We start from the raw sequence: 72,089 nt of genomic DNA, 5'->3' as shown, positions 1-72,089 counted from the left end.
GTTCCTAATGCAACACCCTAGCGACAGACTGCATTGATGGGATAAGAGTTTTTGCCTCAGTAGTTTCCTCTCAGAAACAAAAGATAAATCTTATTGATCACAACAGTACCGTACACTTAAAGAAATACCTAACCTTCAGGTTAAAATTGCTTGAGTACTATTTACTCTGTAGTCTTTGGGAAAGAATATGACCCTTTGTGCACTTTGTGTTTATAAGTTCACATTTCTGTGTACTCAGAATTTCCTAAATGAAAAAAAAATCTGTTTAAAACACCACCTAGAAACCCATTTGCTTTTAATTAACAGTCATATCTGTGCAAGTGTACTTTATTTTACCATGTTAGCAACAACTTAAACCCCATTATTAAATTATGAAAAAAATGGATAAATCTCCATGGACCTGTTTAGCATTTAAAGAAGCAGAATGGAGTGAAGAAGCAGCATAGGTAGCAAATGCCTAAATTTTATGTAATGATGTTATTAAATATTTAGTATGATAATATTTTGAGCACCCTTTGGACATGAATGACATTAAAATTTAACCTGTTTAGGTGGTTAAAGGTGACCTGAAGGAATTTCATTAGAAGATTATTTCAAGGCTAATTAAAACTACAGTGATTTCTGAAGATCTACTTATTTTTTTACTAACTTGAGTCTATAGTTAAATACTTAAAAATAAATATATATTAAAGTGAATGATGAAGCTTCAATTGGTCTTTTATAGAACTGTAGAGTAGACACCAGAAAAGATAACTTTAATAAAAATGATTTGTTGTTCTTGCATGATCCCAATCTAAATTTCACATTGCAGCACTAAAATAAATCATTATTGACCTAATTATATGTGGCTTTAGAAAGAATAAACTCATGTGTTCTGTTATTCCTTTCCTTTTCTTACCCTGCAACTCTAACTCTTTATTTTTTCTAACTTTTTCCTATTTTTCTTATTCTTAACTGAAAGACTGTATGAAGACTGGATTTAGAGATGCCTATGGTACCAGGGAAGTAGGAAGATCTGGGTTCAAGTGTTTTCCTTGATGAATATTGAATGTATAACAACTATGTCTAAATTATTTAACCTTTCAGTGGTGTCTCAAGCAACTGAAATTTTAAATTGCAGCCAGGAGCCCACTGTCATGGTGCAAAGATATACCACAAGGTGAATTCCCTATTCACATGAAATCATGCTTGGACCTATTACCTGACATAGCAGAAATAACAGCAAACATTATCTATCTATCTATCTATCTATCTATCTATCTATCTATCTATCTATCTATCTATTTCAAATTATTTAAAACTAAATTCTTCATACTTATTTTAATTTGATTTATTATAAGAGTGATCCATACACATAAATATTGCAATAGACAAAGAATAATGAAAGCAAAAAAGTTGTACATGAAACAATTTCCTGGGCTTCAAATGAATGCTGGAAAAGCAATGTTGGTCCCACATTTTAAAAATGAATTCTTTCAGGAGGCAAAACAAAAATTCCATCTTTTTTCAAGTGCATTTCTTCATTTTTTGTGTGTTCACCATTTCTGGGTTGTTAGCTGACATATTAATCTTGTTCACCAGAACTATGATGAGATTTACTTTCCCAACAAGAAGCAGAGTAATCCAGATTAAAAGGAAACATCTTTTTGCAAAGGATTACAGTTCTCTTGATTTAACTAACATGCCGTAAATCCAAGATTTGCTATAGTGAAAAGGTGATGTTCTATGTGGGACTTAGCATTAAAATTCATAGTGAGAGTGAGCCTGAGGAACTTTGAGAAGCAACAGAGAACCTCTAACCTATTTTATATTAGAGATAAACTTTATTTTTCTTTACATCACTATATAACAAGGTAATACTTATGCTACATCATGATAAGTGAATTAGTGGGTCATATACTTCATTAAGTACCTGTCTTTTCATAGGCATTTTGTTTATTTCAGGGGATACCAAAAAAAAAAAAAAGGAAAAGATAGTCTCTGATCTAAGGAGCTCTCAGTCTAATGGGAGAGACAATGTGCAAACAGCCACGTGCAAACATACTGTATGCAGGATAGATTTCAATTTATCATCAAAGAGAGAGCACTAGAATTAAGAGGAATTAGGAAAGCTTTTCTGTAGAAGGTGGGATTTTAGTTGGGACTTGAAGGAAACCAGGAGATGGAGATTAGGAGGAAAAGCATTCCCAGTAGAAATACTCAGTCAGAAGATGGAGTATCTCAAAAGTTAACAGCAAAGACAATGTCATTGGGTTCAAGAGTATATGAAGGGGGTGAGGGAAGAACAGGGTTAGGTATATGAAGACTGGAAAGGTATCATTGACAATTACTGGCCTGTGACTTAAACAGTAACTCTAAAAGTTTATCCAACTCAAATGAGTTGCAATGAATGATATGGGTCAAGAAAATATGATATGAAACCTGTCTCTTTCAGTAGGAAGGGATGATGATATTAAGAGGAAGTGACTGCAAAAACACATGATGACACTTTAAAAAAATGGAAAAAAAGAAACAGAGACATAAAAAGAGAGAAACAGAGAGATAGAAACAAAAGGGGGGCAGGGAAGGAAGAAAGAAACGATAGAAAAAGAAAAGAAAGTTGGAAGAAAGGAAAGAATGAAGAAAGAGAAAAAGAAAAAAGAGCAATATTACTTATTTAAGAGACATAAAATGTGTAAATCTGTGCTTCATTTTTATGGTGAATTATTATATTCTTAGGTTTCCTAATACTGAACCACTCTTTAATTTATAATATAAATAAAATCTTGACTGTTCTGTTGCTGTTGCATTTTACTAATATTCCACTTAATTTTTTTGCATTGTTTTATTATTGCTATTGGTACGTATGATTCTTTTCTTTTTCTGTTTTAAACTCATCTGGTTTATTTCTCAAGACATTATTGGTCTGATGGATGTAATTTGATAGGCTCCCTTCATTTCTCTTTTTGCAAATAGTTTAAGTAGTATTGGAATTAATTTTCTTTGAATGGTTAGAATATTTCACTTGTACATGTTCTGGTCCTGCCTCCATCTCTACCTCCACCTTTGGATCATGTATGGCTCCTTTCTTCATCTTTTTTTCTTTTTTTGCTGAGACAGAATAATTTGAATTCTTAATTTCTTTTTAGTTAATCAGAGGCATTTTTAAAATTTTGTAACTTCTTTTCCTATATCAGTTTTATTGGCATGTAGTTAGATAAAATATTTTCTAATAATATATTTTATTTCTCTTCATTGGTTCTGGATACTTGCTATTTTTGATTTTGGCAATTTGGTCTTCTTTTTAAAAATAAAATTAGATAATGGTTTCTCTATTTTTTTTTGCTTATGGATAATCTGTTTTTTTTTTCCCCCAAAGAGATGCTAACTTTGTTCATTTTAATTTTATTAATATTTTTGATAATTTCTATTTGGAATTTAATTTGGTTCTTAAATGATTGTTTATTCTAGGCTTTCTTTTTAAGTGACATCCACAATTCATTGATCTCTTCTTTCTTTTTTTTAATGAGAGAATTTGTAAACATCTGTTTTCTCCTAGTTGTATTTGGTGTAATCTCAAAAAAAAATGTACATATATACACAGGAAAGTGTATATACATTTCATTAGCTTTTGATTACTTCAGATAAAAATGAGACTCAGGTAATTCAGGCTATCTCCACTCCTTTGATTATGTCAACTTGTGCCTGAATACATTTCTTACTTACGTGAGATAACAAGTTTCTCCACCTTTCACGTACTTTTCTTTCCTAATGCACTCTTAGCCCCAACTTTCACATCTTTTCTTTCCTCTGTTAAGATTATAAAAAGAAAATAGCAAGAGTAAAGGCAGGGACTCACCAAAGATCTACTCCAAAACCCTCCAAATAACCTTTAAAAATGACTCTAAACAAATCCTAATGCAACAGAACCCATAAAAAGGCAGAGTGAAACAGATTTCCAGAACAAGAAAACTTACAAGGTCAGCAGGAAATGTCTGTTGAAACAGACTGAGAGAGGAGTGCAGTCCAGTGTAGCCTGCCCCAGAGCAGACTGGGCCCAGGTGGGGCTGAAGCAGGCCTTGGAGTGAGTTAATTGCTGGCAGCTGTGGTGGTTTCCTGACCTCACAGCCCACAGACACCAGGGGCAACTTAAGTCAGTAGAAAGGGCTTGTCAAACCAGAATAAGAGTGGAGGACCAGTTAAGCTCAAGCCCCACCAGCACAGTCCAGACAGAGTAACACTAGTAACTGCAGCATCTGCTTCTGTAGCCCCCAGCCTACTCACAGTAAGGGGGTCAAACAACTGATCAGAAGGGGATTAGAGAGGTCTCTTCACTTGCAATAACGCAGGTCTCCATTGCTTTGCCCATCCTCAGATTCAGGTCACAGTCCTAGGTGGCAGTCCCAAGGCAAGGAGGAACACTAACATAGCAGAGCTTTTGGCAGCAGTGGATGGGGGACCTTCCTCACAGTTTGTGTACAGAAAAGAGTGCTTGTAGTTGTTCACAGTAAAGAACACAGACCAGAATAATAAAAAACACCTTTCCTTAGATCATGCCGCTTTGGAAGAACTGAATATTTACAGGTCCCTAGAAGTATCTCTGAAAACAGCTGCACAAAAGCGCTGAAGCTTGGTTCAAAGCACCCTTCTCCTAAAAGTCAAGTAGCAGGCTGGGAAATAAGAAAATAATGGAAAAATCTGATTATAGGAATTTATTATTGTTCAAAGGAAAAGTAAAACACATACTCATAAAAAGATAGCAAAATCAAAGCTTCTACAATCAAAGCTTCCAAGAAAAATATGAATTGGTCTCAGGCCATGGGAGAGGCTCCAAAAGGATTTTGAAAATCAAGTAAGAAAAAGTGGAGAAAATTTAGGGAGAGAACCAAGAATGACGCAAGACAATTATGAGAAAAAAGACAGCAACTTGATGAGAGACACACAAAAAATACTGAAGAAAATAACACTTTAAAATCATACTAGCCCAAATGGAAAAAGAGATCCAAAAGACCAGCAAGGAGAATGCCTTAAAAAAGCAGGATTGGGCAAATGGAAAAGGAGGTCCAAAAGGTGGCTGAAGGAAATAATTGCTTAAAAATTAGAATGGAGCAAATAGAAGTTTATGACTTTCTGAGAAACCAAGAAAGAATAAAACAGTCCAAAAATTAACAAAAAAAAGACAACAATGTGACATATCTCATTTTAAAAATAACAGATGTGGGACATAGATCCAGGAGAGATCATCTAAAAATCATTAGACTACTTGAAAGCCATGATTAAAAAAGAGCCTAGTCATCAATTTTCAAGAAATTATTAGGATAATAAAAACTCTCCTGATATTCTAGAATAAGAGGGTAAATAGAAATTGAAAGAATCCCTGGATCACCTCCTAAAAGAGAACCCACAATGAAAACTGCCAGGAATATTACAGCCAAATTGCAGAGTTCCCAGTTCAAGAAGAAAATATTCCAAAATTCATCAGAAAGGAATGATACAGTTATTGTTAAACCACAGTCAGGATGATACAAGATTTAGCAGCTTCTACATTAAAATATTGCTGGGCTTGAGATATGATATTCCATACAGCAAAACGGATAGAATTACAAGCAAAAATCAACTACCCAGGAAAACTGAGTTTAATACTTCAGGGGAAAAAATGGACATTCAGTGAAATAGAGGACTTTCAGTCTTTCCTGATGAAATATCAGAGATGAATAGAAAATTTGGCTTTCAAATACAAAACTTAAGAGAAACATAAAAAGTAGCATAAACATAAAAATGAAATCATAAGGGTCTTAATAAGGTTACGCTGTTTACATTCCTACTTAGATAGATGATATTTGTAACTCATTAGACCTTTTTCATTATTAGGGTAGTTAGAAGGAATATATTTAAATAGAGGGCATAGGTGTGACTTGAATATAAAGAGATGATATCCTAAAAAATAAAAGTAGAGGTGATAGAGGCATGTATTAGCAGAAAGAGAAAAGGAGATGCAGAATGAGATAAATGAACTCACATGAAAGAGACAAGAACAAGCTTTTATAATTGAAGGAAAGAGAGGTGAGGGGGAGTAAGTGAACCTTACTCTCATCATAAATGGCTTAAAGAGAATATAAAATGCGCAGGGAATGGAGTATGAAAATCTTACCCTTGAAGAAAACAGAAGGGGAATGGGATAAAGAGTAGGGGATAATAGAAAGGATGGAAGATTGGGGGAAGGAGTAATCAGAAGCAAAACATTTTTGAGGAGGGATAAGGTGAATGGAAAAGGAGAATAAAATAAACAGGGGTAAGGGAAATAGGATGGAGGGAAATACAGTTAACAAAATAACTGAAAAATAATTGAAGCAAGTTTCTCTGATAAAGGCATCATTTCTATAACATATAGAGAACTGTGTCAAATTTATAAAATAAGAGCCATTTCCCAAATGATGAATGATCAAAAGATGTAGTTAGTTTGTAGATGAAGTAATTAAAGCTATCAACAGTCATGTGAAAAACAAAATATTACAATTCACTATTGATTGGAAAAATGCAAAATAAAACAATTCAGAACTACTTCATACCTATAGGATTAACTAATAGGAGAGAAAAGGTAAATTACAAATGTTGGAGGAGATGTGGGAGAACTTAGAGATTAAGGTAATATTGTTAGACTTGTGAACTAGTTATAGAGAAATTTGAAACCATACCCAAATGACAACAAAAGTATGCATACCGTTTGACTTAGCAATACCACTACTAGGTCTGTATCTGAAAAGAGAAACAGAAAAAAAAGAAAAGGACCTATATATACAAAAATATTCTTAGCAGTTCTTTTCTGGTGGTAAAAAATTAGAAACTGAAGGAATGCCCATCAATTGCGGAACAGCTGAACAAGTTGTGTTAAGTAATTATGGTATGTAATTATTATGGAATACTATTGTGCTTTAAGAAAGACTTGCATGGGCTGATTCAAAGTGAAATATACTGGGTACAAACTAATAGAAATATTGTAAGAATATGAGTTAAGACTGACCTGACTATTTTCAGCAATATGATTCATGACAGACCAGATAAAAAATGCTATCCATCTCAAGAGAAAGAATTGTTGGTTTGAATACAGAGTGAAACATACTTTATTTTTTTTTGCTTTATTTTTCTTCAGTGTTTTTTTTTTGGGGGGGGTATATGTTTTCTTTCACAGCATGATTATTATGGATATATTTTGCAAGAGTACACAAGTTTAACCTATGTGGAATTGCTTGCCTTCTCAATGAAGGGGCGCTGGAGAGGGAGAAATGGAGAGAATTTGGAACTCAAAGTTTTAAAAACAAATGTTAAAATTTGTTTTTACATGTAACTGGGGAAAAATTAAGTACTACATAAATAAAAAAAAAATAAAAAAAGAAAATAACAAAATCCATCCCAGACAGTTGGTCTTATTTTATGCCCTCTACACCCCTGATAACATTGGAATTCTGAAGGGATACATGATTAAAATATAAACATGTCATCTTTATAAAATCCCTTTTAATTGCTTGCCTATATATTCACCTTGGTATATTTCTTTTTGTCTTCCATGTTTATGTTTCAAAACTTCTACGCACCTCTGATCTTTTTATCCAGAATAATTGGAAGTCCTCTACTTCCTTAAAGATCCGTTAATTCCTCTCTGATACCCTCAGAAAATTTCCTTCGCCTCCTGTCACAATACAATTTCCCTCCCTTCTCCACCCTCAATAAAATTATACTCTGTTTTTCTGGATCACTTTTGTTGTAAGTCCTCATCTTTTCGTTCTTGGAATACTGTATCTCATAGTCTTCTCTCTTTTTTAGTGGTAGTTGTTCATCATGTGTAGTACTGACTGTGGTTCCTTGTTCCTTGAGCTCTTTCTTTCTGGATCTTTCAGGATTTTTCTTTTTCTTTTTGTTTCAGGAGGTCATTAGTGAATTCTTTCTCTTTTTACATTATCCTTTTATTGTATATATCTCAAAATATTCTTTCAAAATTTTTTGAAGTATGATATCCAGGTGCTTTTTTTACATTTTATATGGCTTTCAGGTACTGTCACTTCGTATATGAGCAAATGAGGAAGCCTCATTGAAGATACTGGTAGCAGAGCTTGCAATTGTCAGAAAGAAGATTAAAATATAGGTATCCTGTTTTCCATCATGCCATATTCTACCATATTATGTCCCTGCACAGATACACACACACACACACACACACACACACACACGCACGCACGCACGCACAAGCTTCAGCAAAAAATAATTCAAACTCTATTAAAGTTACATGAAAGATTCTTTAAAACAAGAAATTAAAAAAATACTATTCGACATGACATGTGAAACACAAAAGATAGCTAATGTGGATCACATTGGAGCCTCCATCGTTACAGAATGATAAGCATCCAACAGTTTTGACCTGACCTACCAAGATTCTTCCTATGGTGTTACGGAGATTTGAGGGAAAAGAGTGGATCAACATGAAAGTGTCTATGATTCAAGTACTGAGGCATGAGACTGCATAATTCATCTAAACCAGACTCTATATTGTGTTCAGGCATAATACAGAAGTTTTCAAGTTTTTCAGAGGCATGGATAAGTGCAAGAGGTGATTACAAAGAACATTGCAAACTTAGATTTCACAGGTAATTATAAATTGTAGAATACTTGCCAACTTTTCCTTTTCCAAATTGCTTGAAATATCATGTTTGATGCAGAATACCTTATATTTGGCACTCAATCTCCTAAAACATCCCCTTCCCTAATCCTCTGAAATTTAGGCAAAGAATTATATTTCATAGAAAAATCCATTTTGTTCATGGATAGAAGATTATCTCATGACACACCTCTGAGTAATAAAAAAATGAAACTATAATAAATAAACTAGAGGCAAAACCAGCAAAGATGTTGAGACATGAGGAAGCAATACAGCCCAGTTGCCTCAATAACTACAATGACAAAGATCCAAAAAGACTATTAACTGAGTCTAGTCTAAGAAAAGTACAATGAATTATCTGTCCAACATAAGTTTGACTCACAGACAAGTGATCAGATTAGGAGGTGTAAAACAAGGATGTGTCAGGATCATTGAGTCAGACACTGGAAGCAGAATAGGGCTGAAGTTCTATTGCTCTACCCCACAGAGGACATGTGGATCTCAGACTAAGATGTTTCTGCTCCAGGAACACTGAGATCAAACTTGTGACATGACTGCTATAAGATTTGAGATTTAGATATTCTGGCCCTGCTACTAAAGTAGTAGGTAAACCTGAGGATGAGGAGTCAGAACCCTGGATGAAATGGACCCAACAATTTCCCTTGATCTCAGAGGGGAGAATCTCAAACTTAGCCTCAAGACTCAGAACTAGTCCTTAGAATTTTCCTTTTGATCCAGAAAGGAAAGGAAATGGGTCCGTAACACTGTCAGTCTAATCAATGAGAGTGAATCACAGACTGCTCCTGAGAAAAGAGACTGCAAAGGCTCTGATCCTGGAGAGGAACAGTTTTTATTTTCTTCCTAGGGAGGAAGAAAAGCTCTCTTCCTGATCCTCTGAAACAGAGAGAAGGGAACTTTTTGGTCCTTGTTATATCATTGGAATAAGTAAGTAGGGCTATAATTTTGAATCTACAGAGCCCTTCATCTAGTTTAGAATGACAGGATCCAATGATTGCTTATTAGAGCTCCATTCAGGGGCAAATTTTCAACTGAGTCACTTAGACCTAAACCAGGTTCTAGGTCTGTGAAAACTAAATATATATATATATGTATATGTATATGTATATATATACATATATATGTATATATGCATATATATATGCATATATATGTATGTATATATGTATATATGTATAATTTTGTTTAATATCTCATTTTTCCAATTACATGCACAAAAAAATTAACCTTTTTTTTAGATTTTCAGTTCCATATTTTCTCCCTCCCTTACCTTCCCCAAATTTGGCAAGCAATTTGACATAGGTTATACATGTGCAGATATGAAAAAACACATTTCCATGTAAATCATTCTGTGAAAGAAAACACAGAAAAAAAGAACCCAAAGAAAATTAAAGAAAAAATGTATTTGGTCTACATTAAGGTTCTACCGGTTCTTTCTTAGAATTTGGTTAGTACTTTTCATAACAGGTCCTACAGAATTGTCTTAGATCATTATATTGATGAGAAGCTCTAAGTTATGCATAGTAATCATCACCTAATATTGCTGTTCCTGAGTATGATATTCTCCTGAATCCACCCATTTCCCTTTGCATCAGTTTATATAAGTCATTCCATGTTTTTTTCTAAGAGCATCCTGCTCATCAGTTCTTAAACCACAATAGTATTCCATCAAAATCATACTCAAAAACTTGTTCATGCCATTCCCCAACTGTTGGGCATCCCTGAAATTTCCATTTCTTTGCCACCAATAAAAAAGCTGCCATGAATATTTTTGTATGCATAGATTATTTTCCTTGTTTTTCTTATCTCTATGGGATACAGACCTATTAGTGGTAATTCTTAGTCAAAGGGTATATATGGTTGTATAGCCCTTTGGGCATAGTTCCACATTGCTTGCCAGGAAAATTGAATCTGTATATAATTTCACCAATAGTTACCAATAGTATTTTAATTTTTCCACATCCACTCCAACATTTGTTACATACCTATTCTGTCATATTACTCAATCTGACAACTGTGAGATAATAAATCAATGTTGTTTTAATTTGAATTTCTCTCATCGTTAGTGATTTAGGGCATTTATTATATAATAATAGACAGGTTTTATTACTTTGTCTTAAAATTGGCTGCTTATATCCTTTGACCATTTATCAATTTAGAATCAACTCTGATTTCTATAAATTTGGCTCACTTTTCTATATATTTGCATAAGGAAGCTGTTATCCAAAACAAAACAAAACCACAGTACATTTTTTGACAGTAATTATTGCCAATTTTATATTGCCTTCTATCCTATTTTCCTCCCGGTTATTCTACTCTCTCTCTCTCTCTCTCTCTCTCTCTCTCTCTCTCTCTCTCTCTCTCTCTCTCTCTCTCTCTCTCTCTCTCTCTCTCTCTTTCTCTTTATACCCTGTCCATTCTCAAAAGCGTTTTGATTCTGACTTTTACCTCCCCCATACTATTCTTCCTTCTATCAGCCCTCAACTTCTCTTATGTCCTTTCTTTCCTACTTTTCTGTGTAGTAAGATAGATATCTACATCAAACAATGTCTGCATTACTCTCTCTTTCAGTCAGTTCCAATGAGAGTAGGGTTCATATGCTCCCTTCCCCATTTACCCGTTTTTCCTCTACACTGTAAAATATCTTTCAGGTTTCACTTATGTCAGATAATTAATCACATAATACCTCTCTCTTTCCCCTTCTCCCAGCGAATTCTTCTTTTTCATCCCTTGCTTTTATTTTTTAGATAGTCATAGCATCAAATTCAACTCACAACTTTGCTTTCTATTTATACTTCTCTAATTGCTCTAATAATGAGAAACATTTCATGCATTATAGATATCATTTTCCCATTTAGGAATGTAAAAAGTCTAACTTTATTAACTTCCTTATGACTTCTCTTTTCTGTTTACTATACACACACATATAGTTAGTTAAAGGGTATGCATGTGTGTATTTATATTCACACATACATATCCTCTAACTATGTACTAATACTGAATAAGGTTTCATTAGTTACAAATCTCTCTCCATGTAGGAATGTAGACAGTTCATCTTCAATGAGTAGCTTAAGGCTCTTCTTTCTTGCTTACCTTTTCATGTTTCTCTTGATTCTTGTATTTGAAAATCAATTTTTTTATATTCAGTTGTGGTCTTTTCAACAAGAAAGCTTGGAAGTTCTGTATTTCATTAAAATTCCATTTTTCCCTTTGAAGTATTATACTCAGTTTTGCTGTGTGATTCTTATCTCTTATCTTTATATTTTATCCTATTTCCTTTGACCCCTGGAATATCATATTCCAAGCCCCTCCCTTATTGTGGAAGCTACCAAATCCTGTGTTATCTTAATTTTATTTCTGCAATACTTTAATTGTTTCTTTCTGGTGACTTGTAATATTTTCTCCTTAACCTAGGAACTCTGGAGTTTGGCTACAATATTCCTATAAGTATGCCTTTTGGGGTCTCTTTCAGGAAGTGATGGTGAATTCTTTCCATTTCTATTTTATCATCCGGATTCTAGAATATCAGGGCACTTTGCCTTGATACTTTCTTGAAAGCTTATGTCTAGGTTCTTTTTTTGATCTTGGTTTTCAGGTAGACCAATAATTTTAAAATTACCTCTAGTAGATCTATTTTCCAGGTCTTTTGTTTTTCCAATGAGATATTTCACATTGTCTTTTTTTTTTTTCATTATTTTGGTTTTGTTTTGTAACTTCTTGATTCTTCATAAAGTCATTAGCTTCCATCATCTCCATTCTAATTTTTAAAGAACTATTTTCTTCAGTGAGCTTTGAACCTCCTTTTCCATTTGGCCAATTTGACTTTTTTAAGGCATTCTTCTTGTAATCAATTTTTTGGGACCTCTTTTCCCATTTGACTCAGTCTATTTTTAAAGGTATTACTTTTTTCACCACTCATTTGAAATTCCTTAAACAAACTACTGACTTGTTTTCTTTATAATTTTCTTGCATCACTCTGATTTCCCTTCCCAATTTTTCCTCCACCTCTCTTGTTTGATTTTCGAAATTCTTCTTGAGCTCTTCCATGGTCTGACACCATTGCATATTTTTTGGAGGCTTTGAACGTAGGAGCCTTGAACTTGCTGTCTTCCTCCAGTTGTATGTTTTTTTTCTTCCTCATCTGAAAGGATGGAAGAAAATGCCTTTTCACCAAGAAGGTAACCTTTTATATTCTTATTTTTTCCCCTTTTGGGTTATTTCCCTAGGTTATTTAAATTTTGAGTTCCTTGTCAAGTGGACGGTATACTACCCCAGGCTTCAGTGGTTTCTTGCAGCTATTCTCTGAGATATCTCAGAGAACCTGTAAGTTTTCAGTTCCTCCAGTGTGGCATAGACAAGGGAAAAGTGTTTACTCCTCCCCTGGCTGGAGTCTGTGAGAAAACACAAATACTCTTTTCTTCCATGGAATTGCCAATAGAATTCTTTCTCCACAGGTGCCACCAGCTCCACCATGCCAACACTCCTCCTCACCCCATGACTGCCACTCAGGACTAAGACTCAGATCAGCTGCTCACTTATGCCATGGTCTGTAAGTTGAGAGCTACAGAAGTAAATTCTGTTGCCTCAGTGGCTGCTGCAACCCTGAGGCTGAGGCTAGGACCCAATCAAGTTCCCATCTTATCCTGATGAGTTTTCTCCCTGACAACCTTTGCAACTGTCTTTGGATTTTTATGGGTTGGGAAGTCTGGAAACTGCCATTGATTCAGTGCCCTGAAGCCTACTCCAGTCCTGTCCTGTGCCATGTGGCCCACACTGGGCTGCACTCCACTACAAGATCAGTGTGATAGACCCTTCCTGTCAGCCTTCCAGGCTATCTTAGGCTGGAAATCTGTTTCACTCTGTGATTTTGTGGCTTCTGTTGCTTCAGAATTTGTTTAGACATATTTTACAAGTATTTTAAGGGCTTTGGGGGTAGAGCTAGAGCAAGTCCCTAATTCTACTCTGCTCTCTTGGCTCTGCCTCTCTCTACCTTGAGTTTTAATGTTCTTTTTGAGCTCTTCAATGGCCTGAGACCAATTCAATTAATATTTTTCTTGGAGACTTAGGATAAAGGAATTTTAACTATCTTGTCTTTAGTGAATAATTGCTTTGGTCTTCCTTCTCATGATATTTATTGTTTATGTTTTTTTTTTTAATTCTCCAAGCTATTTCTTTTGTCTTAATAGTATTTTATTTTTCCAGTTGAAAATATCATTCTCAACATTCACTTCTGTAAAATTTAGAGTTCAAATTTTCCTTCTTCCTGCACTACTTTCTCCTCTCCCCAAGACAGCAAGCAATCTGATATAGGTTGTATATGTACTATCATGCTAAACATATTTCCATATAAGTACTGTTGCAAAAGAAGAATCAGGACAACAGGGGGGAGTCACAAGAAAGAAGAATAAAAACAAAAAATCCAAAAACTGAAAATATCGTGATTTGAACTGCATTCAGACTCCACAGTTCTTTCTTTGGATGTGGATAACATTTTCTATCATAAGTCTTTTGGAATTATCTTGGATCACTCTATTGCTGAGAAGAGCTAAGTTTATCATAGGCAATCATTTCACAATCTTACTGTGGCTGTGGGTGATGCTATTATGGCTGTGTTCACTCAAATTAACCTCAGTTCATATAAGCCTTTCCAGAATTTTCTGAAATCTTCCTGCTCACCATTTCTTATAGCAGAGTAATATTCAATTATATTCATATAGCACAGATTGTTCAGCCATTCCCCAATTGGTGGGCATCCTCTCAATTTCCAAATCTTTGCCATCAAGTAAAAAGTTGCTATAAATGATTTAGTACATTTGGGTCGGTTTTCCCTTTTTATGATCTCTTAAGCATCCAGACCTCATAATGGTATTGCTGGGTCAAAGGGAATGCACAGTTTGGTTACCCTTTGGATATAGTTCCAAATTGCTCTCCACAATGATTAGATTAGTTAACATGTCTACCAGCAATGCATTAGTTTTCCAGTTTTCCTACATATTCTCCAACATCCATCATTTTATTTTTCTGTCATATTAGCCAATATGATATAGAAAGTGGCATCTCAGAGCTTTCTAATTTTCATTTTGCTAATCAATAGTGGTTTAGAGATTTTTTTCCCCATAAGTATAGAGATTCTTAATTTCATCATATGAAAACAGTATGTTCATAGCCTTTGGTTATTTATTATTTGGGAAATAATGTGTATTCTTGTAAATTTTTACTCAGTTCTCTATATATTTGAGAAATGTGGCCTTTATCTAAAAAAATGGCTACAAAGCCTGTTTCCCAGCTTTCAGCTTTCCTTCTAATCTTGGTTGTATTGGGTTTGGCTTTTACAAAAGCTTTTCATTTTAAGGTAATAAAAATTTTCTATTTTTTATTTTGTAATGCTTACTATATCTTTTCTAAAATTCTGTTCACCTCCTATACTTCATTCAAGTTTATTTTTTGGCTAGATTTACCTAGTTATGAAAGGGGAAGGTTGAGGACCCTCACTAATATAGTTTTGTTGCCCTTTTCTTCTTGTAACTCACTTAAATTACCTTCTAAGTATTTGGATGCTACATCACTTGGTTCATAAATGTTTAGTATTCATACTAATTCATTATCTATGGTAGCTTTTTATCAAGATTTAGTTTTCTTCCTTGTCTCTTTTAATTAAATTCATTTTTGCTTTTGCTTTGTCTGAGATCAGAATTGTAACCCCTGCTTTTTTTTTAACTTCAGCTAAAGCATAATATAATCTACTCTAAGATTTCACTTTTACTCTGTGTAGATCCCTCTGCTTCATGAACTTTTCTTATAAACAACACACTGTAGGATTTTAATGTTTAATCCATTCTGCTATTTGCTTCCATTTTATGAGGCAGTTCATCCCATTCACATTCACAATTATGATTATTTTCTTCTGTTCTATTTTCCCCATTTATAATTTTATTTCTCTTTCCACTGTATCCATCTTCATCAGTTTTTCCTCTGACCCCAACCTCCCTCAAACTGCCCTCCATTCTAATAGCCCTTTTGTATCAGTAAGCACCCCAACATATATGGGGGCAGGAGTTGTTGCTATCACAGATTCGTTGATCTGCTTTTCTAAAAAGAAAGGCAACTTTTGAGGGGTTAACAATTTCTTTAATCAAAAACATATATCATTCACTTATTTCAGGAAATCAACAGACAGTACTTCCAAACTGTCTGACAGAGGCAATACATATATCACAAGTCAACACACAGATCCAACTGCCTGACCATGGTGACCAGAGAGGGAAGCACGAATATCTAGGTTTTCAAAGTCAGGGGTCTTCTTAGTGGCTTCCCACAATCTCATCTGGCACACAAAACTTAATCTAAAAACTAAGTCCCAAACTAAAATCTCACCTTAAGAGTATTTATGACATTTCTTTTAGAGCCAGGGGTCATCCAAACCCTTGAGAACCAGTGCCTCATTAACAAAAGTTGGGGGCCTTCCTACAAATCTTCTCTATTCAAACTCCCTGAATGAGCAGGCCCATTAATGAGTGGGGAAGATCTTTAACGACATTAATAATATAAATACATATACAGTTTCTAGTCAAAGAAACTCTCATTTCCATACTTTACTCCCAGTAAAGATTTTTGGTTGATGAAGGCAAGATTCAATCAGAGATATTTGATTATGCTAAAACAAAAACAGAAAAAGATCCTACTTTGCTTGCCATTACAACTTCCTTAACCTGTTCTTTCCCCTCCTATTTCCTTATAGGTTAAGATAAATTTCTATAACCAATTGAGTGTGTATGTTATTTCCTCTTAGAGCCAAATCCAGTGAATGTAAGGTTCAAAGAAAGCTAAATCATCCTTTTTTCCATTTACTCTAATAGTTCTTTTATGCCTCTTCATGTGATGTGATTTTCCCTATTCTGCCTCTTCCTTTTCCCTTCTTCCAGTAAATATCTTTTTTTTTGAGTCTTTATTTTTTATATCATCATATCAAAGCTAAATTATATCCATACTCTTTGTCTATGTGTACTTCCAACTGCCGTAATAGAGTTACAGTTCTCAAGAATTACTGTTATCTAAAAGGAAGGGGGGCTAAAAGAAGGAGGGGAATGCTGCAGGAGGAGGGGGTAAAAAGTGAATACTATTGAGGAGGGGAAGGGAGATAGGAGAACTAAAAGCACAAATGGCGGGAAAGAGGATGCAGGGAAATACATAGATTGTAATCATAACTGTGAATTTGAATGGAATGAATTCTCCCATAAAACGGAGATGCATAGCACAATGGATTAAAAGCCATAATCCAACAATATGCTGCTTACAAGAAACACATTTGAAACAGGGGGAATACACATAGGATAAAGATCAAAGGATGGAGCAGAATATATTGTGCTTCAGCTGATGTAAGAAAGGCAAACCTAATCTCAGACAAAGCAAAAGCAGAAATAGATCTAATCAAAAGGGGTAAGGATGGAAACTATATCCTGCTAAAAGGCACCATAGACAATGAAACAATATCATTACTAAACATGTATGCTCCAAGTGGTATAGCATCCAGATTCTTAGAGGAGAGGTTGGGGGAGGTGAAGGAAGAAATTGACAGCAAAACTTTACTAGTGGGTGACCTCAGCCTCCCCCTCTCTGAACTCGATAAATCTAAAATCAAAATAAACAAGAAAGAGGTTAAGGAGGTAAATAAAACTCTGGATAAGGTAGATATGATAGATCTTTGGAGAAAACTGAATGGGAATAGAAAGGAATATACCTTTTTCTCAGCGGTACATGGAACATTTACAAAATTGACCATGTATTAGGACATAAAAATCTCACAATCCAGTGCAGAAAGGTAAAGATAATCAATACATCCTTCTCAGATCATAATGCAATAAAAATTTCATGTAACAAAAGGCCATGGAAAGACAAACCAAAAATCAATTGGAAACTAAATAATCTAATCCTAAAGAAGGAATGGGTTAAAGAAGAAATCATAGAAACAATCAACAATTTCATTCAACAGAATGACAATAATGAGACAACATATCAAATCTTATAGTATACTGCAAAAGCAGTTCTTAGGGGAAGTTTTATATATTTGAATGCCTACATAAATAAAATAGAGAAAGAGGACATCAATGACTTGGGCTTGCAGTTGAAAAAGCTAGAAAAAGAACAAATTGAAAATCCCCAAATAAATACCAAATTAGAAATACTGAAAACCAAAGGAGAGGTTAATAAAATTGAAATTAAGAGAACTATTGAATTAATGAATAAAACCAATAGTTGGTTTTATGAAAAAACTAATAAAATCGATAAACCTTTGGTCAATTTGATTTAAAAAAGAGAGAAGAAAATCAAATTATTAATATTAAAAATGAAAGGGGTGAACTCACCTCCAATGAAGAAATTAAAACAATAATTAGAAACTACTTTGCCCAACTTTATGCCCACAAATTCAATAATCTAAACGAAATGAATGAATATTTTAAAAAATAGAAATTGCCCAGATTAACAGAAGAGGAAGTTGAATACTTAAACAGCCCCATCTCAGAGAAAGAAATTGAACAAGCCATCAATGAACTCCCTAGGAAACAATCTCCATGGCCAGATAGATTCACAAGTGAATTCTATCAAACATTTAAAGAACAGTTAATTCCAATACTATATAGACTATTTTTGAAAACTAGGGAAGAAGGAGTCCTCCCAAATTCTTTCTATGATACAAATATGGTTTTGATACCCAAAACAGGAAGAGACAAAACAGAGAAAGAAAATTATAGACCAATTTCTCTAATGAATATAGATGCAAAAATTTTAAATAAGATTTTAGCAAACGAATACAGCATCTTATCACAAGATTAATACATTATGATCAGGTAGGATTCATAGCAGGAATGCAGGGCTGGTCCAATATTAGGAAAACTATTATCATTTTTGATCACATAAACAAGAAAGCTAACAAAAACCACATGATTATCTCAATAGATGCAGAAAAAGCTTTTGACAAAATACAACACCCATTCCTATTAAAAACACTGGAGAACATAGGAATAAAGGAAACTTTCCATAAAATAATAAGCAGTATCTATCTAAAACCTTCAGCAAGCATTATATGTAATGGGGATAAGCTAGATGCATTCCCAATAAGATCAGGGGTGAAACAAGGATGTCCATTATCACAACTATTATTCAATATGGTACTAGAAATGTTAGCTGTAGCAATTAGACAAGATAAAGATATTGAAGGAATAAGAATAGCCAGAGAAGAAACTGTTATCACTCTTTGCAGATGATATGATGATTTACTTAGAGAATCCCAAAGATTCAAGTAAAAACTACTTGAAATAATAAACAACTTTGGCAAAATTGCAGGTTACAAAATAAACCTACGCAAATCTTGTACATTCCTATATATTAGCAAGAAAGTCCAACAGCAAGAGATAGAAAGAGAAATCCCATTTAAAGCTAGGGTAGACACTATAAAATACTTAGGAGTTTACCTGCCAAAACAAACCCATGGATTATATGAACACAATTACAAGACATATTTTGCACAAATAAAGTCAAATTTAAGTAAGTGTAAAAACATCTGTTGCTCATGGGTAGGCCATGCTAATATAATAAAAATGACAATTGTACCTAAATTAATTTGCTTATTTAGTGCCATACCAATTAAACTATCAAATAATTATTTTCTAGAGCTGAGTAAAATAATATCAAGATTCATTTGGAAGAACAAAAGATCCAGAATATCAAAGGGACTAATGAAAAGAAATGCTTGGGAAGGTGGCCCAGTGCTACCAGACCTCAAATTGTACTATAAAGTAGCAATTATCAAAACCACTTGGTATTGGCTAAGAAACAGAGAGGTAGAACAAGTGGAATAGACTTGGCACTCAAGATGCAGTAGGCAAGGAATATAGCAACCTTCTGTTTGATAAACCCAAGGACCCCAGCTTCTGGGATAAGAACTCACTGTTAGACAAAAATTGCTGGGAAAACTGGATAACAGTGCGGCAGAAATTAGGCATAGACCCATTCCTGAAACCATACACAAGAATAAAGTCCAAATGGGTACATGATCTAGGTATAAAGATTGATACCATGAATAAACTGGAGAAGCAAGGAATAGTGTATTTATGAGATTTATGGAGAAGGGAAGAATTTTTTACTAAAGAAGAGATAGAAAGTATTATGAAATGCAAGATGGATAATTTTGATTACATAAAACTGAGAAGTTTTTGCACAACCAAACCCAATGCAACCAAAATTCGAAGGGATGTAGTAAATTGGGAAAGAATTTTTACGGCTAAGCTAGGGTATAAAGGCCTCATTTCTAGAATATATAGAGAACTGACTCAAATATATAACCATACAAGTCATTCCCCAATTGATAAATGGTCAAAGGATATGAACAGGCAATTTTCAGAGGAAGAAATTAAAGATATCATATGAAAAAACGTTCTAAATCACTTTTGATTAGAGAGATGCAAATCAAAACAACTCTGAGGTACCACATCACACCTATAAGATTGGCAAATATGACAGAACAAGAAAATGATAAATGCTGGAGAGGATGTGGGAGAGTTGGAACACTAATTCATTGTTGGTGGAGCTGTGAGCTCATCCAACCATTCTGGAGAGCAATTTGGAACTATGACCAAAGGGCTACAAAAATGTGCATACCCTTTGACCCAGCAATATCGCTGCTAGGACTGTATCCTCAAGAGATCATAAAAATGGGAAAGGGTCCCACATGTACAAAAAATATTTATAGCAGCACTCTTTGTAGTTGCCAAAAACTGGAAGTCAAGGGGTTGCCCATCAATTGGGGAACGACTGAATAAATTATGGTATCTGAATGTAATGGAGTACTATTGTGCCATAAGAAATGATGAACAAGAAGACTTTAGAGAGGCCTGGAAGGACTTATCTGATCTGATGCTGAGTGAAAGGAGCAGAACCAGGAGAACTTTATGCACAGCAACGACCACAGTGTGCTAGAGTTTTTTCTGGTAGACTTGGAATTTCGTAATAATGCAAGAACTTATTAAAAAAAAAATCCCAGTTTTCTAAGGCAAAATGCCTTCCACACTCAGAGAAAGAAATATGGAAGTCATTCGCAGAATGTAGCAGATCACGTTTGTGTGTGTGTGTATGTTTTTGTGTATCATGTTTTGATTTATTATATGATTTATTCCATTTATTTTAGTTCGACTATGTAGCATGACTATAGTGAAAATGTACTCAATAGGAAAGTATATATAGAACCTATATAGAATTGTATGCTGTCGTGGGGAGGGAGAGGGGTAGTGGGGAGTAGGTGTGGGTGGGATAAAAATCTTAATTTTATGGCAGTGATTGTAAAACATTAAATAATAATAATAATAATAATAAAATAAAATTTTAAAAATAAAAGAATTACCGTTATCATTTTCCCATGTAGGGAAAACAGTTTAAATCTTATTTAAAAAAAAAAAACTTGTCTTTTTTTTCCTCCTTTTTATCTTTTGGTGCTTCTTTAAGTCATGTGTTCAAGAAGAAACTTTTTTATTCAGCACTTGTCTTTTCACTAGAAAGGATTGAAAATCCTCAATTTCATTGAATATCTATCCATCTTTTCCACTGAAAGGTTTTGCTCAATTATTCTGGATATTCATTTTTCATTAAAATCTAAGTTCCTTTGTTTTCTGGATTATCATATTTCAATCCCTCTGATTCCTTAATGTAGAAAATGCAACTCCTTGATATTTGAATTGTTTCTTTCTTACTGCTTGGAGTATTTTATCCTTGAAATGATAACTCTGGGATTTGCCTACAATATTCCTCTGAGTTCCTCTGAGCAGTTGATTCTTTCAATGATTACTTTATCCTCTGGTTACAGGGTATTGGGGCAATTTTCCTTGATAATGTATTGAAAGATGTTCCTCAGACAGTTTTTTTTTTCAGTCATGGCCATGAGGCAGTTGAAAAATGCTTAATAACTTTCCTCAATCTATTTTCCAGGTGAGTAGTTTTTCAATGAATTATTTTACATTTTCTTCTGTTTTTGTCATTCTTTCCATTGTGTTTGACTGATTGGTGATGTTTTATAGATTCCTTAGCTTCCACTTTCCCAATTCTAATATTTAAGAATTGTTTTATTTAGTTAGCTTTTTTGCCTCTTTTTAAATTTGACTAATTCTATTATTTAAGGAGTTGTTTTCTTCAGCCAATCTTTGTGTTTCCTTTTCCAAGCTGTGGACTTGTTTTCATAATTCTCCTGCATAACTCTTATTCTTTTTTCAAAGTTTTCTTCTACCTCTCTTGCTTGATATTTAAAATTTTTTGAACTTCTATAAGAGAACTGTTTTGACTTAAGACCAATTCATATTCTCCTTTGAAGCTTCATAGTTAAACATTTTGATATTGTTGTCCTCTTTTAAGTTAGTGTTTGCATCTCCCCTGTAAACCTAGTGATTTTCTGTTGTCAGGGCTTTCCGCTGTTACTTTCTCATTTTTCAGCCTCTTCTTGGACTTTTATAATTGAGCTTTGCTCCTGAGTCCCAAGTAAAACTGTTCCAAACTTCTTGTGCTGGGGTGTCTTTCCTGTGTCAGGGCATCAGGTGCTTATGTCTTGTCTACTGAGCTTGGGGTAGTCCATAGTAATTGTGCCTATTGTGCCTGGATTCTGGGGCTCACAATTTGCCTTCTGTGGTGAGGCTGGAGCCCTCACTGCTGGTCTGCTAAGCTAGGACAAAGGGGCCTAGGTTGCTGATCTGTTCTGTAACTAAGAGCCTCCAACTGGTTTGCCCAGATCCTATATATGTTAGGTTATAATCCCTCATTTTGGGGTATTCTCAGGGATATTTTTAAGCACAAATATAAAATAAGACAGAAAAAAAGAAACAAATTCTAAAATGAAAATAATAATGTGAAATAAGAAAAGAAAAAAAGAACCACATTGTGATGTGTACTACAGAATATACTGCAATAGCTTCCCATTTAAAGAAAACCTATAAAGAGCATGCAGCACAGCCCAGGAAATGAGGAGTGAAGCCCAATGTGGCAGGGACAGGACCCTGAATAGACTTCAGGGAGCCCCCTACTGCAGAAGATCCCAGATTACTCAACCGACAAACATCACAGACAGCTTCAAAGGCCATTTTAAAGCCCTCCGCTCCTACACCAAGGAGAGGGGAGCATGGTTTGGACACCTTCCAGCAGTCACTGCAGCTGCAGCTTCCATTTTTAGAACCTTCCACCTAGAGTCCCTGGAGGAAATTAGGTGCTGATTTAAATATCAGCCCTGAGTGGCAGCCCTGGGAGACCTAGACCTAAAGCCCCTGGGGGAATTGAGCCCTGATCTGCATCTCAACCTTGAGCTCAGCCCTGAAAAAGAACTCAAAAATCAGGTAACGGGATGGGAAAATGCCCCAGAAGGGGAAAAGAAAAAGACAATAGCAGGTTACTTTCTTGGTGAGCAGGTATTTTCTTCCATCCTTTCAGATAAGGAGGAATAATTTAGGTCTTCAGAGGAAGACTTAAAAGTCAAGACTTCTGCATGGAAAACCTCCAAAATAAATATTTAATGGTCTCAGGCCATGAAAGAGCTCAAAAAGGATTTTGAAAATCATGTAAGAAACGGGGAGGAAAAATTGGGAAGAGAAATGAGAGAGATGCATGAGAAACATGTAAAGCAAGTCAACAACTTGCTAAAGGAGATCCAAAAAAATGCTGAAGAAATTAACACCTTAAAAAACAGATTAACTCAAAAGTAAAATAGGCACAAAAAGCCAGTGAGGAGAAGAAAGCTTTAAAGAGCAGATTTAGCCAAATGGAAAAGGAAGTCCAAATGCTCACTGAAGAAAATAGTTCTTCAAAAATTAGTATGGAACAGATGGAAGCTAATGACTTTATGAGAAACCAAGAAAATACAAAACAAAACAAAAAGAATGAAAAAAATAGAAGATAATGTGAAACATCTCATTGAAAAAACAACTGACCTGGAAAATAGATGCAGGAGAGAAAATTTAAAAATTATGGGACTACTTGAAAGCCATGATAATAAAAAGAGCCTAGACATCATCTTTCATGAATTTATCAAGGAAAACTGCCCTGATATTCTAGAACCAGAGAGCAAAATAAATATTGAAAGAGTCCACCACTCCCCTTCTGAAAGGGATCCAAAAAGAGAAACTCCTAGGAACATTGTAGTCAAATTTCAGAGTTCTCAAGTCAAGGAGAAAATATTGCAAGTAGCTAAAAAAAAACAATTTAGGTATTGTAGAAATATAATGAGGATTACACAGAATCTGGAAGCTTCTACATTTTGGGATCAAAAGGCTTTGAATATGATATTCCAGAAGTTAAAGGAAGTAGGAATAAAAGCAGGAATCACCTACCTAGGAAAATTGAGCATAATACCTCAGGGGAAAAAGTGGTCATTCAATGATATAGAGGACTTTCAAGAATTCTTGATGAAAAGGCCAAACCTGGAAAAACAAATTGACTTTCAAACACAAGAATCAAGAGAAGCTTGAAAAGGTAAACTGGAAAGAGAAATCATAAAGGACTTTCTAAATATGAACTGTTCATATTCCTACATGGAAAGATAATATTTGTAAACTTGAGACTTTTTTTCAGTATTTGGGTAGTTGGAAGAATTATACATACACACATACATATATGTATGTGTATAGACAGAGAGCATAGGGTGAGTTGAATAAGAAGGGATGATATTTAAAAAAATAAAATTAAGGGATGAGAGAGGAATATATTGGGAGGAGAAAGGGAGAAATGTAATGGGGCAAATTATTACTCAAAAATGAGGCAAGAATAAGCTTATTCAATGGTGGAGAAAAGGGAGGAGGTGACAGGAGAAAAAGTGAAGCTTACCCTCTTCATATTTGGCTTAAGGAGGGAACAACATGCTCACTCAATTTGGTATAAAAATTTATATAACACTACAGGGAAGTAGGGGAGAAGGGGACTAATAGAGTGAGAGGGATGATGGAAGGAAGGGCAAATGGGAGAAGGGAGTAATTAGAAGTAAACACTTATGGGGAGGGACAAGGTAAAAAGAGAGAATGCGATACATGGAGAGCAGGATAAGATGGAGGTAAATATGGTTAGTCTTTCACAACATGACTACTATGGAAGTGTTTTGCAAAACTACACATATACAACCTATATTAAATTGCGTGCCTTCTCAGTGTGTATGGATGGGGAGTGAGGAAGGAAGAGAAGTTGGAATTCAAAGTATTAGGAAAGAATGTTGAGAAATAATTTTGGATACAACTGAGAAATAAGAAATACAGGTAAAGGAGTACAGAAATCTGTCTTGCCCTAAAAGAAAAGAGAGAAGATGGGGATAAAAGAAAGGAGTGGTTTGATAGAAAAGAGGGCATATTGAGGGAAGTGGCAATCAGAATGTAAGGTGTTATGGGATGGGGGAGGGGAGCAAAGGGGAGAAAATTTTGAACTCAAAATCTTGTGGAAATGAAAGTTGAAAACTAAAAATAAACATTTAAACACACACACAGAGAAAGATTACTTAATAAATACTACAAATTTTGTTAATAGCTGTCCATCTTTTCTTCTCTTCCTTGTAAGCTTTCTTTTGTTCTCTGCTGCGCACTTTGCACTTTGTTCTTTTTCCCCATTCCCCCAAAAGGCTACAATTAAGCTTTGACAAACACATATACATACAGACACACACATTACACACACACACACACACACACACACACACACAAAACTGTCTGTATTATTTACATGTACCCTTGCATATGTACACATACATGCATATATAGGCATATACATATAAAGATATATGTATGTACATATACACAAGAAATACAGATGCGTATGCACACAATTTTACATACACTTATGGATATCGATAATCATAGTCATATATAGAAATATACATTCAAATGACTCTAAGACTGTACTATGCTCATTTACCTTCTGTTTCTCCAACTGCAGATAAACCTCTTCCTTCATAAGTCCAATTCTTTCAATAGTTTTTTCAAGTCCATCAACTCATCATTTCCTACACCACAGCAGTATTCCTGCCTTATGCAATCTATTATTTCCAATAATTCAAAACATTGATAAATATGACTGATACATAGTATGATTTCTCTATTTTCTCTTTAAATTAAATCTGTTTTAGACTTAACTTAGCCTGAGATGATTACCACTCTTGCTCCTTTTACCCTAACATATTCTACTCCTGATTTGCATTTCATGTTTGTGGATAGGATAGAAATAGGATAGGAAATAAGTTTCTTATCACTCCTGAGTCCTCTACTTTACTTCTGTCTGCTATCTTGTCCTTCTATTACTTAACCTGACCCTCCTCCAAGGACGCCTACTTTACCCTCCCATTACCATTAATATAGACCCTCTTCTATAATCCCCTTTAACCTATTTCCTCACCATTCTCATTGAAGATCCCTCCCTTAGACTATCTCCTCTCCCTATCCCTTTAGAATTTCTGAATTTAAAAGACGTTAATACTCTTCTACATAAATTTGTATTGTTCTCTCTTGATCCTAATCCAAATGAACATAGGTTTCTGGAAATATCAACCACCCTATACCATCCTCTGTGTAGGCTCTTCCTCTCACAATTGATTTGTATAAGATAATTGCTCCGTTTAGCTGTTCCTAAATGGTTGTACTTTTAAAAAAAATCATGGACTCATGTGTACCTCAATATTTCTTACGGGTTAACCAATTACTAATAACAATCTTAGACTTACATGATGAGTTTTACACACGTAAAAGGTAAAATTCTGGGATTATTATATACCTTGTAATTAGTCTTTGGTATGTACTTTGTGTTTCTCTTGCTGTTGTATGCCAAATATTTACCAACTTCAGATTTTTTTTTTTTAAAATTAGAATCCCAAATCTCTTACAATGCACTAAATATGATTTACTTTGAAATGTGCGATTATTCTTAGCTTTACTGGGTGTGATATTTTCAACCAGAATCTCATTTATTTTGTTCTGCAATATATAGTGTTCCAAGACCTGCAAACTTTTAGTTTTTCCACCCCTAGATCGGGTGTGATTCTAATTGCAATGCTGTGATAATTGATTAATTTATTGTTGTTCCTCATATTTTTATTCTGGATTTCATCAATTTAACTACGATACTCCTGTGGGAGTAGAAGTTCCTTGCGTTATCTTATTTAGTTGGTGACTGGTGAATATTTTTTTCATTTCTACTTTTCCTTTTATTCAAAAGAGTCAAGATAATTTTCTTTAATTTTTTTTCTTTTATTATTATACAAAGATTTTTTATCATATTTTTCAGGTAATTTAATTATTTTTGTTTTCTCTTCTTGATCTGTTCTCCAGATCAGTTGTTTTCTTATGGGATAGTCCACATTCCCTTCTACTTTTTCATTCTTTATATTTTGTTTTATAATTTATTCATCTCTTAAACTTCACTAGCTCCTCCTTTCCCAATTCTACTTTTCAAGGAATTATGTTCTTCTTTAAGATTTTGCATCTCCTCTTCTAATTGGTTAACATCCTATCCATAATCTTGTTTTTTGCTTAGATTGTTCTTATTTATTTTTTTTTAGTTTTTCCTCAATTTTTCCTCATTTGATTTTTGAAGTATTTTTTTTAAATTTCTTCTCTGGGATTTCTAGGTCTGGGAGCAAAGATGGCAGAGTGATCAGTAATTGCTGTCTCCCTCCCCTTGTTGTCCTTGATGTACACAGAGGATATCTCCCCAGGAAAATCCTGGAACAGTGGGAGCAGCAGAAGGGGTAAACAGTCTCTTAGCCTGAGAGGCTAGGAAAATTGCTAAGGAGTGTCCCTCTTGCTGTGACTGAAGGGGACCATTGCAGGACCAGAGCTGGCCCAGACAGCCCCAGCTCAGCAAACTGGGATAAGATACTGAGCCTCAGGGGGGGGTGGGGGAGTAAAACCCACAAACACCAACACCAGGACACCAAGAATGCTTCAGCACCCCAGGGAAATCAGGAAGACACTAATGCAGAAAGGATCACCAACCACTGAGCTTGCCTATGTTCTGGTTGAGCAGAGGAGACCTCCTGTGGCAAGACCAGCCCTCCTCCACATTTAACACAGCTAACTGCAGGATAACTCCAGTGAAATTCAAAAGACTTCACCTGGCCTCAACTTTCAAACTCCAGTCAGCTCAGTACTTTAGCTTCTAGCTGAAAGAACCAGAGGCCACAACACACAAAGCCTCAAGTTTAGACACAAGAATTATGGGACAGAGTCCCCCACAAGACAGAGACATCTACTTTAAAAGCCAGGAAAAGGGTGAGCATGCGTAATAAACAAAGCAGAAAAGACCATAGAATCTTTCTATCACGACAAGGACCAAAATATGAACGCCAAAGAGGTAATCACTGAGACTTTACTTCCATCTGAAATATCAGAATGGAATATGAACTGGTCTGAAGCACAAAGAGCATTCTTGGAGGAGCTCAGGAAGAATTTTAAATGCCAAATTAGAGAAATAGAAGAAAAACTCATGAATGATTTTAAAAATATGAAAAATAGAAATTACAGAAAAATTTAAAAAGAAAATTGGACAAATGGAAAAAGAAGTACAAAACCTAACTGGAGAAAATAACTGCTTCAAAGGAAGAAATAGAGAGATGGAAAGGAGATGCACAAGTAAACTGAAGAAAACAATTTGATAAAAATTAGAATGGGGCAAATAGAAGGTAATGACTCTATGAGACATGAAGAATCAATCAAACAGAAACTAAAGAACAAAAAGATAGAAGAAAATGTAAAATATCTCATTGGAAAAACAATTGACCTGGATAATGGATCCAGGAGAGAAAATTTAAGGATTATTGGTCTACCTGAAAGCCATGATGAAAAAAGAGCCTGGACAATACCTTCCAAGAAATCATCAAGGAAAATTGCCCAGAAGTTTTAGATCCAGAGGAGAAAATAGTCAGTGTCCACTTCCTAAAAGTGATCCCAAAAGAAAAACACCAAGAAATATCGTGGCCAAATTCCAGAACTATCAAGTGAAAGAGAAAATACTGCATACAACCAGAAAGAAAAAAAAATCAAATATCAAGGAGCCACAGACAGGATCACATAGGACCTTGTAGTTTTTACATTAAAAGACTGGAGTGATAGGAATATGATATTCCATAAGGCAAAGGAGCTGGGACTACAACCAAGTATCAATTGCCCAGCAAAATTAGGAACAATACTTCAGGGAAGGAGATGGACATTCAAAGAAATAGAGTATTTCCAGACATTCCTGATTAAAAGGACAGAGCTCAGTAGAATATTTGATCTTCAAACACAGGTCTCAAGAGAGACATAAAAAGGTAAACAGGGGGAAAAATACTTGTTATTCAATGTGGGCAAATTGTTTACATCCCTATACGGGAAGATGATACTTGTTAATCTTGAGAATTGCATATTTAGTGTGATATATAAAAGGGACATACATAGATCGAGGGAGAATATATAAGGTAAATGATAAGATGATAACAAATTTGTATTTAAGGGTCCAAAGGGATTGTAATGGGAGATGTGAAAAGGAGAAGGGAGAAAAATGTAACTTACAACTCAGGAAGGGGCAGAAAAATATATTACAGTAGAGGGAAAGAGGGGAGGGAGATGAGCAGTGTTTGAGAGGTGCTCTCATTTGAATGTGTTCAAGGGTGGAATAACAAACTGAGTTAAGTATAGATGTACAACTAGTTCTATAGGCAGTAGGAAGGAAAGGGGGAAAGAAAAAGGAGGGGAAAGGAAGGGAAAAGTAGTAAGGGAAAAGGGTAGTAAAAGGGAGGGGGCTGAAAAAGGGAGGGAAGACTGAGGGGAGCACTGGTCAAAAATTAAAACAGTATTGTGAAGGGGAAGGGAAAAGGGAGAACTAAAAGCATAGACAGGGGGAAAGGGGATCGAGGGAAAGATAGGATAGTAATCATAACTATAAATGTGAATGGGATGAACTCTCCCATAAAATGGAGACTGATAACAGAATGGATTAAAAAACATAATCCAAAAATATGGTGTTTACAAGAAACGCATTTAAAACGGGGGCATACACACAGGGTAAAGAACATATTCTGCATCACATATTGTGTGTGTGATGTAAAAAAAGAAGGGACAACAATCGTATTCTCAGACAAAACAAAAGCAGAACTAGATCTAATCAAGGGAGATAAGAAAGGAAACAATATCCTGCTAAAAAGCACCATAGACAACAAAGCAATTTCCTTATTAAACATATATGCTCCAAGTGGTATAGTATCCAAATTCTTTCAAAAGTTAAGAGAGTTACAGAAAGAAATATATTGCAAACCTATATTAATGGGGAACCTCAACCTTCCCCCTCTCTGAACTTGATGAATATAACCTCAAAATAAATGAGAAAAAATTTAAGGAGGTGAATAAAACTCTGGAAAAGTTAGATATAATAGATCTCTGTAGGAAACTGAATGTGGATAAAAAGGAATGTACCTTTTTCTCAGAGGTACATGGAACATATACAAAAATTGACCAGGTCCTTGGTCATAAAAACGTCACACACCAGTGCAGAAAGGCAGACATAGTCAATGCATCCTTGTCAGGTCATCGTGCAATAAAAAATATATGTAATGAAAGGCCATGGAAATATAAACCAAAAATTATTTGGGAGCTAAACAATCTAATCTTAAAGAATTAGTGGATTAAACAATAAATTATAGAAACAATCAACAACTTCTTTCAAGACAATACCAATAATGACAACCTACCAAAACTTATAAGATACTACAAAAGCAGTTCTTAGGGAAAGTTTTATATCTTTGAATACCCACATGAATAAAATAGAGAAGTAGGAGATTAATGAACTGAGCATGCAGCTGAAAAAGTTAGAAAAAGAACAAATTGAAAATCCCCAAGTAAGTACCACAATAGAAATACTGAACCAAAGAAGAGATCAATATAATTGAAATTAATAAATCTATTGAATTAATAAATAGAAGTAAGAGCTAGCTTTATGAACAAAACAATAAAATTGATAAATCTTTGGTCAATTTGATGAAAAAAAAAGAAGAAAACCAAACTACCTGTATCAAAAATGCAAAGGGTGAAATGACCTCTCACGAGGAGGAAATTAAAACAATAACTAGAAATTACTTTGCCCAACTGCATGCCCATAAATCTGGTAATCTAAATGAGATGGATGATTATTTTAAAAACTACCAATTTCCCAGATAAACAGAAGAGGAAGTTGAATATTAAATAGCTCCATCTCAGAAAAAGAAATTGAAGAAGCCTTCAATGAACTCCATAGGAAAAAAAAAAAAAAACAAATCTGCAAGGCCAGATGGATTTAAAAGTGAATTCTATCAAACGTTTGAAGAATAGTTAATTCCAATACTGTATAGACTATTTGGGAAAATTTCCAAAGAAGAAGTCTTACCAAAATCTTTTTATGATACAACTATAATTCTGATGCCTAATCTAGGAAGAGTCAAAACAGAGAAAGAAAATTATAGACCAATTTCTCTAATGAATGTAGATGTAAAAATTTTATGTAAGACATTAGCAAAAAGAACAGCGCAACTTATCACAAGAATGATACATTATGATCAGGTAGGATTTATACCAGGAATGAAAGACTTTTTCCATATTAGGAAAACTATTAGCATTATTGACCATATCAAGAACAAAACTAACAGAAACCACATGATTATCTCAATAGATGCAGAAAAACCTTTTGAGAAAATGCTACACCCATTCCTATTAAAAATGCTGGAAAGCATAGGAATAAATGGCATTTCCATAAGATAATAAGCAGTATCTGCCTAAAACCAGTAAGCATTATATGCTATGGGGATAAGCCACATGCATTTTCAATAACATGAAGGGTGAAACAAGGATGTCCAATATCATGACTGTTATTCAGTATGGTGTTAGAAATGCTTGGGGTGTAGAGTGTGTTCAGGGAGCACAAGTACCTTTGGTGTGATGGCTACCAAGCCCTTTTTGGAACTCTTTCCACCTTTGGTGACCACTTGTTCTGCCTGACTCTCACCTGAACCTCCAAGAAGCTGTAACATGCACAGCAGCCACACCACAGTAAACTATTTCTGCAGACAGACAAAACCATGTTGAGGGTAACCAAGAGTTCTCACACCCATTGGTGAGTTAGCAAGGGTGTCTACCCCAAGCATGTGAAGACTTCATGTGGTGGAATGGGCAGATGAGAACAATTTATTCCAACGGCCATGAAGGTAGATGAAGCAGGTGATATGGAGCACTTAGAGCTTGGTTAGACACTGAAGATGCCAAGTCATCCACTGTATCCTGAGCCATCACCATTCATCTGGACTCTGTCCTGCCACTGGACTATGATGACTCAGAAGGAGAGAGTGAGACTGACAGCTTTATGCAACTCTGCCTCACTTAAATCCTATTTATGCACAAATCAAAAGGCATCACCTATATCATTTCACTATTATGCCTAAAAGTCCTATGGTGACAGGTAAGTAATGAAGCAGCAGGAGCAGATACACTGGGAGCTATGGTCACAACCCTGTACACAGGCGGCCCAGGCCATAGGGTCCTATCTCACTGGAAGCAGCAGTGGGACTCGGCAGCCCCTTGGGTATCTGAGCAGCCTTTTAAATATCATACTGCTCACCTCCTGGTGTGAGGAAGGGGGCTAGAAAACGTGCCCTAAACAATGTCTCCTTACCCAACCATGGCATGATTACTACAGCAGGAGGGGAATCCCATTATGTAGTTGAAACACAAAAAAATGTACGGAAACATCTGCAAAGATGATTTGTCTTACCATCAGCACTTGGAACGTGCTCACACAAATAGACAACACAAAATCCAGTAGATCTGAAAGAACTGCTCTTATTTCAAGAGAACTCAACAGATATTCCATTCAAATAGAGCCCTGAGTGAAACAAGGTTGGCAAATGAAGGCCAGCTTACTGAAGTTGGATCTGGACCCACCTTTTCTGGAGTGGGCACAGCAATGGAGAGTGCTGTGAAGCTGGCATGAGCTTTGCAATCAAAACTAATCTAATCAGCAAGCTGGTATGCCTTGGTGAATGACAAGCAGGTGAATGACAGGTACATGACAATAGGGATTGCCACTCACAGGAAAACACCATGCCACCATCATCAATGTTTATCCTCCCACCATGACAAACCCTGATGAAGTCAAAGAAAAATTTTATGAAGACCTAGAGATCCTTATCATCAATGTGCCAAAAGATGACAAGCTTATAATACTGGGTGCTAGAGTAGACTCAGACTACCAGACTTGGTAGGGAGTCCTAGGGAGGAATGGAGTTGGAAACAGCAACAGCAAAGGTAATTTACTGCTGAAGACTTGTGCATCACATGACCTCATCACCAACGCTGCCTTCCATTTACCTAAATACAATAAAACTTCATGGATGCACCCTCGCAGCAAACGCTGGCATCTAATAGATTATGTGATTGTAAGGAGAAGAGACAGACAAGATGTGAGAGTGACAAAGGTCTTCAGATCACCTCCACTTTCTCAGGAGGACCACTGTTGTGCACTTACTATTATTTGTTTTTGCCTGTCTATGTTCATCCTGAGGTGCTATTATTATCTTGTTGGTGGGGGAAATCTGGAGAGCTTGGAATTTTTTGACCTGTTAGGCCATCTTCTCAAAATTCTCTCCGTGCTCCCCTTTTACCCAAAGAGACAGACATTTTCTGAAATCCTTCTAAGTTATCCTAAACTACAAAATTTTATCATTCAGTCTTTTGTGGGTTCTGTTACTCCAGAATCTGTTTAGAGGCTTGATTTAATATTGTTTCAGAGGGAAACTGGACAAATCTCAGGCACCTTTCTGACTTTTCTCCACCATTTTGAGTACCCCAATCTAGCTTATTTCTTAACTTTTAACTCTATGCTAATGTGGAGTTCTACTTCCAAAGTGGAAGGGCACTGTTCAAATTTCTACATTTTATTATACAACTAGTTTCAGAGATAATGTAATGTCAAGTAAAATAGATTCTTTTGATGTTTTTTGTTTTGGTATAATCAAGAAGTATAATGCTGCTATTCAATTGTGACTGGGGAGTATCTTTCCCACCCATTGATGGGCTTAACCATTGTTGGAAGCTTGATTAGGGGAGATATTTTGTAGGAGGGTCCCAAGTAACTTTTATTTTTTACTATTGAGGCACTGGATCAGAGAGTTATGCCCTCTGGCTCTAAAAATGCATAAAACCTCTGAGGGTGAGATTTTACTTTGGGATTTAGTTTTTTTAAAAGTGTTTGTTGGACCAGATGAGGACTCTGGGAAGCTGCTAAAGAACCCTTGTCTTTGAGGACCCAGATGTCACACTTCCCTCTCTGGTAACTGGTCAGACAGCTGTACCTGTCTGTTGAATTATGGTCAGATAGAGGAAACCATGTCTGTTGATTACTTTGGGGTTCAGGGTGTTAACTCCCCTGAACTAGGTGAATGATATATGTGCTTGTCTAAAGGATTAATACATTTGCTTGATGAAAGTGATTGTTAATCCCTCAGAAGTTACCTTTCCTTTTATGAATGCAGATCTATGAACCTGTGATAGCAAGCCCCCCTGTGTTTGTTGAAGTGCTTACTGTTACAGGTAATTTGAGCGATCTGTAAATTCTTGGCTCTTTCAAAGTGGTATGATGTAAGAGAAGTGTGTTTACTGCTATTTTGTACTGTGCACTGATTTATGAGTGACTACAAGAACTCTTTTCAATCCTGGAATAGCGACCAGAGTCCCTCCTCCCTTTGGGCCACAAGCTCTACCGTGCTAATACACTGGGAGTAAGACCCAGGATCATGACCCAGATCCAAGTATAGGCAAAGCAATAGAATCCTGCCCCAGGGCAAGCAAAGAGACTTCTCTAAGTTTACTGAACAATTGTCTAATCTCACAATCCATAGAGCTAGAAGTCTGGAAACCACCACTGCTACCACTGACTCAATCACTTGAGGCCCACTAGTGATTTGTTACGGCTTGGTTTGTATTTGTATGACCTGTTCTGAACTCTGCTCCTTTCTTAACTGATGCAACAGATTTTTCCTGATAATCTTCTAAGTTGTCTTGGGCTGAAAGATTGGTTTACTCCATATTTTTGTGGGTTCTATCACTCTAGAATTAATTTAGACTTATTATTTAAAAAGGTACTTGGAGAAATTTTAGGGAGAGCTCAGGTTATCTACCTTTACTCTGACATCTTGGTTCTGCCTCTAAGACGCAAAACTTAATTAATGGAAGGGAATGCCTCCCAAACAATGGTAAGCAAAACCTCAAAGAAAAACACAGCTTGGACATCAGGGATGAATAAGAATTCCTAGAAGTAATGAAACAAAAACTTAAAGAAATGTTTAAATTCATATTTAGAATGAAATTAAAATCTTAGCAAAAAAGAATTGTTAAAGAAATGATATTCCTGTATGTAAAGATATGCTGATCTTCTCTGCTCTGCTTCTCTGCTTGCTAACTGAAGAAGTAACCAAAGGAGATAACTGCCCTCATTTAAAGAATGGAAACTCAATAAAAGCTGTCACATCCCCTCTTACTACAGTTTTGTATCTTTCTCACTGCTTTCCTCTTTACTATATTTAGTTTATATTTATTAGGTGAAAGATTATTTCCCATTTGAAAGAAATGATGGAAGTAAAATAAAAATGGACAGTTTTTGCTTTCTCCCTGTCCTCTTTATATTACACCACTTACTCCAAGGATACAGCTGCCCCATACCTTCTTGCTTTCAGGAAAGCTATAAAAACAACTGTAATCATTAATTTTATAAATCTGACTGTTTTCATTCTTCTTTGATTTCAATGTTCCATGAATCAAAGCCACAAAGCATAACAGAGAATATTTAAATAAAAAATATTGTGTGTGCATGTTTGTGTGTGTGTGAAAGAGGAGACAGAAAAAAGAGAGGGAGAGAGAGAGAGAGCAGTTTTCCCAAATGAAACCTTACCTTTTTCTTTCTACTATTTTCTTTCTGCAAAGCTTTCTCAACATGTTTCTCATTTCACTTTCAGTTTTGTTGATAGTGTTTTTGTATTACATATATTTACTATGCATATTTGTTTAAATAAATTTGCTTCTTTCATTTTTTCCTAATTTTTTATTTCTCATGTATCCTTCATATTCTTTTTTTATTTATTTAACTTTTAACATTCATTTTCACAAAATTTTAGGTTCCAAATTTTCTCCCCATTTATACCCTCCCCCCTCCAAAACACCGAGCATTCTGATTGCCCCTATCACCAATCTGCCCCCTCTTCTATCATCCCTCCCTTCCCTTGTACCCATCTTCTCTTTTGTCCTGAAGGGCAAGAAAACTTTCTGTACCCCATTACCTGTATTTATTATTTCCTAGTAGCAAGAACAGTACTAGAAGTTGTTCCTATAACTTTGAGTTCCAACTCCTCTTCATCCCTCCCTCCCCACTCATTCTTTTTGGGAAGGCAAGCATTTCAATATAGGCCATATCTGTGTAGTTTTGCAAATGACTTCCATAGTAGTTATGTTGTGTAAGACTAACTTTATTTCCCTCCATCCTATCCTGCCCCCCCATTGCTTCTATTCTCTCTTTTGATTCTGTCCCTCCCCAAGAGTGTTGACTTCAGATTGCTCCCTCCTCCCATTGCCCTGCTTTCCATCAACCCGCCCCCCCGCTTATCCTCTTCTACTCCACTTTCCTGTATTGTAATATAGGTTTTCATAACAAAATGAGTGTGTATTTTGTTCCATCCTTGAGTCAAGTGTGATGAGAGTAAACTTCATGTTTTTCTCTCACCTTCCTTCTTTTTCCCTCCACTAAAAAGTCTTTTGCCTGCCTCTTTTATGAGAGATAATTTGTCCCATTCCATTTCTCCCTTTCTCCTCCCAATATATTTCTGTCTCACTGCTTAATTTCATTTTTTAAAGATATAATCCCATCCTATTCCATTCATTCTGTGCTCTCTGCCTCTGTGTGTGTGCGCGCATGTGTGTGTGTGTGTGTGTGTGTGTGTGTGTGTGTGTGTGTGTGTGTGTGTATGTAATCCCACCAACCACCCAGATACTGAAAAGTTTCAAGAGTTACAAATATTGTCTTTCCATTTAGGAATGTAAACAGTTCAACTTTAGTAAAGTCCCTTATGACTTCTCTTTGCTGTTTACCTTTTCATGCTTCTCTTCATTCTTGTGTTTGAAAGTCAAATTTTCTTTTCAGCTCTGGTCTTTTCATCAAGAATGCTTGAAAGTCCTTGATTTCATTGAAAGACCATTTATTTCCCTGAACTATTATAGTCAGTTTTGCTGGGTAGGTGATTCTTGGTTTTAGTCCTAGTTCCTTTGACTTCTGGAATATCATATTCCATGCCCTTCAGTCCCTTAATGTAGAAGCTGCTAGATCTTGTGTTATCCTGATTGTATTTCCACAATACTTGAATTGTTTCTTTCTAGCTGCTTGCAATATTTTCTCCTTGACCTGGGAAATCTGGAATTTGGCCATAATGTTCCTAGGAGTTTATCTTTTAGGATCTGTTTCAGGCAGAGATCAGTGCATTCGTTGGATACTTATTTTGCCCTCTGGTTCTAGAATCTCAGGGCAGTTTTCCTTGATAATTTCATGAAAGATGATGTGTAAGCTCTTCTTTTGATCATGGCTTTCAGGCAGTTCCATAATTTTTAAATTGTCTCTCCTGGATCTATTTTCCAGGTCAGTTGTTTTCCAATGAGATATTTCACATTATTTTCCATTTTTTCATTCTTTTGGTTTTGTTTTGTGATTTCTTGGTTTCTCATAATGTCATTAGCCTCCATCTGCTCCATTCTAATTTTGAAGGAACTGTTTTCTTCAGTGAGCTTTTCAACCTCCTTTTCCATTTGGCCAATTCTGCTTTTGAAAGCATTCTTCTCCTCATTGGCTTTTTGAACCTCTTTTGCCAATTGAGTTAGCCTATTTTTCAAGGTGTTATTTTCTTCATCATTTTTTTGGGACTCCTTTAGCAAAGTGTTGACCTGCTTTTCATGGTTTTCTTGCATCTCTCTCATTTCTCTTCCCAGTTTTTCCTCCACTTCTCTAACTTGATTTTCAAAATCCTTTTTGAGGTCTTCCATGGCCTGAGCCCATGGAATATTTATTCTGGATGTTTGGGATACAGAAGCCTTGATTTCTGTGTCTTTCCCTGATGGTAAGCCTTGTTCTTCCTCATCCAAAAGGAAGGGAGGAGATACCTGTTCACCAAGAAAGTAGCCTTCTATGGTCTTATTTTTTTTCCCTTTTCTGGGCATTTTCCCTGCAAGTGACTTGACTTCTGAGTGTCCTGTCCACCCCCACCTCGCCTCCAGATCTGCCCAGTCAGCACTTGTGGTCTGAGATTCAAATTCTGCTTCCCAGCCTCAGGGCTTGGGGCAGGGGTGGGGCTGCTATTCAGTGTGAGATTAAGTTCAGGTGCTCAGGTGGGGGGGAAGGGCCGCCTCACAGAGCTCGGTTCCTTCAGAGGCTTTAGGCAGAGACCTTCAACAATGGATCCAAGCTCCTGCCTGCTTGGGGAGCCCTGGTCTGCTACTGCCTCTGCTGCTGCCTCCCGAGGGGGCATGAGTTATGGGGACACCCCACTCCCCTCTTGACCAGCCAAAGAGACCCTCTCAACAACCTTCAGCACCTATGAATGGAGGAACCTGCACGGCCACTGGGGATTCCATCCCCGAAGCCTGCTCCGATCTACTCCTCTTGGTTCCGCGCAGCCAAAGCAGGGCTGGGCTCCACTCTGGGTCCAGGGCATGATGGACCTTTGGTGTCTGTTTTCAGGGCCCTCTGGAACAGAAATTTCCTCCACTCCTTTGTTCTGTGGCTTCTGCTGCTCCTGAATTTGTTGGGAGTTCTTTACAGGTATTTTATGGGCTGTGGGTTTCAGAGCTATCATACATGTGTCTTTCTACTCTGCCATCTTGGCTAATCTTATCCTTCATATTCTGATGACCAGTTGCCAACAATAAGCCTTAAGTCTGGGAAGCTCTGGAGTGTCAGAATTCATCCACCTTATCTCCTTCCAGAACTATGATCTTGCTTCTAGTCCAGCCCTCACAATCATCATCTTGGGAAGTAACTCTTGAGAAGAGGCCAGCCATTTTCATCAACTGACAACCAACTATCACCTTCAGCAGGCAGCATATGCAAAGCAAATTGAAACACCACCATCTTGAGAACTCCAAACCCTTAGATTCTTGGGAATAGCATTCCAGTGCCCATAGTCATCTTCTTGGGGAAATAACCCCAGTGGAAATACAATATGGAGGCTTTTCCTATTGGTGGTATAGCCTCAGTTACTGAAGACACAGAAAAGAAAGTCCTTGCCATTTATGTCCTTGGCATTGTCACATTCTTCAGCATTAGAAACTGATATGGTTTTTTATCATTGTAAATGACATGAAAGTAGATACAGGCCTTACCATCTGTTTTATCACTATGCCCTAAGGAAGATGAGATTTTTCATGTGACTTGTACTTGAAACTTTTCATATATCTTGTCTCTACCATTGCAATGAGTGCTTCTGGAGATCAGAGACTCACTTTACTGTTTTTAACCTCATCACTTAGTGCAGTGCTTTGTACATAAAATATTTTTAATAAATCCTTTTTCCTCATATTGTTAGTTTTAAAAAATATTCAAGGAGATAGCAAGCATAAGTTGAATTATGACCATTTTAATGATAAAAAATTAAATTTGGAGAAATAAATAGACTTATTCACAGTTCCTAATCTACTAAGGGACAGGCCCTCTGATACAATTTCCTGTGTTGTTTTTGTTATATAACTTATCTACCTTTACATTTGTGCCAAAAAATGAGATGTGTTCATTGTCACCTAAATATTTTTCCTCACAACTGAAGATTACATTTATAGCTGTATAACACTAATGATTAGATTATTGTATTAACTAGGCTAAATTTACAGATTTGGAATCCCTTTATTATATTAATTAGCTATGATTTCTATTATTATTATTATATAGAATATGCTTCTTGTATAAAGAGATTGTCACACAAACATATACCATTAACCATAAATTAAGTTGGAAAAGAATGCCCAAGTCCATCTTGTTCAGATATTTCTCAGTTGTATTTGGCTCTTTATGACCCCATTTGGGGTTTTCTTTGCAGAGATACTGGAATGACTTGTCAATTCCTTTTTTAAAAAACTTCAATTTATAGATGAGAAAATTAAGGTAAACAGAATTAAGTGATTTACCCAGGATCACAGAGCTAGTAAGTGTCCAAGGTCTGATGTGAACTCAAGAAGATAAGTCTTCCTTACTCCAAGCCCAACATCCCTTAGCCAAATCAATTTACCTCTTGGTAATTTTACTGCTATTAAATTCTGTAGCATATATTTAATATTGTCCCTTGTTAAAGGACCACTTCATCTCTTTACTTTTACCTTTACTTCTTCCTTCACAAATTTGTATAAAACCTAATACAGATCTGATGATTTCACTGCACTACTCAAAAATATCTTCAGTGATTCCCCATTACTTCTGGTTTTGATCACGGTGGCAGATAGTCATATTATAAATCTGATAGATTTCATTTTTATTTTCCCCCAGTTTAGGCTGTTCTCATGGGACTTACTTCCTAAATTATGACTAGTTCTGTTGTGACTGTTCTTGCCCCATAGATATAGAAAAATGTTTAACCAACCTGGCCATCTCTGTGCATATTCCAGTTCTGGCCAAAGAGTTAAACCACAAAACTTTGGATTACCTGTTGATAACTTGTGGTCAATCAATTGGTTGTCTTTTAGTTTTAAGTGTTTGTTATCTAGCTCGCTTCCCCTAGTGCTATCAAATTATCACCATTCCTTGTCACATTAGTCTTATTTCTTCATTTCAAGTTTGGTGACATAAGGAGATATTACCTATTTTCCATTGGTATTTGAATTACTAATAGAATGTTATAATCTATTAGCTGACTTGACTATATATGATTCTATATAGCATGGAATCTTCTCCCTGTTTACACTGAATATTGACACTCAGCAGTAATTTTGTTTTTATCTTGTCCCTTGTACTGAATTCTTGCCATTTCTCAAAGGAATTTTGCTTGTTCCTTAAATAGATACAATTGTTGATATCTTTGATTTTTCTACTATTGAGTTTGATAGGGCCTTAGATGCAATGTTCTTTCCTCAAACACTTGGCCTCAGAGACAATCTTACTGAGTTGCATCATTTTTTTTTCTTTTTGGCAGCTTTTTCATCGGTGTTTATGTTTGTCTGAACACATCTGGATTGCTAAAAAGTTGGTCTTGTAAGTTAGAATTAATATGACATGGTAACTTTCCCTCCAGCTTCCTTTTGCTTCCACTTCACCAACCTCTTTCTTATTGTCAATCTGAATTAAGTTCAGAGTAGCAATTTGCCTGCTAATAGACATTATTTTCACATTAAACTTCTTGAATCTTGGACCTGGAAGTGATGTCAGAGGTCACTAAATCCCATCCCCTCATCTTACTGATGAGGAATGTAATGTCTGAGAAGGTAAGTGAGTTGCCAAGCATCACAAAACCAGTACTTGTCTTGGGTAAGATTTGAACTCAGGTATTTCTGACTTCATGCCCAATACAGCTGCCTGTCCTATAAGCTTTAATACAGTGGTACTGAAGAAGCTATACATAGAGGCACTGAACTTTATTTTACAATTTGCAGGCAAAAAATTTTTAAAAAGTGGGAACTAGATGGGAAAATCTCAAAGATGATTTCTAGCTCTAAATTCTATAATCCTACTAAGGATAGTTCTGTTTTATGTATTCAATTCATCTATTAAAATCTAATATTGTAAAAGGATGTTACCTGGTTCAGAAAAAGACAGAAGCCAACATGATATTTCATTAACTCTTTCAGAACCCTGAGGTTCTATTAAGTTATCACCTTATTATTTAAGAATTAGATGATACAAAAGGCTACCGTGAAAACAAACACCCAAAGATACCTCTTTGATATTAATCTCTTGATATTAATCACATTTCTGTGCTTGGGATGTGTTGTGCTGTAATTAAATTTCTCTTTTTGTATTGCAAAGAGTATTAACTTCCAAAGGTTCCTAGCTTGTGATGAGGAATTTATATTAGGTCCCCTGAAAATTTCTGTCATTATTTTAGATCCCTACTTTTCTAAATTTTTCAACCACAAACATCCTATTGCACATTTGCATTCATTGCATAGTAATACAAGTATATACAGCAGGACTTTTTTAATGTCATTCCTCGAACAGTAATAGACATTGTACTCCTTTTGGTAGTAATTTCTTTGGACTCAACAGGCAGCCAATTAGCACAGTGGGGTATTGGAATTTGACATCACAAACAAGCTATTCACATGTCCCAATATTAAATTAATATTTCTTTCTCTTTTAATCCTGTGCAAGGAGTGTTGATGATGAGAGTGAAAATATTCGATTAAGTTCTGAAAGAACATACTTTTTGAAGAGATTGTCTTTCAACCCCAGTTATTTTTATTTCTCTGTAATATTTCTGAATTAACACCAAAGGTGACTCATTTGGAGAATAGCATGCTAAGTGATTAATGTAATTAAACAGAGATTTAGCATGTCATAATTGGTGAGCACAACGTGCATGCCAGAGAATTGTGATTAGTATGAAAGGACAAGGAAGGCACTTCAAAAGGTGATCATTGTTAAACTATGGTGGATCAACCAGTGAGGAAGAGTAAACACCCTTCTGTTTTTCCTTCAGTCCACTGATATTGTCTCTGTATGGAGACATTCAATTTAATAAAGTGGTGGTTTATAAGCTATAATTTCATGAATTAATGAGTATCAGAGAAATACTGGAGTTGAATAAAATACAGGTTAGATTTATTGATATTTATGGTTTGTGAATTTTAATATAATAATTGATGGAGGGATGATTATATTTATTTCATCTTACCAATACTTTAGAATTGGTACTTATATTTGGCACATGGGAAGAATTTTGGAATTAATCTTGAGAGAGAACTTTCTTGTATTATTATTGATCATATTTTAATGGTTGAGTATATGAAAGGGAAATATCACTTCTAGGATTTAGAACTTTAAGGAATCTTGGAGATCATTTAGTTCAGTGATTCCCAATGTTTTTGCTTTTGTGTTAGTTAAATGAACTTCTTTCAGCAACAAAAATAATTTAATATACACTCATGATATTTCTACTACTTAAAGTGCTTGTAATTATCTTTTTTATTAAGAGCCCTTGGAACATTGTTGTGAATTCCTAGTGGTACATGCATCACTAATTGGGAACTACTGATATAGGCTAGAGCAACTTATTCATTTCACATATGAGGAAACTAGATCCATCAAGATTAAGAAAACCATTCAATGTCAGGCAACTAAAAAATAACTAATTCAGGATTTAAAGCCAAGTCTTTGGATTCAAAATTCAGTGCTCTTTTAAATACACCATAATGCCTGACTAGAGACCTGAAAATGAACAATTCTGAGTCTGGAAGATGAATTCTCTTTTCTCTATCAAGTAAAATTCTCTGAGTGCTTAAATATTGAAGCAATGTGGTATAATAGAAAGGATTTTGCATTTAGAATCTGGAAAATCTTGCCTCAAATCTGACTTCAGAAACAAATGGGACATGCTGGAAAAAATCACTTCTTTGTGGCTCAGTTTCCTTTTCTATAAATTGAAGGAGTTGGACTGATATAATTTCTACCTCAGATTCTATGATCATTTGACCATAAGTACTGATCATCAAAAAATTAAACACAGCATGGATCTCCAATAAATATTTCAGTTTAAAAAGGTACTATTTTGAATGTTGCCACTCCAATGCTCTAATGAGCATGAAAGAGAAGAAGGAGACCCTAAATGCCAAATTCACTTCCCAGGAGTATCAGGACCTCTGCTAGAGTAGTTTTCATTAAGTTGTATGTTTCAGTTTGTGAAACCTATGAATTTCACTCCTAGTTGAGAGAAAAAGAGAACACAATCAAGTTATTCTCTACACGTTGGAGGTTAGAGAAAGAAAATGGAATGTGATGAATCATCAATTCATATCAGCAGTTTATGAGGTTTAGAAATTTCATCTGACACGAAATGCCACTACCACAATTTTTAATCAGGAATCAAGTAATCTTCACTGGTTTCTAGTATAAGTCAAAATGATTTTCAAGTAGTATAATTAATTTATGAGGTTTTTTACAACATGGAACCCAAATGCCTTGCAGATGCATGTGTATGTATATATATATATATATATATATATATATATATATATATACATACACACACACACACATACATACATACATGTATATATACACACATACACACATGTATATATGCATGTATGTGTGTGCTTATATATGTGTGTATGTGCATATATATTTGTACATGCATATAAACCCAAACAAACATACATATATATGTGTATGTGTGTGTGTGTGTGTGTGTGTATAGACATCTAAATTTAAGGTAGAAAAAAAATTAGTTAATATATCACACATAACGCTCTATTGCTGAAAGTACAACTAAGAGACAGGGCAAAGATGACAATGTAAAGGCAGGGACTCTCCCACAAACTCCTCTAAATACCTTTAAATACCTTTAAATAATGAATCTAAAAAATTATAGAATGGTCACAAAAAGAAACAACGAAAGAACTTTCCAGCCAAAGACAATTTATAAGGGCAGTAGGAAAAGTTTGTTGCACCAGATTGAGAGAGAGGAGCAGTCATGGCTCAGCAAACCAATAGTAGGCCTTGGAGCAAATGAATCAGGGCAGCAATGGTACTTTCTAGACCTCTCAGATCACAGATGTCAAAGACAATTTAGAAGATCAACAGGAAAGGTCTGTTGTACCTGAGGGAGAGATAAGAGCACAGTCTAACATAGGCCATATCAGCACAGCCCTAGCTCCAGCAAACCAGAGTAGGCATTGGGAGCCCCTGAATTAGCAGCAGCAGCAGCTTCTTCTGGAGCTCTCAGTCCACAGAGAGTAAGAGAGTAAAACAACTAATCAGAAAAAGATTACAGGGGTCTCTTTGCCAGACTTAATGCAAGGTTTTGTTGTTTTACCCATACTCCGAACTAGTTTGAGAATCTGGGTGGCAGTCCTAGGGCATGGAGAAACACTACCATACCAGAGTTTGTAGCTACTGTTGAGCAGGGACTTTTCTCACAGTTCTGGGGCAGAAAATAATGCCTGTGGTCACTCATACACTTGAGCACAGGCCAGGAGAGGAGTAAACACCTCTCTCTAGATCATATCACCTTGGAAGGGCTGAAAACTTACAGGTCCATAGAAGTATCTCTGAAAAGAGCTGTACATAACCCCTGAAACTTGGGACAGAGTGTCTTCAGCCCTGGAACCAGAACCCTATTTTAACATAGAGTTAAAAGTCAACAAAAATCTGATCGTAGAAAGTTATGATGGTGATAAAGGAAGCTCAAAACACACACTCAGAAGAAGACAACAAAGTCAAAGCTCCCACATCAAAAACCTCCAAGAAAAATACACATTTGTCTTAGGCCAAGGAAGAGTTCAAAAGGGATTTTGAAAATCAAGTAAAAAAAGGTGGAGGAAAAATTGGGAAGAGAAATGAGATGATAACAGAAAATCATAAAAACAAGTCATCAGCTTAATAAAGGAGACAAAAAATATGGAAGAAAATACTACCTTAAAAATAGATTAGGCCAAATGGTAAAAAGAGGTACCAAAAGCCAATGAGGTGAAGAATGTCATAAAAAACAAAAGTGCCCAAATGGCAAATAAGAAGTACAAAGGCATAGTAGATTGTGTAGTCCAAATTCCAAAGAAACAAGGGGTGCTTTCCTTCTGGCAGGGTAACTTAACAAATGTCATGGCATATTTCCCCACTTATGCCCCTAACTTTGCCTTTAAGGATAAGTATAAGCAGGTGTTTTGAGGAGGAATGGACAAGCACACATAGTTTTGGAGGTATTTTGCTGGCAATTTTGCCTTTGTTATAGCTGGATTCACTTCTCTATGCTTTGTCCACTCCTTGGATTTGGTGAGAACCCGAATGGCAGCTGATATTGGGAAATCTGTCACTGAGAGAGAATTCAAAGGCCTAGGAGGCTACCTTCTGAAAATCACCAAGTCTGATGGAATCCGTGGCTTCTATCAAAATTTCAATATCTCAGTGCATGGTATCATTATCTACAGAGCAACTTCCTTTGGCATCTATGATATAGCAAAAGATATGCTCCAAGATTTGAAAAACACTCATATTGTAATAAGTCGGATGATTGTACAATCAGTGACTGCTCTGGAAGGCGTAGTCTCATCCCTTTTACACAGTAAGGTGGCAAATGAAGACACAGTCTGGGAGCAAAGGAACTGATATCATGTGCACTGGGACAGTTGACTGCTGGAAGAAAACTGCTAAAGATGAGAATGGCAAAGCTTTCTTCAAGGGTAACTGGTCCAATGTTCTTAGAGGAGTTGGTGGAGGTTTCATGCTTGTCCTGTATGATGAATTGAAGAAAATAATCTAAGTACATCCTAACTAAGGAATCAGCGAATATAGGTCATGTAGAATACTTAACCACACTTAGCATTTTGGACCACTGACCTTCAAGAAATTCCTGGTGTCTTTTTATCCAGGGCAGATGATGTTTATAGGGGAATCAGAAAAAAGTTCTTAGAAAAAGGGATTCATTTATTGTGATCCATTATTTACACAGTGGAACTGATGATGATTCAGTATATTGATTCTATTGATTTTTGGGAAAATAACAGTTTCTGTGGGTCCAAGGAAGCAGATCAACTTAAATCTTCTAGTTTAAATGCTCTTTTGTAAGACTGCAAATTTGTCTTTAAGTATTTATTTAAAAAATCATGTGTCCCATTTGTACTTAAGCACTATATATACTATTTCACACAGCTATTTGACAATTATTATGATGTGTTGAGCATTTTGCTGATAAATAATAAATACACAGAAGACTCTAAACAAAGATATTCTAGAAGCAAAGGAGCTATCATTACAACCAATAATCACCTACCCACCAAAGCTGAGTATAGTCTTTTAGGGGAAAATTGATATTCAATGAAATAGGGGACTTTCAAGCATTTCTGATAAGACCAAAGCTGAATAGGAAATTTCACTTTCAAATATGATACTCAGGAGATTCATAAAAAGTAAAAAAAAAAGAAAGGGAAATAATAAAGTATTTCATAAGGATAACCTGTTTCCATTCAGACGTGGGAGTAATGTACTTGCAATTCACAAGAATTTTCTCAATATTTGGGCAGTTAGAAGAACATGCATAGTCATGCATGTCTATAGACAGAAGGCACAGTTGTGAGTTGAATATGAAGAGATGATTTTTTTAAGTTAAAGGGTGAGAAAGAAAGGAACTGGGAGAAAGGGAAAAGGAGAGGCTGAATATGGTAAATGACCTCACACTAAAAAGGCAATAAAAAGCTTTAACGGTGGAGGGCAAAGTGGGAGGAGTGAGAAGGAGTGTGTGAACTTTACTATCATCAGAACTGGCTCACAGAGGGAATAACATAAGCATTCAATTAGATATAGAAATCTATCTCCTCTTAGAGGAAAGTACGGAGGGAAAGGATATAAAATAAGGGAGGGAGTGATAGAAAGAGGCACAGATTTGGGGAAGGGCTTGTACAAAACAGAACACTGTTGAGAATTGTGAAAGAAGAGAGAAAATAGAATAAATTGTGGTGTGGGATGGAGGGAAATACAGTTAGCAATAGTACTATGAAAAGAATTCTTTGCTAAAGGCTTAATTTCTCAAATATGTAGAAAACTGAGTCAGATTTACAAAAATAAGAGTCATTTCCCAACTGATAAATGATAAAAAGATAGTAACAATTTTCAGATGAAGAAATCAAAGCTATCTATAACCACATGAAAATAAAAAAAAAACTTTATATGACGACTGATTTGTGAAATGCAAGTTGAAACAATTCTGAGGTACTGTCTCATACAATTTGGATTGGCCAGTAGAACAGAAAAAGAACATGTCAAATATGGAAGAGGATGTGGGAGAAAATGAGCCAATGAGGAGAACAATGACCTAAAAAGCAGAATTGACCAGATGGAAAAGGAGATCTAAAAGCTCACTGAAGAAAATAATTCCTTAAAGATCAGAATGGAGCAGATGGAAGCTAATGACTTTATGAAAAATCAAGAAATTACAAAACAAAACCAAAGGAATGAAAAAGTAGGAGATAATGTCAAATATCTCATTGGTGAAACAACTGACCTGTAAAATAGATCCAGCAGAGACAATTTTAAAATTATGGGACTTCCTGAAAACCATGATCAAAAAACAAAAACAAAAACAAAAACAGCCTAGACATCGTCTTTCATGAAATTTTCAAGAAAAATTGCCCTGATATTCTAGAACCAGCAGAAACTATAAATATTGAAAGAATCCACCAATCACCTCCTGAAAGAGATCTGAAAAGAAAAACTCCCAGGAATATTGTAGCCAAATTCCATAGTTCCCAGGTCAAGGGGAAAATATTTCAAGCTGCTAGGAAGAAACAATTTGAGTATTGTGGAAATACAATGAGGATAACACAGATCTAGCAGCTTCTATATTAAAGGATTCAAGGGCTTGGAATATGACATTTCAGAATTCAAAGGAGTGAAGATTAAAACCAAGAATCAACTACTCAGTAAAACTGAGTATAATACTTCAGGGTAAAAAATTGGTCATTTGATGAAATACTGGATTTTCAAGCAATCTTGATGAAAAGGTCAGAGCTGAATAGAAAATTTGACTTTCAAACACAAGAATCAAAAAAAAAGCATGAAAATTTAAACAGGAAAGAGAAATCATAAGGGATTTACCAAGGTTGAACTGTTCACATTCCTTTATGGAAAGATAATTTTGGTAACGTTTGAGACTTTTCTCAGTATTTGGCTAGCTGAAGGGATTATATACATATAGACAGAGGGTACAGGGTGAGTTGAATAGGAAGGTATGATAACTAAAAAAATAAATTTAAGGGGTGAAAGTGGAATATATTGAGAGGAGAAAAGGTGAAATGTTGAGGGCCAGGGTAGAGTGAGGTTGACAAGATCAGGATAGACCTTCGGGAAACTGTTCTTTGAGACTGTGCTCATTATCATCTGGAATGGCTCTCCATGCCCCCCAGATGTTGCTGTCTCTGAGAGACAAACAAGAAAATTACAGAAAACGAGGGATATGTATAATAGATGCCCTCTAGGCTCACAGTCTTTAAGATAAGACTAATTTAATAACTAGGGCAGGAGACAAGCAGAATGTCACCTAGGCTTGCAGTTTCTGTCTATAAATACCCTGATCCTCAGATCAATAAATGGAGTTGGTCTATCTTCTCCTGCCTCCCGTGTCTTTCTTCTTCACCACATCACTAAGCCGTGTGGGGTGCAGGCCGTCTGCTACAGTGAAATGGAATGGGGCAAATTATCTCTCATTAAAGGGGCAAGAAAAAGTTTTTTCGTTGGAGGGAAAAAGGGGCAGATGAGAGGGAACAAGTGAAGCTTACTCTCTTCACATTTGGCTTAAAGAAGGAATAACATGCCCACTAAGTTTGGTATGAAAATCTACTTTATACTACAGGAAAGTAACGGAGAAGGGGAGGAGTGGGATGTAGGGGACATAATAGAAGGGAGGGCAAATGGGGAAGGCCAAGGTCAAGAGAGAGAATAGAATGAATGGGGGGCAGGACAGGATGGAGGGAAATATAGTTAGTCTTTCACAACATGACTATTATGAAAGTCGTTTGCATAACTACACATGTGTAGCCTATATTGAATTGCTTGCCTTCTCAGTGGGGATGATTGCGGAAGGAGGAAGAGATACAAGTTGAAATTCAAAGTTTTAAAAACAAAAGTTAAAAATTGTTTTTATGTGCAAATGGGAAATAAGAAATACAGGTAATGGGGTATAGAAATCTCTCTTGCCCTACAAGAAAATAGAAGAGAAGGGAAGGGTATGAGAGAAGGGAGGGCATATTGAGGGAAAGGGTAATCAAAATGCACGGTGTCTTCGGGTGGGGATGGGGAGAAATGGGAAGAAAATTTGAAACTCAAAATCTTGTGGAAACGAATGTTGAAAACTAAAAATAAATAAAAATTTAAAAAAAAAACTAATTAAAAAAGGAACTCTAGCTTTCCTTTGGATAAATTACCATTAATTCCAACTTAATAAAACTCAAATGAATTCAGTATTATTAAAATCCATGCAACTACACTTCATGATACTTACATTTTATTTTCAGAAGCTTTTTGTAATCTCCTTTTACTTTAGAATATTCCCATAAAAGTCATGACATTGTAAGGGTATAGAAAAAAAATCTCTCTCTCTCTCTCTGTCTTTGTCTTTCTGTCTTTCCATCTCTCCTCTCTCTGTCTCTGTCTCTGTCTCTCTCTCTCATATATATATATGTATATATATATATATATATATATGTAGTTGTATCTCTTTCTTTATCTACATCTATCTGTGTATGTATGTGTGCATGTATGTATATATTTGTGTATGTAGGGAGGTAATTTACATATGATATATCTATCAAAAGTTCTAAGAATTCTATCTATCTGTATCTCTGTATGCATGTATCATCTATATGTATACATATGCATGTAGGCAGAGACAGAAACAAATATGTCAATAGAGCCATAAATTATTTCAAAATCTATGCAACAAAAATTATTTAGAAAAGTTAGATTGTTATTTTTAAAGGTCAGTTTTTCCCTAATAACATAAAATTATAATTTTTAAAATGAGTTTATAATATACAGTTGAATAAGGACACATTTTCAAAATAATTCTAGAAATTCACATTAAAATTTTAGAGCAAAATATCTGATAAGTTTCAGAGACTCACTTTATATTTTAGAAAATATAAATAATAAAATGTAACTTGAATGTTTAAGTTATCATAGAATATTAGATGTCTAATGAGTCATTGTAATCTAATGTATATATTTTCTAAAATCTAAAACAAAGGCCCAGCATGTTTAAATGACTTACTTAAGGAAGTTCACAAATCCAGTTAATGGTAGAGCTAAGACTTAGAACTCAGATTCCCTCATTCTACTAAACTATGTTACTGAAACCCCATGGGCTAATGATTTATTTAGCATTCAATTTTCCCACAGAATGTGCTCATATCCCTTATCCTGCCTATTTTTAATGATCTGGTCATTGTATTCTCATTTAAAATAGAGAAATCATGTAGCTCTTGGGCCTAGTAATTGATTTGCCTCTGATGTTTGGGCATTATTTCCTTAACAGATTATCACTAAGAGTGATGAGTATATCATTTCACTCTTTATGGTATTGTGTATGCACTTTTCTATTGACTTCAATTTAAATAAAGAATTTTATATTCAGTCTTTAAACCCACCCTGACAATTTCTTCAGCTTTCAGATTTGCCAATTTGTATTTTTACTTCAAGGAATCTATGAGTTCATTGGTTTGGGTATTCTCTCTATCAGTGTCAGTGATAGCCTAGTCATGCCTTCTGATTCTCTCTCTAAAATTGCTCCATGGATAGATGTAATATACTTGAGATCTTCCTCTGCTTCTTCTAATATTTCAGTGAAATGATGGGGCCATCCATTTCATATCTCAATAGGCAATATCCCAAACTCTTTTTTACTTACATCCATAATAGCCTCATTAGATGTCCTGTAATTTCAAGGTGACTGAATTTTTTAATGGTATAGCAGTGGAGTACTACTTAGCTATATTCTACTAGAAAGGTTTTCATTATGGAATCATATAGCTGAATATGCTGCCTGAGGACTAGCCTTGAAACATATAGAGAGGCTCATTTCTATGAGATGATGATATTTTTGACCCTGGTGATTTATGGAGCAGCTTTACTTTTTATCTAATATGAATACTTTATTGTGAAATAATCTCATTTCATATGACATGGTGGATAGAGTGGTATACTTAGAATCAGGTTAGACCTGGGTTCAAATCTTCCTTTGACACTGATTTTATGATCCTAGACCAAATATTTAGTCTTTATGTGTCTCAGGTAACTTAGCACTTACTTATCTGCTGAGTCATAGATGGGTTGTCATCTTCATTGTTTGACATACCACACCAAATTCCTTCTTGATGTTTTCTTAGGAAATAACTAAATAAACTGCTATTTTATAACTAGTATCAACGTAGAACACTAAAAAAAAATCTTCAAACAATTTGGCCTTTTTGGATTCAGTACTTTGACAAAAAATCGAGTAACATTCATTCAAGCCTGATTTATATATATGGATACTATAGTTAGTGTTATGGGCAGTAAATTACGTAGCCTACTCTGAGGTTGAATAATGGATGTTCCACTAAACCATATGGCTTGTCTCTACTAAAAAAGGATCCCTGGTTTTTCAAATGGAAAAGCCTCTCAGAAAGTCCATCCATCATTCCAAAATGTACTACATCTTGCTTGAGCACGGAACTGCTATATTACTACTCTTTCCACGTTTACTTTGTGAATTTTCTCCCCACACACTAAGTATATGTGGAATAATAGGTTTCAATTTCTTTACAGCTAAGAGACTACATTGTGATAAAGGAAGTATTCAAGGAGATACATTAACTTTACTGTTAGTGTATTGTGGCCATGCTGAGAGGAAAATCAACCATTTTTCTTGTATGGCATTAAAGGTTACAATTGTGATTTATAGGATTCAAATTTAGAAGGGACTTCAGAGATCATGAAGCTCAACCCATATATTAACAGCAGTACTCTATACAATGTCCCAGAGAAATGGTCACTTAACCTTTCCTTCAAGACCTCTAGTCATGGGGAGTATACTTTTTTCAAATCAGCCTGTTCCAATAGTGGTTATAATTGTTAGGAAGATTTTCCTTCTATGGAAGAGAACACTTTCATCAAGTGCTCCTTGCTTTGCTCTCTTAAGTCAAGCAAAAGATATCTAACACACTTTTCATGTAAGAATTCTCCATGTACTAGAGACTCTTGTCACATCCCTGTTCCTTCCTCTCTTTTCCATTCCCTCACCAATATTTTCTTTTCCAGGAGGAATATCCCCATTTCATTCAGAATTTGAAATATTGTCTCAATTACTATTCCTTTAGCTATCTTCTTTCCCTTAGTCACCTTACTTTTCTATTTGGAATCCCCTTCCTTTATAGTTTTGGCCAGTTAGTTCCTTTGCATCCTTTAAGACATATTAAATTAGATATGTTTTACAAAGTCTTTTCCAAAATAATCTCATTAGTGAATAGTATAATCACCCCTCAGCATTCAATGTATCTTTTATTTTAATTACACATTCAGCTTTGCGTCCCTTACCTTCTCTCTCCTATTAAATTGTAAGTTCCATGAAAGCAGGAAACATAGCTTGTTCTTTTTTATATCTCCAATTTTACTTTCTCCCTTTTCCTCAAAATCAAATACTATCTTTGGAAGAGAAGTATTACAAAAGTTCCATTTCCTTGTTTATTCTCCTTTTTCTTTTTCTACAAAGATGTCTGCTGACATCAAGGAAAAAAACAAAATAAAATATTTTCCCTTTCTCATTTTATCCCCATTCTGAAACCATGGTTTTATTTTGGACTTAAACATTGTTCTTTGTTTTAGTAAAGGTATTTACATCTTTAAAATATGTTTTTTTTTCCTTTTTCTGATTCTTTTGAACTTCTTACATTTTAGTTGTCTTCACTAATTTCTTTTTTTTTTAAGCTAGTCACTAATGTTAGTAAATGAATGAACGAAGAATTGACTATATGGAAAGCACTGCGCTAATCTCTGGATATATTATTAGAAAGTTGTGACAGTCTCTGTTCTCAAGTAACTCACATTGTAATTAGTAAGAAACTAATGAATAATGAACAGTTTGGGGATGTTGGCACCACCAAGGCACTAGAACATCAAGAGGAAGACTTTTTAGGAAAGGGGAGAAAAACCGGACAAGGGTTCCTGTCAGGATTAAAATCTTTATCAATGAAAGTGGCACTTATTAGGATTGAATCACTCTACAGCCCCAAGTGTTATAGAATGTTTTTGAACTTAAAAGAAAACTTTCGCCTGACTACCTTAGGATTATTTTGCTGTCACCTATGAAGCTATAGTTGAATCCTTGTTGAAGTAGATAAAATGTCCAGCCAGGATTAAGGAAGGTCTACATTTTAATCTCATTCCAGTTGTTAAATTGCCATGTAACTTTGGAAAAGATATACAGCATCTCTGATCCTTTGTTACTTCATTTGTAAAATGGGACCAGTGATGTTTATAGCAATTATCCCATGGGCTGAAAAAGAATAGTGAATGAAAAATGACAGAGTTGAAGCATGGACCTGTAGAAGATCTTTCCCCATAGAAAATGCCTGTTAAAATAAATACCTGTTAAAAATGAGTATGTAAATTCTAGAGAAGCTGAAGACACAAAATGAAGGAGTAAAACAGATTTCCACCCAAGACAGCCTGGAAGGTCAACAGGAAAGTTCTATCACACCTTGCTTGGAGCAGAGCATAGCCTAGCCTAGGCCACGTGACACAGACAAGACTGGAGCAAGTTTCAGAAAGGTAACCCATGGGCAACTGCCACAGATTCCAGATTTCTCAACCCACAAATGCCAAAGATAGCTTCAAAAGGCAGTAATAAAGCTGTTTCACATGGGTGAGAGGGGAGCACAATCTGTTTTCAGGAAGTGGCAGCCACTGTGGTATCAGTGTCCACTTTTGGAACCCTTGGCCTAAAGACTCTGGGGTATTTGAGAACCTGGTCTGGGTCTCAGTCCTGAGAGTCATTCCTCTGATGAGGAGGAGTGGTAGCATGGTGGAGCTAGTGGTAGCAGTGGAGAGAGAACCTTACTTGGAGAGCCTGAGCTGAAAAGAGTGCTTGTGGTTGTTCACAGACCAGTGTGCAGGCCAGGACAAGAGTAAACTTCTCTCCTTTCATTGTGCCACCTTGGAACAGAGGAACAGAGAATTTACAGGTCCCTAGAGATATCTCAGTGAATAGCTGCAGAAAATCTCTGAAGCCTAGGTTACTATACCCTCTTTTTCTTGAAAATGGATTTAAAAATCAAGTAATTGGCAGGGAAAATGCCCAAAAAAGGAAAAAAAAGTAAACCGTTTTTTAGTGAAAAGGTATTTTCTTCCATCCTTTCAGATGAGGAAGAATAAATCATACCATCAGAGGAAGACATAGAAATCAAGGCTTCTGCATCCAAAACCTCCAAAAAAAAATATGCAATAGTCTCAGGCCATAGAAGATCTCAAAAAGGATTTTGAAAAATTAATAAGAATGGTGGAGGAAAAATTGGGAAGAGAAATGAGAGAGACCCAAGAAAATCATGAGACGTGAGTCAACAGCTTGCTAATGGAGACTCAAAAAAATGCTGAGGGAAATAATACCTTTAAAAAGAGACTAGCACAAATGTCAAAAGAGGTCCAAAAAGTTAGTGGGGAGAAGAAAGCTTTAAAAAAGCAGAACTAGCCAAATGGAAAAGGAGGTTCAAAAACTCACTTAAGAAAATAATTCTTTCGAAATTAGAATGGAACAGATGGAAGGTAATGAGTTTATGATAAAGCAAGAAATTATATAAACAAAACCAAAAGAATGAAAAAATAGAAGAAATATGAAATATCTCATTGGAAAAACAATTGTACTGGAGAATAGATCCAGGAGAGATCATTTTAAAATTATTGGCTTACCTGAAAACCATAATCAAAAAAAGAGCCTAGACATGATCTTCCAAGAAATTATCAAGGAACACTGCCTTGATATTCTAGAAGCAGTGGGCAAAATATAAATGGAAAAGCTTCACTGATCACCTCCTGAAAGAGATCCCAAAAGGAAAAGTCCTAGGAATATTGTAGCCAAATGTCAGAGTTCCCAGGTCAAGGAGAAAGTATTACAAGATGCCAGAAAGAAACAATTCAAGTGTCGTGGAAATATAATTAAAATAACATAGGATTTAGCAACTTATGCACTAAGTGATAAAAGGGCTTGGGATATGATATTTCAGAGGGCAAAGGAGATAGGATTAAAACCAAGGATCACCTTCCCAACAAAACTGAGTATAATACTTCAGGGGAAAAATAGAATTTTAATGAAATAGAGGACTTTCAAGCATTCTTTTTGAGAAGAGCAGAACTGAATAGAAAATTTGACTTTCAAAATACAAGAATCAATAGAAACATGAAAAGGTAAACAGGAAAGAGAAAAATTAAGGAGCCCATTAAAGCTGAGGTGTTTACATTCCTACATGGAAAGATATTATTTGTAACTCATGAGACTTTTTTCAGTTTTAGGGTTGTTATATATATATATATATATATATATATATATATATATATATATATGTACGTGTATATACATATATACACATATATAGAGAGAGAGTATATAGGTGTATATGAGTATGTATATATGTGTGCATTATTTATGTGTAGGTATTTATATGTACATGAGTGCACATATGTATATATATATGTATATGTGTGTGCATACACACACACAGAGGGCATATGTGGAGCTGTATATGAAGGGAGAATGCCTAAAAAGTAAAATTTCCTCCTGAGTGGAATATAGGAGGAGTAAGAGAAAGGGAGAGATAGAATGTAGCAAATCATCTCACATGAAAGAGGGAAGAAAGAGCTTTTACAATGGAGGTGAAGAGGGGGAGACGAAAGGAAATAAGTGAGCCTTACTGTCATAGAATTTGGTTTAAGGAGGGAATAACACACATCACTTGGGTATGAAAATTGATTTTAGCTTTCAGGAAGGCAAGGGGAAAGGGGATAAGAGAGGGAAGCTAATAGAAGGGTCAGCAAGTTGAAGAAAGGGACAATGAGAAGCAAACACCATTGCTGCAGGACAGGTCAAGGGAGAGAAGGGAATAAATGATGTGCAGAATAGGACAGATGGAAATATAACAATACAACTATTATGGAAGTCCTTTGGGTTGTTATACAAGTATGACATATATTGTACTTCTTGTTTTCTCAATGAGGGTGTGTGGGGATGGAGGAAGAGGGAGGATATCGAATCCAAAGCTTTAATAAAGAATGTTAAAAATTGTTTTAGCATGCAATTGGAAATTAAGATATACAGGCAATGGAATATAGAAACCTATTTTGCCCTACAGGAAAATGGAGGGGAAAGGGGAATGGAAGGAGGGTGGATAATAGAAGCGAGGATAGCCTGGAGGAAGTGGTGGATGGGGTGCTTGCTTTCCTAGGGTGGGCGGTGAGGTGAGGTGGAGAGAAAATTTTGAATTTTGAATTCGCTTCTTGCGGAAGTGAATGGCGAGAACCGAAAATGAATAATTTTTATAAAATTTAAAAAAAAATAAAAATAAACAAAAACAGGTAAACAAAAAATAGTGAATGAGTTGCTTTTGCTTTCATGATCATGTTTTAAGAACTACATCAACATGAGTTATTATTAGTATTGTTACTATTACCCTAACTTATCTAATTCTGCAACTTAGTTTCATTTTGATATAAAATTTTAAGTACTACTAAATTAATCCTTTAGGTATATCTTATTATCAATGCCCTCTCCTCCTTTTTCTGTGCAATTCCAATGGGCCTAAACATTCTGCAGTTATGTGATAACACAAATATTTTTCACACATAGAATTTTGCCAGTTTCTAGCCTAAAGAGAATATATTCAAAATTTTCAGTGAACTCATTCAAGCAAAATGATTATAGCTGCTGTCATCATTACAAAGAAAATACAGGACAGGTCTTATTAAATAATTATATTTAATATAATAACTGCATATATCCATATGTGTTTATGAATATATGAATATGTATATACACAAATATCACTATGTTCTTGACAACCTTGTAGGGGAATGTAGTCTTAAGTTTTATTATTGTGATTCCAACTTTTCAAATAAGGAATCTGAGGCTCACAGACTTACTCTTGGTCACCTAGCTAGTAAATACTAAAACTATGAGTTGAACCTAGGGCTTCTGATTTCCAGTCCAGTGGTCTTTTCCCTTCCTCCCATTACTTACCCATTAATCATATTTCTCTCTATTTCTAAAGACTGGCACAGTGTGTAAAGAAAGGCTGCTCCCCTAATGTTCAGACCTCATAAAATCACATCTCACCTCTTTTCTCTTTTTGTTCTAAACAGCACATTGGTATGTAACCACTCAATGGGAAAAGAAAAATTGCCCCATCTTCTTTTAAATCACAAATAATGTAGTTCTTTACTAGATGTGTAGGAAACTAAACTTTTAAGACTTTGATCCTAGGACTGGGGGAGGGGAAGGGGGTGACAGGAAGAAAACCAACAAACCTAAGTCAATACTCTGAAATCACTTTAGCATTCATCTTTTTCATATATTGGAAAGGTTAGCTTCCTAGGAGAAATAGGCTTTCAGTTCATTCAGTGTGATTGCTTAACCAGTCTTATAGAAATGGAATGTCATAGCTAATGCACCAATCTTGTTCAAGTCCTCAAATAGCATTTCTAATGTAAATGGTTGGTAAGGACCACAAAAAAAAAAAATGATAACCAAAAAAAAAAAAAAAAAGCAGCAACCTGATTTTTAGCCACAAGCTAAAAAGACCTAATGAAGGAAATACTATACATATTGTACACTCTTTTACAGAAAGATTGTTTTGTTTTATTAGACAGGAAAGTCTGAATTCAGTTTGCTAGTCTTTTCCTCTGAGTATTTATCAAAGCCAACTGACTTTTTAGTACCTATATGCTACTAGCAATTGAGTATTCATGAGGCAAGTGCCAGATCCTTCCTTGTCTTTTAAATTTACTTTTGCAAATCAGCCACAATGTTCTTTACTTAAGTATGCTCATGTCAGAAAGCATTTCTTAGCTCCTCTCCTTTTCAGTTTATTACAGGTCTGAAAACAAGGTATTTTGATGTTTTTGTTTATTAATGTATCTGCAGCAAACTCTCACATGTACAGAATCCAAGCAGTTGGTTTTTCTCCACTCACTACCTCGAATTTCATGAAACAAGCTCCAATTAAAGAAGTTGATAGTAAGAATTTATTTTCAGCTGTTACATTATCACATATATTTAGAGCAGACTTAATTCAATGCCCTGCAATTCCTAACCTACATTAGTACATTATGTTAAAACATTGATAACATTGAAAAAAATCCTAGGAAGCTGACTTTTCATAGCAATTACTAGTGTGGAAAGGGCCTAGCGGTTGCTAAGCGATTACTTCTCTGGATTCCTTCTTAAAAAATAAAGTATGGGTGTATCCTTTTACATATTTTGCCTTTGAGGAAACTGAGGCAAACAGAAGTTGTGATTTTTCCAAGGTCATATGAACCAGTGGTAGAATTTGTTCTCGAATTCAAATCTTTTCCCTCTAAAGTAACTAATTTTTCTGCTATTCTGAAACTGCCTCTCAACAATATATTCAATAAGCATTTGCTAAATATGATGATGGTTATGAGATATAATTAAAGTATGTTACTATTAAGTGCTCATTAATTCTGATTTTTGATTGTTTAATATTTTATTTTCCCCAATTAAATGTAAAAGCAATTTTAACTTTTTTCTTTTAATTTTTAATTTCAATTCCTTCCCTCTCAAATGTTCCTTCACATTGAGAAGGCAAGCAACTTTTATACATGTGTAATCATACAAAATGTCTTTTCATATTAGCCATGTTATCAAAGAAAACACAGACCAAAAATAAACAAGCAGCTTTTAAAAGTATGATTAACTCGGCATTCAGACTCAATCAGTACTTTCTCTAGGAATGGATAGCATCTTTTACGAAAAAGCCTTCAGAATTATTTTGGATCATTGTATTAGTGAGAATAGGTAAGTCACTGACAGATCATCATCATATAAAATTACTGTTGCTATGTATAGTGTTCTCGTGGTTCTACTTATTTCACTTTGCATCAATAGTCTATGTAAATCTTTCCAGTTTCTTTTCTTTTTTTGTCTGAAAGCATCATGTTCTTCATTTCTCATAACTTAAAAGTGTTACATCACAATCATATACCAAGTTTTTTCAGCCATTCTCCAATTGGTGGATATTCGGGACATTTCCAGTCCTTTGTTACCACAAAAAGAATTGCTATACATATTTTTGTACATATGAGCTTTTTATATTTTTTCATAAAAATCTCTTTGAGATACAGATATGGTAGTGATACTGCTGGATCAAAAGGTATGGATGTTTTGGGTTTCCTTTAGTCCTTTGAGAATAGATCCAAATTACTCTCCAGAATGGCTAAATCAGTTTGCAACTCTACCAACAGTGGTGCTCATTACTTTTGTTGCTATGGTTCCATGATGGAACTCAAAAGGTAGGGTTTTCCCTGTCATTTATTGATAGATTTGCTAAACACCTAGCATGTACACAGAAATATTCTAGACTTTGGAAGTGTTTTTGTTTGTTTTGTTTTGTTTTTAATGATCAGCATAGACAAAGTCTCTGCCCTAATGCAAATTATAATATGAGAAGGGGATACAATATGAAGAAGGAAATCAAAGAAAAAGGACTAGACCTGTAATTCCCTTGGGTTAGGAAACTTGGCAACATCTCTGCAACTTAAAGGCTTAGAGAACTGCTTAGAGAACTAAGAAAACTGACTTCCTAGGGTCACACAGCCAACGTATGTAAGAGTTATGACTTCAACTAGGTCTTTCCCATTTAAAGTACAGTTCTTTGTCCATTCTGCCATCCTACTTCTCTTAGTGTTAGAGAGTGGGAAAATTTTATATGAGGTTTAAAGGGAGTGGTATAAATATAACAAGTGACATTAAGGAAAGCATCATAATGGGGATGACATTTGAATTGGGTTTCAACTATGGATGTGATACTAAAGTGAAATATAAAGGAAAGATATTAAAAAATTGGAGACAAGGAAGTTCGGTGCATATCAACTTGGGAAATTTATGACACACATCACCACTGAAGTATTTATGTCTCTCCATATTAAATATTCCAATACACAAGAGTTTCTTTATAAATACACATGAAAACACAAATGCAAGGAACATAATTAAAGCTACTCAGGGACACTGAATCTTTGGAATCATTCTGCTCCACCACAAAGAGCCAACACCTGATTCTTTTTTCTATCTGCAAGGATGGCCATCAGGTTAATGCATTGTGCCAAAATATCATAAAAAAGATGTGCTATTTCACCTAGCTTTGTGTGCTAACTGCAAGTAACCCATAGTGTGAAAGAGAGGTTCATGCCTTCCTAGGAGTTATTGGTAGCAGTCGCATCTTATTAGTTTATCTGTCCAGTCTTCCTTATGACATTAAGTAACCAGAAAACAATGAAAGATCTTGAAGTTTCTTCTGCATTATTATAATATATAAATCATGGTTAGTTTAGAGTCAGTATTAAGCATACTTTAATGTCTAAAAATCATTTGAACATGTGTATGTATAATATAAGTAACGTTCTCAGCTAATAAGAATATTAACTAAAAAGAATACTTCATTGTCCTAACAATCTCAATAAACAGGAATTACTATAAGTTGCCATGATCTTCACGCATTGCACTGATGTCTATATAGGATTAAGCAAGGGGAAGATAGGATATGGGGCCACATAGGACTGGCTAAAAGTTAGCTATAGTATTTTCCTTTTATGATTTTAAAACATGAGATAGATATTTCAGGTACAGGTTTGACTGGTTTTGTGTTTGTTTATTTTACAACCAAGAAGTTTCATGTTTCCTTTCAATTACTCAAACACCAATTTGAATCCTCTCTCAGAAACTGTCTAGCTGTGTAATCCTGAGCAAGGCACTAAAGCTCTGACTGCTTGTTTCCTCACATATAATGAGAGTACCAACCTCCAAGAATTGTATAAGGATTAATATATGTAAAGGGCTTTAATAAACTTTAAAGCACTATATACATTTTAGATATCATTATCACTATAGAGAAGATACTCTGCTAGGTTATATATATATATATATATATATATATATATATATATATATATATGTATAAACAACTTACAAAGTCTCTGATCTCAATGATCCTGTTATTTTTTACTGTTAACCAAATTAAAACTTTCAGTATTTTCAGTAATGTATGTGATGTGCTCCAGTCACCTGAGCCAGAATTGGAGAGTAATCAAATTTATAGCCCTTTGTAGACACAATCTGACTCAAAATGACATCCAACCTGCCCTGAGACTTAGGTTACTCTGTTAGGAGTTAATCACTTCTCTCATTTGCTACTATACGAAAAGCTTTGGAGGGAACAGTCTTTTATTCCCTAAGGATGATATCGTAGGCCTGTTCCTTTCCCAACCCTGACCTCTGGGAATATTGTTAGGTTTCACATGGAATGATATGGTAACAAGGTATCCAAGAAGGGAGGTCTAAAGTCAATATTTATGTAACAAGTGCTGTAGATGCCTAGAAGTTATAAGCAGAGTGGTCTATTGCAATAGAATACTGTATTTATAGGCAGGAAATCTATGTTTGAATTCTAGCTTTTGTACGCCATACTGGTAAGACTGCACATAGAATCACAGGATCATGGAGATGGAACATGAAAGCACCTTAGATACCATCTAGCAAAAATCTTTTATTTCACACATTACAACCAAAGAAACAAAACAGCAACAAAAACACTGAGGCTGAATGGTACAAGTAAGCTACTTGCCCAACGTCAACTACGTATTCTATACCAAAGCTAGAATTTGAACTCAGTTCTTCTGATTATAGACCAAATTCTTTTTCTGCTTCACCACAATGGCTGCTTAAGTTGTTTAATCTTTTGTGTCTAAATCTCAGTTTCATCATCTAAAATGAGGTTTTCACTAAATATTTTTTAAGGTGTTTTCTAGTGTTAAAACCTATGAGCTCATGAAAAAAAGTAACCTAGGTTCTACCACTAGAGGGCAGGGTTGCTTCAATGGCATTTAAACTAGATACATGCATTCCTAACTTTTTATAAAAGTCATGGATCTTTTTGGCAGTCTAATGAAGCTTATGGATAGCTTTTCAGATTAACTTTCTAAAACAAAGTTAATCAAATAAAAATATGTGGAATTATAAAAAAATTCATTGCAACAAAATAAAGATGATTTTTTTTTTTTATGTAAGTTTATAGACCCTCTAAAATCTGTCCATGGCCTTTTAGGGATCCATGGAGCCCAGGTTAAGAATACTTGTATTGTTAATGTATTTTTGCTTAATTCAAAAATCTTTCTCACCCATTAAAAGACCCATGTGACCTGCTTATATCACATGGAAGCCTAAGTCACAGGGAGGAATTTGCTGAATGGATGGAACAGGAAGGGTAGAGCAAAGGTGGGAGGAAGTTGGTGAGAGCAAATAGAGCAGAGGAGAGAGGACACAGGCAGGCACAGCTGGGGCTTGTGGGAAGGCTCCAGCACAGAGGAGGGGGGATGTCTTAGGAATAGCATTGTCCCTAGCAATGCCAATATGTATTGACTTCTTGGTCACTCTGATGGATTTGGCTTTCTGGTTTGGGTATCTGGCTTTATAGTGTCTGAATAAATTTTTTTCTTCTGCCTTCTATAATGAGAGTCTGTTACACTTGTGATTCAGAACTATGCTAGCATATTCATAGTTTCCATCTCTGCTGAGAATATTCCCTTGGTGATACAATACTTAATAAAGGAAAGTAATTAGAACAATTCATTAGTTCATTAGGTCATGACATGCTCAAGAAAATAAGTAGACTAACTGGCTTAAGTGTGCCAATGAGAACTATTTATGATGTTAGTAGACCCCAGTCTGAACAGTGAGTGACTTAGGAGGTCAGCCTTTCCGAAAGAGCACAAGAATCTGTTATAAGAAAATGTATAGAAACCACTACAAGGTCATTCTTCATGGTCATTTGAAAACATGAGCTATTTTTCAAACAATTCCCTTCAGTAAACTATTATTAAGTTTCCATTATATTCAAGATGCCTTAGTATGTGTTGGTGACACCAAGGCAAGAGAAAAATTGTTCCTAATTTCAAGAAGCTTGCAGTCATAATCTTAGAAGTAGAAGGGTCGTTGGAGGTTATTTGGTGCAACCCTCTCTATTGACAGATGATCAATGAAGGAACAGAGAGGTTGCAAATTACTCATAGTCACATGGATTGTAAGTGATAGAGTAAGATCTTAAACTGAGGTTTTCTGACTGGGAAAAATTAGACAGTTCTCTTTCCATTGTGTCATATTATTTTTCACAATGTGCAAACACACACAAATTGATGATACATCACCCTCTAAAAGTAAGCATCACCAAGTTTTCTCTTCTGCCATATCAATTTCTGAACTGGTGGCTTTGCCACCATGCCACAGTTGCCATCTTATCATGGAACTTCCCTCAGCTCCTTAGCCTGGAATATCCTATATCTTTTAACCTTTTGGAACTTTACAATCTAAAATGTGCTCCTCCACCCACCCATCCAATCCCTATTCCCATACCCCCATTCTCCCTTGGGTGATTTGCTTCCAGGGACTCCATAGTGGCAAGAGGTCCTGGCTGAATAACTTTCATTCTCTTCCTGGTTTTGATTCTGACTTTCTGGATTTCTTCAAAACAATGTCCCACACAGGGACTTTCTCCACCTTCCTTTTAGCTTCCTTTTGTGTATTATTTTCACCCATTAGGGTATAAACTCCTTGAGAGCAGATACTGTCTTTATTTTTTGTTTGTGTTTGTATTTCCCGTACTTAACACAATGCTTGCCGCATAGTAAGTACTTAAATACAATTTAAATTAAATACATTTCCAGAATGGTGTATCTTCCAGATTTGTGGTTGTGGGAGACCAAGAAGAAAGACACTAGCTATGTAAGGCTCCAGAAGGCACTCAAGGTTTACTTAGCTATAGGTGCCTTTGTCCCTAGGGTTACTGATCTGAGTGTGGTTTCAAAATCACAAGATAACAGTATAACTATTCTTTCTAGTAATCACATTACTTTTATTATTTCTAATGAGGTCTCCTATACAGATATCTGCTATATTTATTATCTTATCATTTTAAAGTTCATTCTACACATATTTCTAACCAGTTACTGAAAAAAATAATGAATTTTAATCAAAGTGTATTTAATTGTCTTTTTCCTTTACTGGTATTTGATATTTTACATTATGAAAACTGTGATATTGTGACCTTACATATTTAGAACTGTGTTGTTTTTGTTTATTTTTATTTTATAGAGGTGCCAAGAAAGCTGTGGGGAGGGGGGGGGGCAGAGCCAATATGGCAGAGTAGAAAGACACCCATATGCAGAGTCTCCCTACACAGCCCACAAAATACATGTAGAGAGGAACTCTCAACAAATTTTGGAGCAGCAGAAGTGGAGAACAAGAGAGTAGAGGAGATTTCCAGCCCAAGGTGACCTGAAAGGCCCATGGGAAACATCTGTTGCACTGAACACAGAGCACAACCCAGCCCAGCCTTGGCCTTATGGTGTGGCTCGCAAACAGCCTTCAGGGGCAGAATCTCCACTTGTGGAATCCCCAGTCCCAGAAGCAGCATGTTCGAAGATCCCTCAACCCACAGGCACCAAAGGTCAGTGATGGGGTTTTCTCAGCTAGCCAGGAAGGGACAAGAGCCTCCCATAGCTCCAGTAGCAGACAGCAGCCTCAGAGGCTACATAGCATGTGCAGCAGCTGCATACATTGTTGGAGCACAAGAACCCTGGAGGCATTGAGGAGCTGATCCTTGCCTCCACCTTGTGTAGAGGCCCTGGCTGAGCTGGTCTTTGTCTCACACTGAATGGCAGCCCTGCCCATCCATCTTATCTGAAAATCAGCCCCCAGTGCTGACTTGGGAATTGGAAGCCAGGTAGCTGTGGAGAGGTAATTGCTAAGATTCTGGGCACAAAAATGCCTCTCTTTTTCAAGACCGGTACATGCTTGATCACGCCACCTTGGAGGAACTGAGATCTCACAGATTCCCAGACTATACCCTACTCTTGGCAAAGGACCCAAAAGTCAAGTAAATGGTTGGGAAAAATGTCCAAAAAAGAGGAAAAAAATAAGACTATAGAAGGTTACTTTCTTTTTGAACAGATATCTTCTCCCATCCTTCTGGGTGAGGAAGAACAATGCTTACCATCAGAGAAAGACATAAAAGTCAAGGCTTGTATATCCCAAACATCCAAAATAAATATTTAGTGGGCTCAGGCCATGGAAGAGCTCAAAAAAGATTTTGATAATCAAGTTAGAGAGGTGGAGGAAAAACTGGGAAGAGAAATGAGAGAGATGCAAGAAAAGCATGAAAAGCAGGTCAACAGCTTGCTAAAGGAGACCCAAAAAAATGCTGAAGAAAATAACACCTTGAAAAATAGGCTAACTCAAGCGGCAAAAGAGGATCAAAAAGCCAATGAGAACAATGCTTTACAAAGCAGAATTAGCCAAATGGAAAAGGAAGTCAAAAAGCTCACTGAAGAAAATAGCTCCTTAAAAATTAGAATGAAACAGATGGGGGCTAATGACTTAATGAGAAACCAAGAAATCACCAAACAAAACCAAAAGAATGGAAAAATGGAAGATAATGTGAAATATCTCATTGGAAAAACAACTGACCTGGAAAATAGATCCAGGAGAGACAATTTAAAAATTATGGGACTACTTGAAAGCCATGATCAAAAAAAGAGCCTACACATCATCTTTCATGAAATTATCAAGGAAAACTGTCCTGATATTCTAGAACCACCGGGCAAAATAAATATTGAAAGAATTCACAGATCACCTCCTGAAAGAGATCCAAAAAGAGAAACTCCTGGGAATATTGTGGACAAATTCCAGAGTTCCCAGGTCAAGGAGAAAATATTTCAAGCAGCTAGAAAGAAACAATTCAAGTACTGTGGAAATACAATCAGGATAACACAAGATCTAGCAGCTTCTACATTAATGGATCAAAGGGTGTGGAATAGGATATTCCAGAAGTCAAAGGAACGAGGACTAAAATCAAGAATCACCTACCCAGCAAAACTGAGTATAATACCTCAGGGGAAAAATTGGTCTTTCAATGAAACAGAGGACTTTGAAGCATTCTTGATGAAAAGACCAGAGCTGAAAATAAAATTTGACTTTCAAACAAAAGAATGAAGAGAAACATGAAAAACTAAACAGCAAAGAGGGACTTATTAAAGTTGAACTGTTTGCATTCCTACATGGAAAGACAATATTTGTAACTCTTGAAAATTTTTCAGTGTCTGGGTAGTTGGTGGGATCACACACACACACACACACACACACACACAGAGCACAGGTTGAATTGAATAGGGTGGGATCATATCTTAAAATAACTACATTAAGCAGTGAGAGAGAAATATATTGGGAGGAGAAAGGGAGAAATGGAATGGGAAAAATTATCTCTCATAAAAGAGGCAAGTAAAAGACTTTTCAGTGGAGCGAAAAAGGGGGAAGATGGGACAAAAAACATAAAGCTTACTCTCATTACATTTGACTAAAGGAAGGAATAAAATGCAAACTCATTTTGGTATGAAAACCTATTTTACAATAAAGGAAAGTGGGGTAGAAGAGGATAAGCAGGGTGAGGGGGATGATGGAAGGGAGGGCAATGGGAGGAGGGAGCAATCTGAAGTCAACACTCTTGAGGAGGGACAGGAACAAAGGAGAGAATAGAAGCAATGGGGGCAGGACAGGATGGAGGGAAATAAAATTAGTCTTACACAACACGACTATTATGGAAGTCATTTGCAAAACTGCACAGACATGGCCTATATTGAATTGCTTGCCTTCTCAAAGAGAATGGGTGGGGAGGAGGGATGAAGAGTAGCTGGAACTCAAAGTTTTAGGAACAACTGTTGAGTATTGTTCTTGCAACTAGGAAATAAGAAATACAGGTAATGGGGTATAGAAATTTTTCTTGCCCTTCAGGACAAAAGAGAAGATGGGGATAAGGAAAGGGAGGCATGTTAGAAGGGAGGACAGATTGGTGATAGGAGTAACTAGTATGCTCAGAGTTTTGGGGTGGTGGGAGTGGAGAAATGGGGAGAAAATTTGGAACTCAAAATTTTGTGGAAATGAATGTTGAAAACTTAAATATATAAATTTAAATACAAAAAAAAGAAAGCTGTGGTGTATTAATGAAAAAGAAAGGTGATTTTGGAGGCAGAATATCTGAATTTTAAGTATGGTACCTTTCAAACCTCTAAACATCAAGCTACTCATGTAAGCCTTCCGGACCCTCAGTTTCTAAATCCATTAGAGACTATGATAATGAGCATCATGGGAGTCATTCCTAGAACCATAGATACAGAGCTGGAAGGAAACTCCAATCAAGGAGCCATCCAATCAAAGCCTCTCACTTTATAGGGCTGATGGAGAGATTGAGGCCCAGGAAGGATTTGTGACTTGGCAATGGTCACACAGGGAGCAATAATTGAATCAGGACGTGAATTGTGAGTCCAAAATTGTGCTTTTTCCACTGGTATCACATTGTGAGAATCAAAGGAGATCACACATGTGAATGATTTTTTGGACTCTAAAGCATTAAATAAATGTTAGTTTTTACCCTATGGAAACCAATTCTTTTTTTATTTGTTTGCTTTTTAAAGCATTGTGAGTTTTATTTTTCTTTAATTGGTCTGATTTCCTTAATGCTCTTGATTTCTCTGCTTCTGAAAACTTTAAATCTTTGGCCTTCAGAGACTGATATTGGAGAGATTGTTCATTCCTTGGTGAAATGAAAAATTCAGTGTTTTGTATGCAATTATGCTGAAAAGAATGGAATCCATTTTTATTTCCAAATGACACACAACAGAAAGTTACAAAACATGAGAAGTTGCCCTTTCCTCAAGTATTTTTGAAAAGAGATTAAAAGGAGCATATAGTACCTCAGAGCACTGATAGTGTCTAAGGGACAGAGTGTGACAAAGAGTAAATATATTTCAAGCTGCAATGAATAGGTCTTGATATTTGCCTTTCCATGTTTCCAGAAGGGAAGAAAATAAAATATATTTGTTTTATTGAAAAAAAAATTTTATTGAGATAACATTTTTTCAAAAATAATAGATGTCATCTTCACCACAACCTCCATGAGAATTTAGTCTCTTCCCTACAAACCTGTTCCTCTATCACCTTTCCTTATTTCTGTTGATAGTACTGCCATCTTTCCAAGTTTCAGGTTCACAACCTGTTTTTTTTTTTTGTCATTGTTATCATTTTAAATAAGCATTAATTAGGTGCTTAGTGTGTGTGAGGTAAGTGTGTTAAGCCCTGGGGTTATTTTCTTAAGAAAAAGACACAAAGTAAGCACTATGTTAAATACTGAAAATACAAACATAGACAAAAACTGCCATTTTTTTTTAGGAGCCATCTTTAGCACCTGCCCTTCGGAAAGCTTTCAACGCTCTAATAATAATTTTAATAATTGACCACTATCTCTTTTACACATATTATATCTGATAAAAGCTGGAGTTTTGTTTTCTTCCTGACTTGATTTCCATATCTTAGCTATGCTTCTCTGCTTTGTTGTACTTTTAATTTGATCATCTGTACCTTTATCAATATTATTGATAAATAGTAAAAAGTACAGGGCCAAGTACACTTCCATGGTTCATTTCTTCCATGTTTACATTTAATCATTCATTACTACTCTTTGAATCTATTCCATTTGTCCATTCCTGAATCCCCCATCTAGCTATCAGCTTTCCATCTTTCCCACTGTAATGGTATGAGACTTTAACAGACGTTTTGCTAAGATCTGGGAAAATCAAGGAGTCCACAGTTGAATGACCATGAAAAAAACAAACAAAAAACGGGAATGAGGTTAGTCTGGCTTGAACTGTCAGTGATAATCACTTTATTTCTTTGCCTTTTAGTTTCTCTAGAATTAATAAATACTAGAATTTTTTGAGCATTCAAGTCTGTTTCACTGATCTATATTTTATGTTAGTTCTTAATTTTAAAATGGGGTGTTTTCTTGTCTATGATTTGTTGGTATCTTTCTCAGTCTCCATGGTCTTCTAAAGATCACTGACAGTGGCTCAGTAATAATCTTACACTACTGTAAGTCAAGTGACTGACTCATCAAGGGCAACCAGATTCTCTCTCTCTCTCTCTCTCTCTCTCTCTCTCTCTCTCTCTCTCTCTCTCTCTCTCTCTCTCTCTCTCTCTCTCTCTCTCTCTTTCAGTTTTCTATTACCCATTTTCCTCTGCTTCTTTCTATTCAAAAAAAGAAAAAGAAATAATATTCACCTTGGCTTAGTTAAAAGTAAATGAAAATTGAGCAGCAATGTGTACTCTTCTCACTGGCTCTCAGCTGACCATCCTCAGAAGGGACCCCTTACCCTATCTTTTATTCAGTTTTCCATATTATGCTGTTTTCCTGATATATGTTTTGATGAGTTAGGGAATTCTCTTACCTAGACTGACAGGGTCAAAGATTTAGAGCTATAAGGATAGCTAATTATTTCATGTTGTAGAAGGGGAAACTAGGAAATCACAGAGAATAAATGACTTGCCCAGGGTCATAAAGCTAGTAAGTCTCTGAGGTAGAATTCAAATACAAGTTTTCCTGGCTCTTGGTCAGGGATCTATATCCACTATGTCATGCAGATCAGCATCATTTCTCCCACATGCAATCTTAGAGAATTCTCCCTAGAGTGCTAATAGGTTAAATAACATTGTTGTTTACTTATTTCAGTCATGACCAACTCTTCATGATCTTATTTGGTGTTGGATAGTATAGCAGTTTGCCATTTCCTTTTCTAGTTTATTTTACAGATGAGGAAAGTGAGTCAAACATGGTTAAGTGACTTGCCTAGTGTCACAGAGCTAGTAAGTGTCTGAGACTGGGTTTGAACTCAAAACTTCCTGATTTCAGGTCTGGTGCTCTATCCAATGTGCTGCCAAGCTGTTCCCATTAAGTAATTTACTAATTGTTAAACAAATAATATGAGTCAAGGCATGTCTTGGACTCAGGTTTCCCTGACTTCAAGGACAACCCTTATTTAACTATACCATGCTTCCTTTCCACAATAACCCTTAAAAAAGAGAGACAGGCAGATAGGCTGGCAGATAGGCAGACAGACAGACAGACAGACAGACAGACAGACAGACAGATAGATAGATAGATAGATAGATAGATAGATAAGAGATAGATAGATAAATAAAATAATACATTGTGTTTTCTTTAGCAGACTCACCAGTTTCAGCTCATTTTGAGCTTTATTTGTCCTGATATTCTTCTTCAAGGAATATGCTATACTTTTGTATTTGTCTTGTTCCCTGGTTTGCTTCTAAATTTTATACATTTAAATATATATGTGTATATATGTGTGTATGTGTGCTTGTTGTTGAGTTCCCCATGAAATTACTTTATTCCCTTTGGACAGATCCACCCTTATTTTTATCCTTTGAAAAATTATTTATCTTTGAGACTTAAGAATTTCATTCATGAGATTTTCCCATTCCTCGTGTGCAGACTTTTGTGAAATTTTAGTGTAGAAGTCATCCTACTGTCCTTTCTTTATATACTTCCTCTCTCTAAAATATGGAGTGCATGTTACACTATTCACTGCTTTCTTCTCTTTGATGTATCACAAATTCTAAGATGGCATATTCCCTGTCCTTTTCTCTACCAAATTTCCATGACATCAATATCAGCTACTGGTTATTCCCTGCTGTTGATCATCTAATTTGGAATTTCTTTTAAAAAATTAGTTCCTCAGTCATATGAAGGATGAAATTTTCCAGACAAATAATTAATTTATTAGACATTTTGCTATCAGGAAAGAGAGAGAGAGAGAGAGACAGACAGACAGACAGACAGACAGACAGACAGACACAGACAGACACACAAACAGACAGAGACAGAGACAGAGAGACAGAGACGGAGAGAGCCAGAGGTGGCATCTAGACAACTGAAGTCCCTCATTACTTCATTACTGCTATATCTTGCCAAGATCTGGTCTATCGTCTTGTTTGATCTACTTTCTAACTGTGTGACATTAATTGCACCAACTCTTTGAGCCTCAGTTTTCTCATTTTTAAAAGTAACTCGATATTTGAAATGATGTCTAAACTCTTTCCTCAAGTAAAGATTATTAGATTCATTACTCTGCCCTTTGTCCCATCTCAAAAGAATTCAATTCTCTTCTTTACAAACGAGAAAACTAGCTAATATGGTTAGCCAATCCAATTATTGAGGGCAGATTTAGTGTTCTTTTTCCTTACATAACCCATCCAAGACTTGCTTTTCCTCCATTCCTAGGTAAATTGTTACACTTAGGAATGGCCTTTTAAAGATGTTTCAGTTAAAAAGAATAGGATGTTCAGGTCATTTAGGAGTGTAGAAAGATAGATTATTGCTGTAACAGAGTAGTGTCAAAAATATTTAAATAGTCAGGTACCTATTTCTTCTGTTCTTACAATTAACCTTGAATTTGAGAGCATGTGTGTTTTATAAATTACAAATCACAAGGAAGAAAATTTTATTTTTCAAAATAAAATATATGAATAACAAATTAAGTTAATGGTACTGCTAAGAAAAGGCATCAGTGAAAC

At 35.6% G+C, this 72,089-nt stretch overlaps 1 pseudogene; it reads left to right on the top strand.

Annotated features, from left to right (window-relative positions):
- Positions 1–32,076: 32,076 nt before the first annotated feature.
- Positions 32,077–46,130, top strand: LOC140514715 (ADP/ATP translocase 3-like; annotated as a pseudogene).
- The last annotated feature ends 25,959 nt before the right edge of the window (positions 46,131–72,089 follow it).

This window comes from Notamacropus eugenii, chromosome 7, assembly GCF_028372415.1.
Source record: "Notamacropus eugenii isolate mMacEug1 chromosome 7, mMacEug1.pri_v2, whole genome shotgun sequence".
Lineage (NCBI taxonomy): Eukaryota > Metazoa > Chordata > Mammalia > Diprotodontia > Macropodidae > Notamacropus > Notamacropus eugenii.
Note: the sequence above shows the minus strand (reverse complement) of the source record. Positions and strands in the feature narration are given on the sequence as shown.